At 49.7% G+C, this 58,724-nt stretch overlaps 1 protein-coding gene across 1 annotated transcript; it reads left to right on the forward strand.

Moving 5' to 3' along the window:
• Positions 1 to 53: 53 nt before the first annotated feature.
• Positions 54 to 43,301, forward strand: LOC119779244 (the record flags this gene model as incomplete). The annotated part of the gene is given in 26 exon segments (XM_038278829.1): positions 54 to 157; positions 233 to 394; positions 469 to 746; positions 3,222 to 3,365; positions 9,175 to 9,352; positions 9,454 to 9,599; positions 9,667 to 9,756; positions 9,859 to 10,079; positions 11,624 to 11,863; positions 11,974 to 12,212; positions 12,285 to 12,962; positions 13,202 to 13,596; positions 14,254 to 14,305; positions 14,481 to 14,664; positions 22,698 to 22,946; positions 23,005 to 23,113; positions 23,760 to 23,871; positions 23,977 to 24,144; positions 26,358 to 26,461; positions 26,569 to 26,806; positions 29,726 to 29,875; positions 29,948 to 30,081; positions 30,163 to 30,343; positions 30,345 to 30,386; positions 42,189 to 42,369; positions 42,439 to 43,301. Coding segments are annotated over 26 exon segments (5,177 nt in total), but the record flags the coding sequence as incomplete, so codon positions are not given.
• Positions 43,302 to 58,724: the final 15,423 nt, after the last annotated feature.

Here is a 58,724-nt window from a genome sequence, read left to right on the forward strand (position 1 = left end):
CTTCCATCCAGATCCTTTGTCCCTCTAACCGCCGTAGCTCCGTGTGGCTGAAGCTGTGTCTGTTTGTGACCCTCAGCAGCAGGGACCAGGCAGCGAACTCAAGGCCACAGCTGAACTCCTGCGCCAGAAGGATCATCTCATCGCCGTGGAGAAGAGCGTAAGTAGAACCCTGAGCCTCCCTCCATCAGCCGCTCTGCCTGCTTCGAAGCCTCTAAGCTGCTGTTTGCTGCAGAACGCCTCTCTGCAGACGGAGAGCAGTTTACTGAAGGAGCAGCTCAAACAGATGGAGAACCAGAACTCTTCCCTCAACAGCCAGATGGCGGCGCTGCAACGACACGCCTCCACCCTGCAGGAGCAGAACTCTGCTCTGCACACAGAGACGGCCAAGCTGCAGGTGCTCCTCCGTCTCCTCCTCTCTGAGGGCCTCCTCTTCATCAGAACCATCTGACCTTCCTCTGTCCGCCGCAGGTGGAGAACTCCACCGTCTCCTCGCAGAGCGCCTCCCTCATGGCCCAGAATGCCGTGCTGCAAGGCCAGGTCACTGCCCTAGAGGCAGAGGCGGAGTCCTGGCAGCGGCAGCGTGACGAGGCATGGCGTGCCCGTGAGAGCGTGCTCAGTGACCACGAGCGCCTGCTGAGCGTGCACGAGAGGCAGGCTCAGGAGTACGAGACGCTCATCAGCCAGCACGCCGCGCTGAAAGGCAAGCAGAGGGCGCTAGAGAGCGAGCACCGGACACTGCACGGCAAGTAAGTGGTTCTCCTTCCCTGTCAGGTGGAGGCGCACACAGCTCCAGATGGTGCAGACTACCTTCACTGCAAGGGCGCAACTTTGTGATAAAAGTTTGTGGGGACACTCGGGTGGGCCGTACAGTTACACTTTCATTAGGCTAGTTTTCCTAAAATCAGCTCCAACATTTATTTATTGATTGTTTCCTGTTGTTGAGAAAACAGCAGAAACACTGATTTAACGTTACATTTATATTTAACGTTAGAGAGATGCCTTTTAGTGCCTTACATATATAGGGCCCAAAAACATCAGTGCATGAAATAAATAATTAACAACAGCCGATTCCGATGCCAAAATCGATAAATCATGCATCCCTAGAAGAACAATTTCAATTCCATCCAGAAAAATCTGGATATGCTGCATTTTAAATATTGCATTTTTTTTTCTTTTAAACTTTCTGCTAAACTTGGACGTGTTGCATATCCCAGTAAATCTGTTTCACCTTTAAATCTGCAGCTCTCCCTACTTCTCTCTGTTTAAAAAGATTTATGAACCTCTTTACTAATATAATGATGCTAGAAACAACATTTCTAGATGTGTAGAAGCTCTGCAGTCTGATTCTGTCTGTTCAATAAGAAACATTTTAACCTTTACTGGGAGTCCTGGCCCTCTGACAAGCCAAGATTTTTTTAACTAATAAAGAACAAACTATATTTTCTCAAGTTTCTTGCATTATAATACTAACTTGTATAAACTTTAATCTGTTGCCGTTTTTAGTTGAAAAATCTCCGTATGTCTGATTAGCAGATTTTTTGGTGGCATCTTTAATTATTTTAACCAAACCGTCTCCTAACTTTTATATAAGCAGGAAGTAGCTGCTGGTTAATATTCACCGAGTGCTGCTGTAAAATGCGACCGCCAATCAGATGTCTCAAAGCAACAGATCTGATGATGTCACACCGAGAGGCGGGACATGGGAGCAGCGGGAGAGAGAAAAAAACAGGGACTCAAAACGCTCTGAGCACAGATAGCTGCAGCCAACCTCTGTTACCTCCACCGGGGTTCCTGCCCCCCCTCCGCCAGGGTTCCTGCCCCCCCTCTGCCGAGGTTCCTGCCCCCCCTCCGCCGGGGTTCCTGCCCCCCCTCTGCCGAGGTTCCTGCCCCCCCTCTGCCGAGGTTCCTGCCCCCCCTCCACCGGGGTCCCTGCCCCCCCTCCGCTGGCTCCCTGCCCCCCCTCCGCCGGGGTTCCTGCCCCCCTCCGCCGGGGTTCCTGCCCCCCTCCGCCGGGGTTCCTGCCCCGGAGCTGACGGTCGGTTCCAGGACCCGCTGTGTTTCCACTACGTGCTGCACTGTAGTCGACTAAAATCCAGGACCATTTTGAAATTCCCCCCCGGACATTTTTTCAGGTATGAAAAGTAGGACATGTGAGGGAAAAAGAGGCCGTCTGGTCACCCTACTCTACGTTCTTCAGCAGACAGACAGACAAACTGCTGAAGGTTCTCAGTCATTCAGGTCAGAGTCATTCAAAAAAAGTTAAAATCAATCCACTGGACTTTCTCTTCCATCCAGGAAGCTTTTTCAAATTAAAAATGGCAGAAATAGCGTTAAGTTCCAGGTTTTATACAGCAGCCCAACAAAGCCTTGATTTTGTTCCAGCGGGTCCCCCCCTTTGGAATGGGGGTCGTTTGGCTTCTTTGTTAGCCTGCAATGCCCCATACCTGTCTATGTCTCTGGAAGGGGGGTCGTTAGAGGGAATAGTTGGCCTGGCTGAACAGGTGAGGTCTTCTGTTCTCCTGTAAAGGGGTTGGAGCTGCGATGATAGCGGGAAGGATCAACTCTATTAAACACAAAAACAAAGACCGAACCTGCAGACCTAATCTGAGCAGAGTGTCTGCAGTTCAGTGCAGGGAGGAATGCTTTGATCTTATTGGAGAAACCAAACAACCTCTCCACAGACGCACGGCCCAACACAGAAGAGCGCCCTCCTCTGGACAAGACTCTGCGCTACATCTACAGCTGATGGACAAAGGACATTCTTTGGAGGACCAGAATGTTCGCATTTTGGACAAAGAAGACAGGTGGTGTGAGAGGAAGGAAGCCATCTATGTTGAGAAAGAAAAAACAACCTTAAACAGTGGGGGGTGGGGGGGGAACTCATATTTCATCTTCCATAATCCTTCAATGCGGCGATAGAGTTGATTCCTTCCCGCTATCACAAAAACGTCTCGCCTGGTCAGCCAGGCCTAAAGTCCAGTGGATTATTTTTTTACTTGATTGGAATCAGCAGACAGACGGACAAAGAAGGTTCCTCTCTGGCGCCTGAGGAGCAGAACCCAGAACTGCTGGTGTTTAAGTGAACTGGGAATGTGGACCCCAGCATCGTATCGGTCATTTTACTGTCAGGTTCTGCATCAACCCGTCAGAATTTCAGAATTCCAGAGCAGGTCCAGAAGGGCACCAGCTGCCTGTGGTTAACGGTTGTGGTGTCGCTGCAGGTACTGCGCTCTGCTGCAGCTGAAGGAGAAGTGGGAAGAGCAGCAGAAGGAAGGTCAGGAGGAGCAGGAGGAGCTGCAGCAGGAGGTCCAGAAGAACCGGCTTCTACAGCAGGAGAACCTGCAGCTGAAGTCCGAAGTGGATCGGTAAGAACATCTAGCCTCTGTTGCTGTCAGACTCCAGTCCTGGACGTCCGTGTCCAACACACCCGAGACGCTCCTGGTTCCTGTTCAGGACACTGGACCTCCAGAACCATCTGGACTCTAAATGTGTCCAATGAGGCAGTTCATGGACATCTTCACTGGGCAGAATCAGAACCAAGGAGAAGCTACCGGGCCTCACTGTCTGGTCCACTAGGGGGCGCTTCTATGTTTTAGCAGGAGTAAAATGCCCTGATTCTGCTTACAGTAGAATTGGACCAGAACCAGAACTTTTTCCTTATCTTGGTCAGAACTCAGTAGAACTGCAGGTGAAAATCTGAGAACCTCAGTCTGACTGTGGTAGGCCGTCCTAACCATTAGAACCTCAGTCTGACTTTGGTAGGCCGTCCTAACCATTAGAACCTCAGTCTGACTTTGGTAGGCCGTCCTAACCATTAGAACCTCAGTCTGACTTTGGTAGGCCGTCCTAACCATTAGAACCTCAGTCTGACTTTGGTAGGCCGTCCTAACCATTAGAACCTCAGTCTGACTTTGGTAGGCCGTCCTAACCATTAGAACCTCAGTCTGACTTTGGTAGGCCGTCCTAACCATTAGAACCTCAGTCTGACTTTGGTAGGCCGTCCTAACCAGTAGAACCTCAGTCTGACTTTGGTAGGCCGTCCTAACCATTAGAACCTCAGTCTGACTTTGGTAGGCCGTCCTAACCAGTAGAACCTCAGTCTGACTTTGGTAGGCCGTCCTAACCAGTAGAACCTCAGTCTGACTTTGGTAGGCCGTCCTAACCAGTAGAACCTCAGTCTGACTTTGGTACGCCATCCTAACCATTAGAACCTCAGTCTGACTTTGTAGGCCGTCCTAACCAGTAGAACCTCAGTCTGACTTTGGTAGGCCGTCCTAACCATTAGAACCTCAGTCTGACCTTGGTAGGCCGTCCTAACCATTAGAACCTCAGTCTGACTTTGGTAGACCGTCCTAACCATTAGAACCTCAGTCTGACTTTGGTAGGCCGTCCTAACCATTAGAACCTCAGTCTGACTTTGGTACGCCGTCCTAACCAGTAGAACCTCAGTCTGACTTTATTAGGCCGTCCTAACCATTAGAACCTCAGTCTGACTTTGGTACGCCGTCCTAACCAGTAGAACCTCAGTCTGACTTTGGTACGCCGTCCTAACCATTAGAACCTCAGTCTGACTTTATTAGGCCGTCCTAACCATTAGAACCTCAGTCTGACTTTGGTACGCCGTCCTTACCATTAGAACCTCAGTCTGACTTTATTAGGCCGTCCTAACCAGTAGAACCTCAGTCTGACTTTGGTAGGCCGTCCTAACCAGTAGAACCTCAGTCTGACTGTGGTAGGCCGTCCTAACCAGTAGAACCTCAGTCTGACTTTATAAGGCCGTCCTAAACAGTAGAACCTCAGTCTGACTTTATAAGGCCGTCCTAAACAGAAGAACCTCAGTCTGACTGTGGTTGGCCGTCCTAACCAGAAGAACCTCAGTCTGACTTTATTAGGCCGTCCTAACCAGTAGAAACTCAGTCTGACTTTATAAGGCCGTCCTAACCAGTAGAACCTCAGTCTGACTGTGGTTGGCCGTCCTAACCATTAGAACCTCAGTCTGACTTTATAAGGCCTTCCTAACCAGTAGAACCTCAGTCTGACTTTGGTAGGCCGTCCTAACCATTAGAACCTCAGTCTGACTTTGGTAGGCCGTCCTAACCATTAGAACCTCAGTCTGACTTTGGTAGGCCGTCCTAACCATTAGAACCTCAGTCTGACTTTGGTAGGCCGTCCTAACCATTAGAACCTCAGTCTGACTGTGGTAGGCCGTCCTAACCATTAGAACCTCAGTCTGACTGTGGTAGGCCGTCCTAACCATTAGAACCTCAGTCTGACTTTGGTAGGCCGTCCTAACCATTAGAACCTCAGTCTGACTTTGGTAGGCCGTCCTAACCAGTAGAACCTCAGTCTGACTTTGGTAGGCCGTCCTAACCATTAGAACCTCAGTCTGACTTTGGTAGGCCGTCCTAACCAGTAGAACCTCAGTCTGACTTTGGTAGGCTGTCCTAACCATTAGAACCTCCGTCTGACTTTGGTACGCCGTCCTAACCAGTAGAACCTCAGTCTGACTTTGGTAGGCCGTCCTAACCATCAGAACCTCAGTCTGACTTTGGTACGCCGTCCTAACCAGTAGAACCTCAGTCTGATTTTGGTACGCCGTCCTAACCAGTAGAACCTCAGTCTGACTTTGGTAGGCCGTCCTAACCAGTAGAACCTCAGTCTGACTTTATAAGGCCGTCCTAACCATTAGAACCTCAGTCTGACTGTGATAGGCCGTCCTTACCATTAGAACCTCAGTCTGACTTTATTAGGCCGTCCTAACCAGTAGAACCTCAGTCTGACTTTGGTAGGCCGTCCTAACCAGTAGAACCTCAGTCTGACTGTGGTTGGCCGTCCTTACCATTAGAACCTCAGTCTGACTTTATTAGGCCGTCCTAACCAGTAGAAACTCAGTCTGACTTTATAAGGCCGTCCTAACCAGTAGAACCTCAGTCTGACTTTATAAGGCCGTCCTAAACAGAAGAACCTCAGTCTGACTTTGGTACGCCGTTCTAACCAGTAGAACCTCAGTCTGACTTTATTAGGCCTTCCTAACCAGTAGAACCTCAGTCTGACTTTGGAAAACCGTCCTAACAAGTAGAACCTCAGTCTGACTTTGGTACGCCGTTCTAACCAGTAGAACGTCAGTCTGACTTTATAAGGCCGTCCTAACCAGTAAAACCTCAGTCTGACTTTGGTACGCCGTTCTAACCAGTAGAACCTCAGTCTGACTTTGGTAGGCCGTCCTAACCATTAGAACCTCAGTCTGACTTTGGTAGGCCGTCCTAACCAGTAGAACCTCAGTCTGACTTTGGTAGGCTGTCCTAACCATTAGAACCTCCGTCTGACTTTGGTACGCCGTCCTAACCAGTAGAACCTCAGTCTGACTTTGGTAGGCCGTCCTAACCATCAGAACCTCAGTCTGACTTTGGTACGCCGTCCTAACCAGTAGAACCTCAGTCTGATTTTGGTACGCCGTCCTAACCAGTAGAACCTCAGTCTGACTTTGGTAGGCCGTCCTAACCAGTAGAACCTCAGTCTGACTTTATAAGGCCGTCCTAACCATTAGAACCTCAGTCTGACTGTGATAGGCCGTCCTTACCATTAGAACCTCAGTCTGACTTTATTAGGCCGTCCTAACCAGTAGAACCTCAGTCTGACTTTGGTAGGCCGTCCTAACCAGTAGAACCTCAGTCTGACTGTGGTTGGCCGTCCTTACCATTAGAACCTCAGTCTGACTTTATTAGGCCGTCCTAACCAGTAGAAACTCAGTCTGACTTTATAAGGCCGTCCTAACCAGTAGAACCTCAGTCTGACTTTATAAGGCCGTCCTAAACAGAAGAACCTCAGTCTGACTTTGGTACGCCGTTCTAACCAGTAGAACCTCAGTCTGACTTTATTAGGCCTTCCTAACCAGTAGAACCTCAGTCTGACTTTGGAAAACCGTCCTAACAAGTAGAACCTCAGTCTGACTTTGGTACGCCGTTCTAACCAGTAGAACGTCAGTCTGACTTTATAAGGCCGTCCTAACCAGTAAAACCTCAGTCTGACTTTGGTACGCCGTTCTAACCAGTAGAACCTCAGTCTGACTTTATAAGGCCGTTCTAACCAGTAGAACCTCAGTCTGACTTTATAAGGCCGTTCTAACCAGTAGAACCTCAGTCTGACTTTGGTACGCCGTTCTAACCAGTAGAACCTCAGTCTGACTTTATAAGGCCATCCTAAGCATTAGAACCTCAGTCTGACTTTGGTAGGCCGTCCTAACCAGTAGAACCTCAGTCTGACTTTATAAGGCCGTCCTAACCAGTAAAACCTCAGTCTGACTTTGGTACGCCGTTCTAACCAGTAGAACCTCAGTCTGACTTTATAAGGCCGTTCTAACCAGTAGAACCTCAGTCTGACTTTATAAGGCCGTCCTAACCAGTAGAACCTCAGTCTGACTTTATAAGGCCGTCCTAACCAGTAGAACCTCAGTCTGACTTTGGTACGCCGTCCTAACCAGTAGAACCTCAGTCTGACTTTATAAGGCCGTCCTAACCAGTAGAACCTCAGTCTGACTTTGGTACGCCGTCCTAACCAGTAGAACCTCAGTCTGACTTTATAAGGCCATCCTAACCAGTAGAACCTCAGTCTGACTTTATAAGGCCGTCCTAACCAGTAGAACCTCAGTCTGACTTTGGTACGCCGTCCTAACCAGTAGAACCTCAGTCTGACTTTATAAGGCCATCCTAACCAGTAGAACCTCAGTCTGACTTTGGTACGCCGTTCTAACCAGTAGAACCTCAGTCTGACTTTGGAAAACCGTCCTAACAAGTAGAACCTCAGTCTGACTTTGGTACGCCGTTCTAACCAGTAGAACGTCAGTCTGACTTTATAAGGCCGTCCTAACCAGTAGAACCTCAGTCTGACTTTATAAGGCCGTCCTAACCAGTAAAACCTCAGTCTGACTTTGGTACGCCGTTCTAACCAGTAGAACCTCAGTCTGACTTTATAAGGCCGTTCTAACCAGTAGAACCTCAGTCTGACTTTATAAGGCCGTTCTAACCAGTAGAACCTCAGTCTGACTTTGGTACGCCGTTCTAACCAGTAGAACCTCAGTCTGACTTTATAAGGCCATCCTAAGCATTAGAACCTCAGTCTGACTTTGGTAGGCCGTCCTAACCAGTAGAACCTCAGTCTGACTTTATAAGGCCGTCCTAACCAGTAAAACCTCAGTCTGACTTTGGTACGCCGTTCTAACCAGTAGAACCTCAGTCTGACTTTATAAGGCCGTTCTAACCAGTAGAACCTCAGTCTGACTTTATAAGGCCGTCCTAACCAGTAGAACCTCAGTCTGACTTTATAAGGCCGTCCTAACCAGTAGAACCTCAGTCTGACTTTGGTACGCCGTCCTAACCAGTAGAACCTCAGTCTGACTTTATAAGGCCATCCTAACCAGTAGAACCTCAGTCTGGCTTTATAAGGCCATCCTAACCAGTAGAACCTCAGTCTGACTTTATAAGGCCATCCTAACCAGTAGAACCTCAGTCTGACTTTATAAGGCCGTCCTAACCAGTAGAACCTCAGTCTGGCTTTATAAGGCCGTCCTAACCAGTAGAACCTCAGTCTGACTTTGGTACGCCGTCCTAACCAGTAGAACCTCAGTCTGACTTTATAAGGCCATCCTAACCATTAGAACCTCAGTCTGACTTTATAAGGCCATCCTAACCAGTAGAACCTCAGTCTGACTTTATAAGGCCGTCCTAACCAGTAGAACCTCAGTCTGACTTTGGTACGCCGTCCTAACCAGTAGAACCTCAGTCTGACTTTATAAGGCCATCCTAACCAGTAGAACCTCAGTCTGGCTTTATAAGGCCATCCTAACCAGTAGAACCTCAGTCTGACTTTATAAGGCCATCCTAACCAGTAGAACCTCAGTCTGACTTTATAAGGCCGTCCTAACCAGTAGAACCTCAGTCTGACTTTGGTACGCCGTTCTAACCAGTAGAACCTCAGTCTGACTTTATAAGGCCATCCTAACCAGTAGAACCTCAGTCTGGCTTTGGTAGGCCGTCCTCATAAATCTCTGACCGTAAGGTGCTGTGAGGTAGAGGAAGTCCATCAGGGACTGAACAGGAACCAGCTTTCTAGATCAGAACCAACCTGGGCTCCATCCGGGTCGGTTCTCCGTCTAACTTCCTGACCTTATCTGCTTAGACTGACCCAGAACCAGGCGCAGCAGAACCAGGGGCTCCAGCAGCGCCTTAACGAGCTGAAGAGTTCGTTAAGCTCCGCCCAGCAGGAAGCGGGTCAATGGATGGCCAGGTACGACTCGCTGATGGAGCAGCACCAGAACCTGGACATCACCATGACCAAACTGGACAACCACTGCGAGGTAAACTGGGAGCGGTGGGAGAAGGGAGGGGGTGAACTGGGAGCGGTGGGAGGAGAGGGGGGGTGAACTGGGAGCGGTCTGAACCGGTTGTGTTTGAGCAGCTGCTGAGTCGCCTGAAGGGGAACCTGGAGGAGGAGAACCACCACCTGCTGAGCCAGATCAACCTGCTGAGTCAGCAGAACCAGACGCTGCTGGAGCGCAGCATGGAGAGCAAGGAGCTGTTCCACCAGGAGCAGAAGACCTACATGTAAGGCCCTGCAACTCATCTGACCCCTGACCTCTGACCTCTGACCCCTGCTTCTGTTCCTCCTCAGAGACAAGCTGAACGTCCTCCGCCGGCAGAAGGAGAAGCTGGAGGAGAAGATCATGGACCAATACAAGTTCTACGACCCCACACCCAAAAAGTAACCCCCCCTCCTCCTTCTCCCCCCCCCGCCCCCCCCCCCCCCACCCACCCACCCCCCACCCCCCATCGTTCCATCCTCATCCTGGTCTCCATCTTCCAGGAGGAGCCAGTGGTCCGGAGCCAAAGCTCTGGTCAAACTCATCAGACCCAGGAAGGAGCAACCGGACCGGGACCGGGCCAGGAGCGCTCCAGACATCCCCCTGCCCGCCACGCCCCCCCTGCTGCCCCCAGAGACCCCGCCCCCTGCTCCTCTTCGCACAGGAAGCAATACGCACAGTAACCATGGCAACCAGAGTCCAGTCCTGACCCCTGTCAGCCGAGGTAAGCTCAACGTTCAGCTGGTCTGATCAAAGCCAGTCACCTGTGGGAGGGGGCGGAGCTTAGATTAGACAGCAGAAGCACCCTGAGCCATATCGTCCATCCGGGTCTCAGCAGGTTCTGGACCTGTTGGTTCTACAGTTCCTCATGAAAAGGTTCTGAGTTCTTCACCTCCTAAAGATGCACTTCAGGGTAGATCCTCAGGAGGGCACCGTGGTTCTGATGCGTGATCTGGTCCAAACCAGTGAGGCGGCGAAGGTCCTGGACTGATGATCAGCAGGTTCTACAGGGTGGACCAGAACCAGGATCAGGTCTTACAGGTTCTGCTGATGTCTGGACCATACCGATGTTTCCTAGAGAGAACCGGACCCAAATGTCCTGGTCTCCAGAATCAACAGAATCTCAGCCAGGATTCTGTAGAACCCGATCCAAGATGGATGGAGAAGGTTCTGACCGGTGGTTAAACCAGGTTCTGTTGGGAACTTTCTGATCATCAGTCCTGGCTGGGCTCTGGGTTCTGTTGGGTTCTGTCGGGCTCTGGTGGGTTCTGTTGGGTTCTGTCCGGTTCTGTCGGGTCTAACCTCTCATGTTCTTCCTCTCAGCTCCTCCCAAACGTTCCCGTTTCCTCCGCAGTAAAAGTCAGGACAGGCTCCTCCCCCCCTCCCCCTCCTCCTCTTCATCGTCCCGCCCCTCCCTCTCCCTCACTAGAAGACTGCGGTTCTGGTCGTCCTCTGACATCACACCTGATGTCATCAATAGTCGTCAAGTTTACTAATCATTGCTTCATCATCATCATCACCCCCCCCCCCCATTGTTACCTCCATCAAACCCCCCCCCCCCCCCCCCCCTCCTCCAGGACACGGCTCACAGTAAGTACGCCTGCCTACGCTCCGCCTCTCAGCGACATGGCTCCGCCCACTTCTTGCATAAGCCCCGCCTCTTCCTGCAGCCGTCAGTCAATAGTTTGCCTCACTGAGCTTCTGCTGCTGCAGCTTCCTGCTAAAACCTGTATCTGGTTCTGGTTCTGGAGGACCCGGCCCAGTATCTGGTTCTGGTTCTGGAGGACCCGGCCCAGTATCTGGTTCTGGAGGACCCGGCCCAGTATCTGGTTCTGGTTCTGGAGGACCCGGCCCAGTATCTGGTTCTGGAGGACCCGGCCCAGTATCTGGTTCTGGTTCTGGAGCGTTTTCTCTCTTCCAGCTGGGATGAGCTTCCAGAACATAGATCCATGCAGGCAGAAGCTGCAGAGACCAGAACCATTCCAGTGTTTGGACCGGAACCAGTGAAACCGGACCTGATCAGAACCGGGTGTAATGTGGAGTCGGGTTTGGACAGTGTAGGTAGAACTGTCCGTCAGAACCAGAACCAGCTGGTCCACATCCAGCCTATCTAGTCGGGTTCAGAACCAGGATCAGAACCAGGCTGAACCTGCTGGTTCTGAACGGGTCCAGATTTACAGGCTGTGTTCAGATCAGAACCTTCTGGCTGCAGCTGTTGGACCTGAAGTCATGAAGGTTCTAAATGACTCCTGTTGGTTCTGCTTCCAGGTCCAAACCTCCGGAACCGCCTGACCTCCACTCCAAACCTTCAGTCCTCCTCTGCGAGCCCGACCCGCAGCTCCAGAACCGGTCCGGCTGGGAGCCAGAGACCCAGAGGTGGGTCAGCGGGCCGCTTAGATCCAGAACCTGCGCTTCTGTTGGATGACGACCCGGTTTTTGGAGGACGACCCGGTTCTGGGGACTTCAGCCACAATACTTCCAGCTCCAGCTCCCCTGTTGGATGTAGAGGTGAGACCAGAACCAGAACCAGACTCAGCAGAACTAGAACCACCAGAACCACCAGAACCTGTGACCCAAACAGAACTAGAATCAGAACCGACTGTTTTTGCTCCTTCCAGATTCATCAGACCTGCAGCTGCGCTCGGCCAGCCTCTCCAGCGATGACGTCATGGTGATCGGCCAATCAAAGCAGAGCCTGTCCCGTAGCTCCACCCTCCCGTATGACCACACCCCTCACAGGGCCCAACCGCAACGAGGCGGCGGAGCCAGGGTTAAGCCACGCCCAGGTTCCCCAGGAAGTGAGATGGTGACGCTGGAGGAGTTCCTTCAGGAGAGCAACCTGCTGTCCCCCCCGCTGGTGAGACCCCCCCCAGTTTAATATTAATGTTATTAAGGAGCTAATTAACCAATGAATGCGCCTCTTCATCAGCTGTCAGCAGGAAGCACAGATGACCTCATCACAGATTACTTCACCAGAAGCCCCGCCCCCTCATCCAGGGACCATGGGACTCCCACCAGCTACGTCCCCCCTACCATCCACTCATCCAATCAGAGGCCCGGTCAGAGCGTGAAGCCGTCCCCTCGACAGCCGGTCGGCCAATCGCCGGCCTCGAACCAAACTCTCCCCCAGCGAAGCGGCCAATCGCTGAGCAGAGCCTTCAGCCTGGCCTCCGCTGACCTGCTGTGCTCCCAGGGACCCGACAGCTACGACGCAGACGGAGTGGTCCGTCGCCAAGGAGGCGGCGGCGGCGCCCAGCGACAGCGGCCCCTCTCTGCCCGCTTTGGACCTCCGGACTTCCTGAGTCCCACTGTCCAGCATTCGGCGTCCCTGAACCTGCAGACGGAGAGGTGGGCGGAGCGTGAGCGGGACAGGGGGCGTGCGGCCGTCTGCAGGAATGGCCACCGTGGAGAGGTCGCCATGGTGACGCCGGTCAGGGCCACGCAGCCCCATGAAGCGTCACAGGAAGTGGAGGTCCAGGGGGGCGAGCGGCCTGGAGAACCAGACTCCAGCAAAGATGGCGACCGAGTCCAGAGCGGGTCCAAGAGCACGCCGTCCTCTCCGGACCCCAACAGCGACCCGCAGACCGTGTGGTACGAGTACGGCTGCGTCTAAACGCAGGGCGGGCCGGTCTAAGCGCTGGAACAGGAACACGGTCTGATCGGACCGGCGCCGGTCGGCTCGGTTCTACAGAAACCTTCACTGTCAGGCTTTGGTTCTGATCCGCCACTGAGAGGGTTCTCCAGAACCCGGCCTGAACACGTCTCCATGGGAACAAACACTGGAAGAATAAATAGCTGGACGGACGGCGCCCAGCCCAAATTACAGGCTTCCTCCTCCATCTTTAGCTCCTACCCAGCATGCATCACTTTACGGGAAGCCCGGCCAGCGCCGCTCGCTCCAACCCAAAACCACTGAGGAAACCACGGTGTTTGGGCCCGGCGCCGGAGGAGGTCCAGCTCAACAGAACCCGGCTGTGGTTCTGGAAGGAGGAAACGATGCGTTTCTATTTTCATCACGGCAGGAAGCGGGTCGGCCTCCGCAGAACCTGCAGTCTGACCCAGAACCACGGTCCTGTTCTGAGGGTCCATCAGAACCGGCCAACGGACCACCCCCCCATGCATTATGGCCCGTTTCCTGGTTCTGTTTCTGAAAGCTGGAAAACCTGGAAGGTTCTGATCGAAGACCGGAACCAGAGGAACTCAGATGATGATGATGATGATGAAGAACAGCCTGCAAACCTGTAAATTATTTCCTGTAACTTTTGTACATTTTCAGTAAATATTGGACCCGGCGCCGGTCCGGTCCGGACGGGACCCGGCGCCGGTCCGGTCCGATGCCTTTAGAGAACCTGGTAGCTGAGGTGGCGTTGGTGTCGGTTCTGCTGCTGCTGTGATGTCACTACTGCTGAATCGGACCTGCGGTTCTGTTCAAACTTGGTAGAAATAAAGATCTATGAATTTAAACTGTTTCTGCTCCTGATTTGGACCGAGTCTCAGTGGTACCGTCTAGGTGGAACATTCCTGCCTGGCTCCGGGTCCAGTGGACCGGACCAGAACCTCTCTAGGAACCAGATGGCAGCAGAACTTGGCGAAGCGGAATGAGGTTCTGGAACCGACTAGATGTTGGACCAGAACCGCATCTAGACAGACCCAAACAGCTGCTCCCTGCACGGTGGAGGAGGTGTTATGAATTGGGTCGGTGGTTCTGGAGCCAAACTGTTGTAGATTCTCTGACTTCCAGAACCATCGTTAGACGATTATTGGACCTCAGTTCTGTTCCGGTTCTGCTCATCAGAAGTTCTGCTTTCATGAACCTGAACAGATTTTAGCCTGGTTCCGGTTCTGGAAGTCATCTGGGTTTGCCAGGTAGTCTGGTTGGAGCTCCTGGTTCTGTTCAGGTTCGGCAGAGAGGACCGTTTGAGGACAGAACCGGAAACAGCTGCCGCGCGGGTTGGAGCCGCTGCTGCTCGGTTCTATCCCGGGAATCCATAGCTGTGGTTCCGGACGCTCCGAACCGGTCCAATCTGCAGACATCTTCCTCCCAGCCGGACTCGGGCTGCGCGCGCGCGCCCCCTGCGGCAGAGTTCCGTGTGTTTGAAGCGTGCGCGCGCTCTGCGGTCGGCAGGCGCTCAGCGCGCGCTGTCAGTCTGAGGACCGCCGGAGCGGAACCACGCGGGAGAAACTCCTCTCTGCTCAGAGCAAGTTTGAGAAGAAGTTCGGAACCAGTTCGGGTTTCTGGATCAGTTTCGGATTGAAGCTGCAGTTCGGAACCAGGAAGGTCTGCGCGGCAGGTGGACCTCCAGCTCCAGGTAGGAGTAGCTGAGGGCTGTTGTCATGGTGATGTGGAGGTTCGAGGCTGACTCCAGAACCGTTAGCTTGGTGTAAAAATGGATCGGAACCGGGACTTTATGACTCGGTTCTGGAGAATCCAGATGGGTTCTGATGAGCTGCAGAACCTTTCAGAACTTGTTCACTGAGCGAGGTTTGCACTGCTGCCAAACCTGCTGCCAAACGTGAGCAAGCTCTGCCCTGGTGGCGGTTAGGGGCTTCCTGTGGTTCAGCTTCACCAGAACCAGAGAACAGAGGAAGTTAGAGACCCAGCAAACCGGGACCCTAAGGAGGCTAAAAGCTTCCTGGGGAGGAGGATGTGAAGACGTGTCCCTGGGGACATGTCCCTCATGCAGCTCCATCTAGTTTTGGACCCAAACCGTGTCTCCCGGTTCTCCTGTCCTCCTTTCAGTCGTTCTGTCCTGGGATCCTGGTTTGAACCGGTTTAATGATCCTGGATCAGAAGCGTTTCCAAAATTGGACGAGCAGAATCTGCAGAAAGGTTCTGGAGTCTGCTGCCTCCGTTCACCTCTAGGGCAGACCTGGTTCTGCTTTAAATCCAGCTGGATTCTCCTGGGCTCAGTCTTCATCTCAGGGTTAACTGGTCTGACCTCAGAACCCATTTGGATTCAGAGCGCAGGCTGCTGTTGGGTCCAGGCCCAGATTCTGGGTTAGGGTTGGATGCAGAGCAGAAGCTCTTTGTGCTGCAGGACACAGAAGCCAAAGCCAGATCCGCTCGGCGTCCGAGGAGTCCAGGAAGTGAAACTGGAATTCTAAGTGGGGGTGGGATTGATGTCCGGCTGGTTTTCCTCAGATAGAAAATGACCGGATGATCTGAGTGATCTGGATCTATGAAGTGACCTGAGTTGACGCGTGTTGGTAGTGATGTTAAAATATGAGTGCATTGATAGAACGGAATGTCCAGTCTGCAGTGGGCTGCTTTCTGGAGCCAGGTCTCAGTGAACCAGATCATTTCATTTCAGACCATGAGCTCGATCGCTGATTCATGATTAAACGATTACAGATCGACTAAAATACACATTTCTGAACTGAGAATGACATCATTGAATGAGTGACGGGTCATTTTCCTCAGCTTTTAACTTGCTGGAATCCGTCTAGGCAGATCTGTTGACATGCAGATCTGAGTCTATAGCTCTAGATCACATTCAGTCTCTGTGGTTAAAGTCTTTGCTTTCATAGATTCATTAAAGTCATTTAGAGACCTGATGGGATTTATTTACGGCTGACACTCAGGATCACTCAGTTTTGGAAGCAGAAGGTTCTGTTCAGATTCACATCAGAACCAGAACTAGAGAGACCCAGAGGACCGCAATGTCCAAAGCTATGCGCTCCAGAGCAGCAGTACGGACCGGGAGTCCATGATCAATACCTGAAACAGCTTTCCACCTGTCCCACAGCTTTCCACCTGTCCCACAACTTTCCACCTGTCTCACAGCTTTCCACCTGTCCCACAGCTTTCCACCTGTCCCACAGCTTTCCACCTGTCCCACATCTTTCCACCTGTCCCACAGCTTTCCACCTGTCCCACAGCTTTCCACCCGTTCCACCTGTCTCACAGCTTTCCACCTGTCCCACAGCTTTCCACCCGTTCCACCTGTCTCACAGCTTTCCATCTGTTCCACAGCTTTCCACCTGTCCCACAACTTTCCACCCGTTCCACCTGTCTCACAGCTTTCCACCTTTCCCACAGCTTTCCACCTGTCCCACAGCTTTCCACCCGTTCCACCTGTCTCACAGCTTTCCACCTGTCTCACAGCTTTCCACCTTTCCCACAGCTTTCCACCTTTCCCACAGCTTTCCACCTGTCCCACAGCTTTCCACCCGTTCCACCTGTCTCACAGCTTTCCACCTGTCCCACAGCTTTCCACCTTTCCCACAGCTTTCCACCTGTCCCACAGCTTTCCACCCGTTCCACCTGTCTCACAGCTTTCCACCTGTCCCACAGCTTTCCACCCGTTCCACCTGTCTCACAGCTTTCCACCTGTCCCACAGCTTTCCACCTGTCCCACAGCTTTCCACCTGTCCCACAACTTTCCACCCGTTCCACCTGTCTCACAGCTTTCCACCTTTCCCACAGCTTTCCACCTGTCCCACAGCTTTCCACCCGTTCCACCTGTCTCACAGCTTTCCACCTGTCCCACAGCTTTCCACCCGTTCCACCTGTCCCACAGCTTTCCACCTTTCCCACAGCTTTCCACCTGTCCCACAGCTTTCCACCCGTTCCACCTGTCTCACAGCTTTCCACCTGTCCCACAGCTTTCCACCCGTTCCACCTGTCTCACAGCTTTCCACCTGTCCCACAGCTTTCCACCTGTCCCACAGCTTTCCACCTGTCCCACAGCTTTCCACCCGTTCCACCTGTCTCACAGCTTTCCACCTGTCCCACAGCTTTCCACCTGTCCCACAGCTTTCCACCTGTCCCACAACTTTCCACCCGTTCCACCTGTCTCACAGCTTTCCACCTTTCCCACAGCTTTCCACCTGTCCCACAGCTTTCCACCCGTTCCACCTGTCTCACAGCTTTCCACCTGTCCCACAGCTTTCCATCTGTTCCACAGCTTTCCACCCGTTCCACCTGTCTCACAGCTTTCCACCCGTTCCACCTGTCCCACAGCTTTCCACCCGTTCCACCTGTCTCACAGCTTTCCACCTGTCCCACAGCTTTCCACCTGTCCCACAACTTTCCACCCGTTCCACCTGTCTCACAGCTTTCCACCCGTTCCACCTGTCCCACAGCTTTCCACCTTTCCCACAGCTTTCCACCTGTCCCACAGCTTTCCACCCGTTCCACCTGTCTCACAGCTTTCCACCTGTCCCACAGCTTTCCACCCGTTCCACCTGTCTCACAGCTTTCCACCTGTCCCACAGCTTTCCACCTGTCCAACAGCTTTCCACCTGTCCCACAGCTTTCCACCCGTTCCACCTGTCTCACAGCTTTCCACCTGTCCCACAGCTTTCCACCTGTCCCACAGCTTTCCACCTGTCCCACAACTTTCCACCCGTTCCACCTGTCTCACAGCTTTCCACCTTTCCCACAGCTTTCCACCTGTCCCACAGCTTTCCACCCGTTCCACCTGTCTCACAGCTTTCCACCTGTCCCACAGCTTTCCATCTGTTCCACAGCTTTCCACCCGTTCCACCTGTCTCACAGCTTTCCACCCGTTCCACCTGTCCCACAGCTTTCCACCCGTTCCACCTGTCTCACAGCTTTCCACCTGTCCCACAGCTTTCCACCTGTCCCACAACTTTCCACCCGTTCCACCTGTCTCACAGCTTTCCACCCGTTCCACCTGTCCCACAGCTTTCCACCCGTTCCACCTGTCTCACAGCTTTCCACCTGTCCCACAGCTTTCCACCCGTTCCACCTGTCTCACAGCTTTCCACCTGTCCCACAGCTTTCCATCTGTTCCACAGCTTTCCACCTGTCCCACAACTTTCCACCCGTTCCACCTGTCTCACAGCTTTCCACCTTTCCCACAGCTTTCCACCTGTCCCACAGCTTTCCACCTGTCCCACAGCTTTCCACCTGTCCCACAGCTTTCCACCTGTCCCACAACTTTCCACCCGTTCCACCTGTCCCACAGCTTTCCACCTGTCCCACCTGTCTCACAGCTTTCCACCTGTCCCACAGCTTTCCACCTGTCCCACAACTTTCCACCTGTCCCACCTGTCCCACAGCTTTCCACCTGTCCCACAGCTTTCCACCTGTCCCACAGCTTTCCACCTGTCCCACCTGTCTCACAGCTTTCCACCTGTCTCACAGCTTTCCACCTGTCCCACAGCGTTCCACCTGTCCCACCTGTCCCACAACTTTCCACCCGTTCCACCTGTCCCACAGCTTTCCACCTGTCCCACCTGTCTCACAGCTTTCCACCTGTCCCACCTGTCCCACAGCTTTCCACCTGTCCCACAGCTTTCCACCTGTCTCACCTGTCTCACAGCTTTCCACCTGTCCCACAACTTTCCACCCGTCTCACCTGTCTCACAGCTTTCCACCTGTCCCACAGCTTTCCACCTGTCCCACCTGTCCCACAGCTTTCCACCTGTCCCACCTGTCTCACAGCTTTCCACCTGTCCCACCTGTCTCACAGCTTTCCACCTGTCCCACCTGTCTCACAGCTTTCCACCTGTCTCACAGCTTTCCACCTGTCCCACAGCGTTCCACCTGTCCCACCTGTCCCACAACTTTCCACCCGTTCCACCTGTCCCACAGCTTTCCACCTGTCCCACCTGTCTCACAGCTTTCCACCTGTCCCACCTGTCCCACAGCTTTCCACCTGTCCCACAGCTTTCCACCTGTCTCACCTGTCTCACAGCTTTCCACCTGTCCCACAACTTTCCACCCGTCTCACCTGTCTCACAGCTTTCCACCTGTCCCACAGCTTTCCACCTGTCCCACCTGTCCCACAGCTTTCCACCTGTCCCACCTGTCCCACCTGTCCCACAGCTTTCCACCCGTTCCACCTGTCCCACAGCTTTCCACCTGTCCCACAACTTTCCACCCGTTCCACCTGTCTCACAGCTTTCCACCTTTCCCACAGCTTTCCACCTGTCCCACAGCTTTCCACCTGTCCCACAGCTTTCCACCTGTCCCACAGCTTTCCACCTGTCTCACAGCTTTCCACCTGTCCCACAGCTTTCCACCTGTCTCACAGCTTTCCACCTGTCCCACAACTTTCCACCCGTCTCACCTGTCCCACAGCTTTCCACCTGTCCCACAGCTTTCCACCTGTCCCACAACTTTCCACCCGTTCCACCTGTCCCACAGCTTTCCACCTGTCCCACCTGTCCCACAGCTTTCCACCTGTCCCACAGCTTTCCACCTGTCCCACCTGTCCCACAGCTTTCCACCTGTCCCACAGCTTTCCACCTGTCCCACAGCTTTCCACCTGTCCCACCTGTCTCACAGCTTTCCACCTGTCTCACAGCTTTCCACCTGTCCCACAGCGTTCCACCTGTCCCACCTGTCCCACAACTTTCCACCCGTTCCACCTGTCCCACAGCTTTCCACCTGTCCCACCTGTCTCACAGCTTTCCACCTGTCCCACAGCTTTCCACCTGTCCCACCTGTCCCACAGCTTTCCACCTGTCCCACAGCTTTCCACCTGTCCCACCTGTCTCACAGCTTTCCACCTGTCTCACAGCTTTCCACCTGTCCCACAGCGTTCCACCTGTCCCACCTGTCCCACAACTTTCCACCCGTTCCACCTGTCCCACAGCTTTCCACCTGTCCCACCTGTCTCACAGCTTTCCACCTGTCCCACAGCTTTCCACCTGTCCCACCTGTCCCACAGCTTTCCACCTGTCTCACCTGTCTCACAGCTTTCCACCTGTCCCACAACTTTCCACCCGTCTCACCTGTCTCACAGCTTTCCACCTGTCCCACAGCTTTCCACCTGTCCCACAGCTTTCCACCTGTCTCACCTGTCTCACAGCTTTCCACCTGTCCCACAGCTTTCCACCTGTCCCACCTGTCCCACCTGTCCCACAGCTTTCCACCCGTTCCACCTGTCCCACAGCTTTCCACCTGTCCCACAGCTTTCCACCTGTCTCACAGCTTTCCACCTGTCCCACAGCTTTCCACCTGTCTCACCTGTCTCACAGCTTTCCACCTGTCCCACAGCTTTCCACCTGTCCCACCTGTCCCACCTGTCCCACAGCTTTCCACCCGTTCCACCTGTCCCACAGCTTTCCACCTGTCCCACAGCTTTCCACCTGTCCCACAGCTTTCCACCTGTCCCACCTGTCCCACAGCTTTCCACCCGTTCCACCTGTCCCACAGCTTTCCACCTGTCCCACCTGTCCCACAACTTTCCACCCGTTCCACCTGTCCCACCTGTCCCACCTGTCCCACAGCTTTCCACCTGTCCCACAGCTTTCCACCTGTCCCACCTGTCCCACAGCTTTCCACCTGTCCCACAGCTTTCCACCTGTCCCACCTGTCCCACAGCTTTCCACCTGTCCCACAGCTTTCACCTGTCCCACCTGTCCCACAGCTTTCCACCCGTTCCACCTGTCCCACAGCTTTCCACCTGTCCCACCTGTCCCACAGCTTTCCACCCGTTCCACCTGTCCCACAGCTTTCCACCTGTCCCACCTGTCCCACAGCTTTCCACCTGTCCCACAGCTTTCCACCTGTCCCACAGCTTTCCACCTGTCCCACCTGTCCCACAGCTTTCCACCTGTCCCACAGCTTTCCACCTGTCCCACCTGTCCCACAACTTTCCACCCGTTCCACCTGTCCCACAGCTTTCCACCTGTCCCACCTGTCCCACAGCTTTCCACCCGTTCCACCTGTCCCACCTGTCCCACAGCTTTCCACCTGTCCCACAGCTTTCCACCTGTCCCACAGCTTTCCACCTGTCCCACCTGTCCCACAGCTTTCCACCCGTTCCACCTGTCTCACAGCTTTCCACCCGTTCCACCTGTCCCACAGCTTTCCACCTGTCCCACCTGTCCCACAACTTTCCACCCGTTCCACCTGTCCCACAGCTTTCCACCTGTCCCACCTGTCCCACAGCTTTCCACCCGTTCCACCTGTCCCACCTGTCCCACAGCTTTCCACCTGTCCCACAGCTTTCCACCTGTCCCACAGCTTTCCACCTGTCCCACCTGTCCCACAGCTTTCCACCCGTTCCACCTGTCTCACAGCTTTCCACCCGTTCCACCTGTCCCACAGCTTTCCACCTGTCCCACCTGTCCCACAGCTTTCCACCTGTCCCACAGCTTTCCACCTGTTCCACCTGTCCCACAGCTTTCCACCTGTCCCACAGCTTTCCACCCGTTCCACCCGTCCCACAGCTTTCCACCTGTCCCACCTGTCCCACAGCTTTCCACCTGTCCCACAGCTTTCCACCCGTTCCACCTGTCTCACAGCTTTCCACCTGTCCCACCTGTCCCACAGCTTTCCACCCGTTCCACCTGTCCCACAGCTTTCCACCCGTTCCACCTGTCCCACAGCTTTCCACCTGTCCCACCTGTCCCACAGCTTTCCACCCGTTCCACCCGTCCCACAGCTTTCCACCTGTCCCACCTGTCCCACAGCTTTCCACCTGTCCCACAGCTTTCCACCTGTCCCACAGCTTTCCACCCGTTCCACCTGTCCCACAGCTTTCCACCCGTTCCACCCGTCCCACAGCTTTCCACCTGTCCCACCTGTCCCACAGCTTTCCACCTGTCCCACAGCTTTCCACCTGTCCCACCTGTCTCACAGCTTTCCACCTGTCCCACCTGTCCCACAGCTTTCCACCCGTTCCACCTGTCCCACAGCTTTCCACCTGTCCCACCTGTCCCACAGCTTTCCACCCGTTCCACCTGTCCCACAGCTTTCCACATGTCCCACCTGTCTCACAGCTTTCCACCCGTTCCACCTGTCTCACAGCTTTCCACCTGTCCCACCTGTCCCACAGCTTTCCACCCGTTCCACCTGTCCCACAGCTTTCCACCCGTTCCACCTGTCCCACAGCTTTCCACCCGTTCCACCTGTCCCACAGCTTTCCACCCGTTCCACCTGTCCCACAGCTTTCCACCCGTTCCACCTGTCCCACAGCTTTCCACCCGTTCCACCTGTCCCACAGCTTTCCACCTGTCCCACAGCTTTCCACCTGTCCCACAGCTTTCCACCTGTCCCACAGCTTTCCACCTGTCCCACAGCTTTCCACCTGTCCCACAGCTTTCCACCTGTCCCACAGCTTTCCACCCGTCCCACAGCTTTCCACCTGTCCCACAGCTTTCCACCCGTTCCACCTGTCCCACAGCTTTCCACCTGTCCCACAGCTTTCCACCCGTTCCACCTGTCCCACAGCTTTCCACCTGTCCCACAGCTTTCCACCTGTCCCACAGCTTTCCACCTGTCCCACAGCTTTCCACCTGTCCCACAACTTTCCACCCGTTCCACCTGTCCCACAGCTTTCCACCTGTCCCACCTGTCTCACAGCTTTCCACCTGTCCCACAGCTATCCACCTGTCCCACAGCTTTCCACCTGTCCCACAGCTTTCACCTGTCGCACAGCTTTCCACCGTTCCCCCTGTCCCACAGCTTTCCAACCTGTCCCCACAGCTGCCACCTTCCCACAGCTTTCACCTGTTCCCACAGCTTTCCACACCCGTCCCACAGCTTTCCTCCACCTGTCCCACACTTTCCACCCGTTCACCTGCCCACAGCTTTTCCACCTTCCCACAGCTTTCCACCCGTTCCCAAACCTGACCCACAAGCTTTCCACCTGTCCCACAGCTTCCACCTGTCCACACATTCCACCTGTCCCACAGCTTTCCCACCTCGTTTCCACCTGATCCCACAGCTTTCCACCTGTTCGATAGGTCCGCTGTGATCTGGATCCTAATCATAGTGTGTGGAACTGTCCGTGGTTCTGTGAGCATTCTGAAGGCATGGACCCAGCGTTCGCACAGGTAGAGACGAGCAGCGATGATCATGCAGGACTTTCTGTGGAATTATCACAACAAAAACATCAGCGACTCTAATAATGCTATAAGCTAGTCAGAATAATGATTGGTGGATTATTCAATCTGGACTAAATAAAATCTGAGCTGCCCGATCACAGATATTTAATATATTAGAGCTGAATGTTTTCTCTTCTTTCCATTTACCTGATTAAAGAAAAACACCTTGATGTTACCACGGGTCCAAACAAACCTTTATTCAACAAAGCAAAGCAAACATGAACAATAATGGCTGCTTATTGAGCGGTGTAAGGCAAGGATACCGGCAGGTGAAGGTCGGGAACCGGCAGGTGAGGCATATACCCGGCAGGTGAAGGCGGGAACCAGGTGAAGGCGGGAAACCGGCAGGTGAAGGCGGAACCGGCAGTGAAGGCGGGAAACCGCAGGTGAAGCGGTAACCAGGTGAAGGCGGTGGAACCGGCAGGTGAAGTCGGGAACCGGCAGGTGAAGGCGGGAACCGCAGGTGAAGGCGGAACCAGCAGTGAATGCGGGAACCGCCAGGTGATGCGTGAACCGGCAGGTTAAGGCGGTAACCAGTGAAGGCAGGAACCCGGCAGGTGAAGGCCGGGACCCGGCAGGTGAATTGCGGAACCAGGCAGCTGAAGTCGTACCAGGTGAAGGCAGGAACCAGGCAGGTGAAGCGGGCGGGAACCGGCAGTGAAGGCGGAACCGGCAGGTGGAATGGCGGGAACCGGCAGGTGAAGGCGGTAACCAGGTGAAGCAGGAACCGGCAGTTGAAGGCGGTACCCGGTGAAGTGCGGGAACCGGCAGGTTAAGTAGATACCGGATGTTTCCGGGTTGACGCACTGCAGCAGGGCTGGACGTTTGGACCCGGAGCCAGAGAGGACGGTGAACAGCGCCGCTTCTGGTTGGATTGTTCTGGACTGAAGCCGGAGTTCCTGACGCCCAGAAATGTTGGAAAGCTCCAATGTGTCAAAGATTCCTCCAGACAACTATGGCAGAGAACCAAGAAACGTTCTGTAAGGCAATACCGGTCGGGTCGGGTACAGCACCGGTAATCATCCCTGCTGGAGATGGTATGATGGTCCGGTCCATGGTGGAAGATGTTTTCTGAAAAGTCTTTTACCCTGATGGACGGTTCTGGGTACTGGAAGGTTCTAGACCAGGTGAGAAGGGGTAACCTTAACCTGATACGAAGGAAGGTTCATGGTGTGCCATCTCTGACCCAAATTACATCAAACCTGACGACGTGGGGCCTCATCATCGGATCCTAGACCATCAGGGAAAATGTTGGGTTCTACCAGCGTTGACTCAAACATGGGTTACAGTCCTACTGCTGTCTACTATCCAGGTCTGAAGGAACATCGGATCAAGAACCAGTTTAGCTCCTCCTCCTCCAGCAGTCCAAACTGCGGCCTCTCTGCAGCACGCCCAACACGTCACACTGCTGAATCAGGACCCTCTGAATAAGGGAGCAAATGGAAGACACTGACTGGTGAGGTGATGGATCTCACACGGGGGCGACTGATTTACAGCTGGCTCCAGTTGCCATTGGTTACAGCAGCATTTTTCCAGCAGCCCCCCTGGAGCCCGGCATCGATCGGTCGCGTCATTAGTTAACCAGCCGGGCTATTTACCCTGTTCGGCCTAAAACGGCCATTAGTGCCAGACGCTCATCACTGTTATTAACCCTCATTTCTGATAGAGACCCATCCGCTCAACACGGTCACCATCGTCAACCGTCAGTTTATCATTATTACCAATCCACAACCATCATAACCATCACAACCATCATAACCATTACCTCATATTTTATCACCATTATCATCATCATCATCATCACCATCACCACCATTATTACCATTACCAGCATCATTATCACCATTAATCATCAGCAATCAACATCACCATCATTATTACCATTTACTCTCCACCACATCATTACCATTATGATCATTACCATCATCATCATCATCACCATCATCTCCAATATTACAATTACCATCATCATTATCACCCATTATCATCATCATCATCATCACCACCATCACCCATCACAACCATCATAAACCATTACATCATCATTATCACCATTTTAATCATCATCAATCATCATCACATCATCACCATCCACAAACCAACATAACCCATTACATCACATTATCACCATTATCATCATCATCACCATCTACGCTACCATTATGATCATACCATCATCATCATCATCACCATCACCACCATTATAACCATATACCATCCACCATTATCATCAGCATCACCACCACCATCATCCACCTATCACAACCATCATAAACCATTACCATCATCATTATTCACCATTACATCATCCTCATGATCACCATCATTATTACCACTTACTTCCACCACATCATTACCATTATGATCATCATCACCACCATCATCACCAGTCAACTACCATCATCACCATCACAACCATCATAACCATTACCATCCATCATTATCACCATTATCCATCCATCATCATCACCACCATCATCACCATCACAACCATCATAACCATTACCATCATCATTATCACATTATCATCATCATCATCATCACTCATCATTATTACCATTACTTCCACCACAACATTACCATTTATGATCATCACACCACCATCAACACCATCACTACCATCATCAACCTATCTCTACACTCAACACCCAACATAACCTCACACCATCATAACCATTACCACACATTATCACCATATCATCATCATCATCACCATCATTCATTATCACCATTAACTATCATCATCATCATCAACCATCATTATTACCATCACTTTCCACCACATCATTACCATTATGATCATCATCACCACCATCATCAACCATCACACAACCATCATAACCATACCATCATCATTATCACCATTATCATCATCATCATCACTACACCACATCACCATCAACAACCATCATAACCATCTACCATCATCATTATCACCATTATCATCATCATCATCATCATCATCCATCACCACCATTATTACCATTACTTCCACCACATCATTACCATTATGAATCATCATCACCTACCATCATCATCCATCACCATTACCATCATCAACATCATCGTCTATCTCAGATGGTGACGAGTCCGCCTACAGGTGGGGAGGCTGACCAACCTGTGACCTGGTGGCAGGGAGAACAACCTGGAGGCTCAACGCTCTAAAAACAGTGGGAGATGTTGTGGACTTTAGAAAGAGCGCAGCCTCAGCTACCACCCCCATCCCCCTCGTGACTCCACCATTGACAACGTGGAGTCTTTCCGCTTCCTGGGAACTATCATCTCCCAGGACCTAAAGTGGGAGCTGAACATCGACTCCCTCACCAAGAGAAAGCCCAGCAGAGGATGTACATTTCCCTGCGGCAGCTGAAGAAATTCAACCTGCCCAGACAATGATGGTGCAGTTCTACTCCTCCATCCATTGAGTCCTCCTCACACCCTCCTCCATCACCATCTGGTACGTCTGGAGCCACCGCCAAGGACAAGAGCAGACTGCAGCGGTCATCCGTCACAGAGAAGGTGATTGGCTGCAACCTCCCATCTCTCCAGGAGCGCACCGCCTCCAGGACTGAGGCGTGCAGGGAAGATGTGGCTGATCCCCATCGCACCCCGGTCACAGATTATTTCAGCCACTACCCTCTGGCAGGATCTGCTGTCCATCAGGACCAGAACCGTCCGAGAACTCCCGTCACAAAACAGTTTTTTTTTTTTCCCATCTGCTATCGACCTTATCTACAAGGCCAAGAGCCGCCCGTGACACTGACATGTTTTCTTCTCCCCCCATTCAGGATTTCTGTGTTACCATTAACGCACAGTCCTACTGTTCTATATAGCTTCTGTATATATATATATATATATTTATATATATTCCTATCTTTTTGTTATTTTGTTTTGTTTTGTTTTTTTTTTTTGTTGTTGACTGGGGTTACTAAGGTCTACATCACCCTGGAGGGACCAGGCGGAACCAGGGCGGCTTTTTGGATTTGACCTCCTTCCTCGTCCCTCCAGCCAGCGCTCATAGACACCAGCCCAGACCAGTGGTTGCGTAGGAACCTCATAGTAACCTGGTTTGACATGGTGACTAACTAAGTGTGATTCTAGATGGTTCTCTGGCCCATTAATAAAGCTGAGGCTAAAGGTCAGTAAATTCCTGGCTGAAATGTCCTTCTGCTGATTATTATTGATAATCTGATCCAGGCAGTTTGATGCGTCCTGTCCAGGTCAGGTTCTAATTACCCTCTGCTCTTAATCGCGACTTTGGCTCATTAGGCTGATTAGCCTTCACTTCCCCCTCAGGGTTCTGATCTGGATTAAAAGATCATCTGTAGGGTCATCATACCCCTGGGTTTTCACCAGACCACATCACCTGCCGGATCTGAAACCTTCTCACACCTTTAGGAACCAGATTTTCTGAGATCACTGAAATACAAACAAAAACCTGACTCACTCGTTGCATGGTAATTCCCACCACTTCCTGTGCGCAGAAAAGATAAGATTCAGTTCAACCGATAGACCAGACTAGAACTTAGGCTCATCACACTGCTGAGGATTGAGGAAGAAGGTAATATCCAAAGGATTAGAATATTTCAAAAGGTCAGAACCAATCATCACCTCAAAGCTAAAGATAAAAAATAAATCTGTGTTTCTTTGAGCATTCTTTACTAGAACAAATATTCAAGCGTATGAAAACTGGCGGCTTTAGGGGAAATCACCGTTTTCTTACATTGGCCCCTGAGTTTCCGTTATTACATCAAAGTTAACTCCACCCATATTAGTTTTGTGTCATTCGTCATTTTTGTTTTTTTTAGGTCTGATGGGAACGCTCCCATCTCTGTGGACTTCCTACCTTAAAAACCACCCTAATCTGTTCTAATCCAAACCTCCTGTCTTCACAGAACCTATTAAGCTGACTTCTCCATCCTGCATGAGGATCATGGAACTATAGGATGATATGGTGTGAACGTGTGAACATGGTGGCGTCTAAGATGTATGAAGAAGGAGGTGATCAACTGCACATCAGCCATGAAGATTCACCAGTAACGCCTTCTCATGCGTCTACATCCTGTGTTTGGTGGTACGTGGGTTTTTAATATCAGCGGCTAAGAGAGAAACAGACCCCAGTTATTGCAGAAGCCACCAAGCAACAGAGGGCTGCTGCATCACTGGTCACAACTGGTTCACACTGGTTTCAGACTGGTTCACACTGGTTCAGAATACTGGTTAACACTGGTTCATACAGGTTAAGCACTGGTTTTCAGACTGTTAACACTGGTTCAGACTGGTTAACACTGGTTCACACTGGTTCACATGTTTCAGGACAGGTTCACACTGGTTCACACTGGTTCAGACTGGTTAACCACTGGGTTCAGACTGGTTAAAACAAACTGGTCTCACCTGGGTTCACACTGGTTCAGACTGTTTGTCACACTGTTCAGACGGTTTTAACACGGTTCAGACTGTTTAACCACTGGTTCAAGACTGGTTCACACTGTTCAGACTGTTCACACTGGTTCAGACTGGGTTTAACACTGGTTCAGACAGGTTAACAGAACTGGTTCACACTGATTCACACAGGTTCAGACTGGTTTACACACGAGGTTCACTACTGGTTCAGACTGGTTCACACTGGTTCAGACTGGTTAACACTGGTTCAGACTGGTTAACACTGGTTCACACTGGTTCCACTGTTCAGACTGGTTTCATCCACTGTTCACATCTGGTCAACTGTTAACACTTGTTCAGACTGGTTAACCTGGATCACACTGGTTCACTACTGGTTTCACTACTGGTTCACAACTGTTCAGACTGGTTAACACTGGTTCAGTACTGTTTGTTACAACTGGTCAGACTGGTTCCCTGGTTCAGGACAGGTTAACACTGGTTCAGACTGGTTAACACATGGTTCACACTGTTCACACTGGTTCAGACTGGTTCACACCTGGTTTCAGACTGGTTAACACTGTTCAGACTGTTTAACACTGGTTCAGACTGGTTAACACTGCTTAACACTGTTTCCAAGTTTTTTTCTACTGGTTTTCCAGTAAAACCCAGATCACCAAGAATCTCCTGAATTCACGAGTTTCTGATCTAAGATCAGAAAATGATGCAAAGCAAAAACAGTTTCTGTATATTCAGCCATTTAAGTAAGTTCAATATAGATAGGTAGCGTAATCTAACGTTAGCATTTTAGTGCTAATATTGCTAGGTAACCCGCATGTACCCCATGACAATAATGTTAGCATGCTAATGCTAACACTGCATAAGCAGACTTTATATTTACAGCTATGAGTGTCTGAATGTACCAGGCGTGGACTGAGCCTCTTAAAGGAACGCTAACAATAGCATGCTAATATCCACAGCTAATTATTGTAGTAGTCCTGAAGTTGCCCAATCAGTCAGATTAAATCACTCGTTCTCCGTTTTTTGGGGCCAGCCTCTTATTATCTGGAGGCTCTCCCTCTGGGTTAATAGGAAGCGGTTCTTCTCTGTCAAACAGCACTGGAACCACTGGGAGGTCATTACACTCCAAACTGGTAATCTAGATTATTCTGTTGATTTGAGGTTGGCGTTCCCTCCAACCTGTACGCCCTGTACCACGCTGCTCTGCAGCTGAAGCAGAGGAACGAGCTCGGGGTCTACCTGCTGAACCTCACCGTGTCGGACCTGCTCTACCAGGCGTCTCTGCCGCTCTGGCTGCAGTACATCTTTCAGGTAATTGGTTGTAAAGTTCTGATGAACTTTCTCTGATGATCTTTCTTCTTGATAACCGCTTCCTGTTCGCAGGATGACGACTGGCGCCACAGAGAGTGGTTGTGTCAGCTGTGTGGTTTCCTGCTCTATGAAAACATTTACATCAGCATCGGCTTCCTGTGCTGCATCAGCCTGGACCGCTACCTGGCTGTAGTTCATCCGCTCAGGTGGGTTTGGAGGGAGAACCTCAGACTAGAGAAGCTTCCAGTCGTACAGAAGGAACTCTGCTAACCATGACCCCCTCTCAGGTTTACATCCCTTCGCTCCATGAAGGCTGCATGGATGGTCAGCATCATCGTCTGGATAAAAGAGATCGCAGTGGGTGTGGTTTTCTTTCACCATAAGGAGGTGACCAGGGATCGGAGCAACCGGTCCGTGTGCTTCGAGCATTACCCAATGAGATCCTGGGAACATCCGGTCAATTACTACCCGCTTCACCATCGGCTTCCTCCTACCGCTGGCCATCCTCTCGGTAAACAGTCCCCCATGGCTGTCGGACAGAAAACTTTGATTTATCAAATTCATTTAAACTTTTTTAGGAATTAATTCCCTACTTTATAAAACAGTGTCTCACAGAAGCTGTGAAAATAGCAGATCTAGTTGAACACATTCTATTGGTTAATATAGCAGACAGACAAAATGTCCAATGAAGGGATGATTTTAGACATCCAAGGTTTCCATTCCAAAGCAAACACTTCCTGATCTACGATGAATTCTGCATTAAACACAGATCTATTAAATCTGCATTACTGCAAAAAAAGCAAAGAACAAAAACATTCTTTCTACTTTTTCATTTTTACTTTATTTCTGAGAATTTCCCCCTCAGTTCCTGCTGCTCAGGGGTCAAAGTAGATTTAAATTCACAGTTTGATATATATATAAAAAAAAATACAATGAGAGGGAAATATTCATAGATCTATGTACCTTTCCATCTGGATCTTTATCCAAAAATAAACAGAAAGCAATGAAATATTTGATTTGGTAGAAATCAAAGAATGTTTATTATCACCTCTTGTGAACTGGAAGGAATAAACCTTGATAGTTGGACAAAGGGATTTTTTTACGCCTGGCAGAGGATGATCAGCCGCATCTAGTTTATTAAGTAGCGAGAGCAGGAAGAGCCGTACTGCTGAGAGCGAACCATCAGAGTGGAGCGTAAAGCGCAGACTCTGAGCTAAGCTGCGCAAAGACGCATTTCTGCACAGCTGGAAGATCAGAGTTAGTCAGAGTTCAACGCGCAGCAACGGATCATTATGGGTTATTTTCATCCCCGCTGCTGGCTGAGTCTTCTTTGGTCCTGGAACAAGGCAGGAGGTCTATAGTCACTGAGGACTGCTGGCTGAGTCTTCTTTGGTCCTGGAACAAGGCAGGAGGTCTATAGTCACTGAGGACTGCTGGCTGAGTCTTCTTTGGTCCTGGAACAGGGCAGGAGGTCTATAGTCACTGAGGACTGCTGGCTGAGTCTTCTTTGGTCCTGGAACAGGGCAGGAGGTCTATAGTCACTGAGGACTGCTGGCTGAGTCTTCTTTGGTCCTGGATCAAGGCAGGAGGTCTATAGTCACTGAGGACTGCTGGCTGAGTCTTCTTTGGTCCTGGATCAGGGCAGGAGGTCTATAGTCACTGAGGACCACTGGCTGAGTCTTCTTTGGTCCTGGAACAGGGCAGGAGGTCTATAGTCACTGAGGACTGCTGGCTGAGTCTTCTTTGGTCCTGGATCAAGGCAGGAGGTCTATAGTCACTGAGGACTGCTGGCTGAGTCTTCTTTGGTCCTGGATCAAGGCAGGAGGTCTATAGTCACTGAGGACTGCTGGCTGAGTCTTCTTTGGTCATGGAACAACGCAGGAGGTCTATAGTAACTGAGGACTGCTGGCTGAGTCTTCTTTGGTCCTGGAACAAGGCAGGAGGTCTATAGTCACTGAGGACTGCTGGCTGAGTCTTCTTTGGTCATGGAACAGGGCAGGAGGTCTATAGTCACTGAGGACTGCTGGCTGAGTCTTCTTTGGTCCTGGATCAAGGCAGGAGGTCTATAGTCACTGAGGACCACTGGCTGAGTCTTCTTTGGTCCTGGATCAAGGCAGGAGGTCTATAGTCACTGAGGACCACTGGCTGAGTCTTCTTTGGTCCTGGATCAAGGCAGGAGGTCTATAGTCACTGAGGACCACTGGCTGAGTCTTCTTTGGTCCTGGAACAGGGCAGGAGGTCTATAGTCACTGAGGACTGCTGGCTGAGTCTTCTTTGGTCCTGGATCAGGGCAGGAGGTCTATAGTCACTGAGGACTGTTGGGTGAGTCTTCTTTGGTCCTGGATCAAGGCAGGAGGTCTATAGTCACTGAGGACTGCTGGCTGAGTCTTCTTTGGTCATGGAACAGGGCAGGAGGTCTATAGTCACTGAGGACTGCTGGCTGAGTCTTCTTTGGTCCTGGATCAAGGCAGGAGGTCTATAGTCACTGAGGACCACTGGCTGAGTCTTCTTTGGTCCTGAATCAAGGCAGGAGGTCTATAGTCACTGAGGACCACTGGCTGAGTCTTCTTTGGTCCTGGATCAAGGCAGGAGGTCTATAGTCACTGAGGACCACTGGCTGAGTCTTCTTTGGTCATGGAACAAGGCAGGAGGTCTATAGTCACTGAGGACCACTGGCTGAGTCTTCTTTGGTCATGGAACAAGGCAGGAGGTCTATAGTCACTGAGGACCGCTGGCTGAGTCTTCTTTGGTCATGGAACAAGGCAGGAGGTCTATAGTCACTGAGGACCGCTGGCTGAGTCTTCTTTGGTCCTGGATCAAGGCAGGAGGTCTATAGTCACTGAGGACTGCTGGCTGAGTCTTCTTTGGTCCTGGAACAAGGCAGGAGGTCTATAGTCACTGAGGACCACTGGCTGAGTCTTCTTTGGTCCTGGATCAAGGCAGGAGGTCTATAGTCACTGAGGACCACTGGCTGAGTCTTCTTTGGTCATGGAACAAGGCAGGAGGTCTATAGTCACTGAGGACCACTGGCTGAGTCTTCTTTGGTCCTGGATCAAGGCAGGAGGTCTATTGTCACTGAGGACCGCTGGCTGAGTCTTCTTTGGTCCTGGAACAAGGCAGGAGGTCTATAGTCACTGAGGACCACTGGCTGAGTCTTCTTTGGTCCTGGATCAAGGCAGGAGGTCTATAGTCACTGAGGACCGCTGGCTGAGTCTTCTTTGGTCATGGAACAGGGCAGGAGGTCTATAGTCACTGAGGACTGCTGGCTGAGTCTTCTTTGGTCCTGGATCAAGGTAGGAGGTCTATAGTCACTGAGGACTGCTGGCTGAGTCTTCTTTGGTCCTGGATCAAGGCAGGAGGTCTATAGTCACTGAGGACCGCTGGCTGAGTCTTCTTTGGTCCTGGATCAAGGTAGGAGGTCTATAGTCACTGAGGACCGCTGGCTGAGTCTTCTTTGGTCCTGGATCAAGGCAGGAGGTCTATAGTCACTGAGGACCACTGGCTGAGTCTTCTTTGGTCCTGGATCAAGGCAGGAGGTCTATAGTCACTGAGGACCACTGGCTGAGTCTTCTTTGGTCATGGAACAAGGCAGGAGGTCTATAGTCACTGAGGACCACTGGCTGAGTCTTCTTTGGTCCTGGATCAAGGCAGGAGGTCTATAGTCACTGAGGACCGCTGGCTGAGTCTTCTTTGGTCATGGAACAGGGCAGGAGGTCTATAGTCACTGAGGACCGCTGGCTGAGTCTTCTTTGGTCCTGGATCAAGGCAGGAGGTCTATAGTCACTGAGGACTGCTGGCTGAGTCTTCTTTGGTCCTGGAACAAGGCAGGAGGTCTATAGTCACTGAGGACCACTGGCTGAGTCTTCTTTGGTCCTGGATCAAGGCAGGAGGTCTATAGTCACTGAGGACCACTGGCTGAGTCTTCTTTGGTCATGGAACAAGGCAGGAGGTCTATAGTCACTGAGGACCACTGGCTGAGTCTTCTTTGGTCCTGGATCAAGGCAGGAGGTCTATTGTCACTGAGGACCGCTGGCTGAGTCTTCTTTGGTCCTGGAACAAGGCAGGAGGTCTATAGTCACTGAGGACCACTGGCTGAGTCTTCTTTGGTCCTGGATCAAGGCAGGAGGTCTATAGTCACTGAGGACCGCTGGCTGAGTCTTCTTTGGTCATGGAACAGGGCAGGAGGTCTATAGTCACTGAGGACTGCTGGCTGAGTCTTCTTTGGTCCTGGATCAAGGTAGGAGGTCTATAGTCACTGAGGACTGCTGGCTGAGTCTTCTTTGGTCCTGGATCAAGGCAGGAGGTCTATAGTCACTGAGGACCGCTGGCTGAGTCTTCTTTGGTCCTGGAACAAGGCAGGAGGTCTATAGTCACTGAGGACCACTGGCTGAGTCTTCTTTGGTCCTGGATCAAGGCAGGAGGTCTATTGTCACTGAGGACCGCTGGCTGAGTCTTCTTTGGTCCTGGAACAAGGCAGGAGGTCTATAGTCACTGAGGACCACTGGCTGAGTCTTCTTTGGTCCTGGATCAAGGCAGGAGGTCTATTGTCACTGAGGACCGCTGGCTGAGTCTTCTTTGGTCCTGGAACAAGGCAGGAGGTCTATAGTCACTGAGGACCACTGGCTGAGTCTTCTTTGGTCCTGGATCAAGGCAGGAGGTCTATAGTCACTGAAGACCGCTGGCTGAGTCTTCTTTGGTCCTGGAACAAGGCAGGAGGTCTATAGTCACTGAGGACCACTGGCTGAGTCTTCTTTGGTCCTGGATCAAGGCAGGAGGTCTATAGTCACTGAGGACTGCTGGCTGAGTCTTCTTTGGTCCTGGATCAAGGCAGGAGGTCTATAGTCACTGAGGACCGCTGGCTGAGTCTTCTTTGGTCCTGGATCAAGGCAGGAGGTCTATAGTGACTGAGGACTGCTGGCTGAGTCTTCTTTGGTCATGGAACAGGGCAGGAGGTCTATAGTCACTGAGGACTGCTGGCTGAGTCTTCTTTGGTCCTGGAACAAGGCAGGAGGTCTATAGTCACTGAGGACTGCTGGCTGAGTCTTCTTTGGTCCTGGATCAAGGCAGGAGGTCTATAGTCACTGAGGACCGCTGGCTGAGTCTTCTTTGGTCCTGGATCAAGGCAGGAGGTCTATAATCACTGAGGACTGCTGGCTGAGTCTTCTTTGGTCCTGGAACAAGGCAGGAGGTCTATAGTCACTGAGGACTGCTGGCTGAGTCTTCTTTGGTCCTGGAACAAGGCAGGAGGTCTATAGTCACTGAGGACCACTGGCTGAGTCTTCTTTGGTCCTGGATCAATGCAGCAGGTCTATAGTCACCGAGGACCACTGGCTGAGTCTTCTTTGGTCCTGGAACAAGGCAGGAGGTCTATAGTCACTGAGGACCACTGGCTGAGTCTTCTTTGGTCCTGGATCAAGGCAGGAGGTCTATAGTTACTGAGGACCGCTGGCTGAGTCTTCTTTGGTCCTGGATCAAGGCAGGAGGTCTATAGTCACTAAGGACTGCTGGCTGAGTCTTCTTTGGTCCTGGATCAAGGTAGGAGGTCTATAGTCACTGAGGACTGCTGGCTGAGTCTTCTTTGGTCCTGGATCAAGGCAGGAGGTCTATAGTGACTGAGGACTGCTGGCTGAGTCTTCTTTGGTCATGGATCAAGGTAGGAGGTCTATAGTCACTGAGGACCGCTGGCTAAGTCTTCTTTGGTCCTGGATCAAGGCAGGAGGTCTATAATCACTGAGGACCGCTGGCTGAGTCTTCTTTGGTCCTGGAACAAGGCAGGAGGTCTATAGTCACTGAGGACCGCTGGCTGAGTCTTCTTTGGTCCTGGATCAAGGCAGGAGGTCTATAGTCACTGAGGACTGCTGGCTGAGTCTTCTTTGGTCCTGGATCAAGGCAGGAGGTCTATAGTCACTGAGGACTGCTGGCTGAGTCTTCTTTGGTCCTGGAAGAAGGCAGGAGGTCTATAGTCACTGAGGACCGCTGGCTGAGTCTTCTTTGGTCCTGGAACAAGGCAGGAGGTCTATAGTCACTGAGGACTGCTGGCTGAGTCTTCTTTGGTCCTGGAACAAGTCAGGAGGTCTATAGTCACTGAGGACTGCTGGCTGAGTCTTCTTTGGCCCTGGAACAAGGCAGGAGGTCTATAGTCACTGAGGACCGCTGGCTGAGTCTTCTTTGGTCCTGGAACAAGGCAGGAGGTCTATAGTCACTGAGGACTGCTGGCTGAGTCTTCTTTGGTCCTGGATCAAGGCAGGAGGTCTATAGTCACTGAGGACCGCTGGCTGAGTCTTCTTTGGTCCTGGAACAAGGCAGGAGGTCTATAGTCACTGAGGACTGCTGGCTGAGTCTTCTTTGGTCCTGGAACAAGGCAGGAGGTCTATAGTCACTGAGGACTGCTGGCTGAGTCTTCTTTGGTCCTGGATCAAGGCAGGAGGTCTATAGTCACTGAGGACCACTGGCTGAGTCTTCTTTGGTCCTGGAACAAGGCAGGAGGTCTATAGTCACTGAGGACCACTGGCTGAGTCTTCTTTGGTCCTGGATCAAGGCAGGAGGTCTATAGTCACTGAGGACGGCTGGCCTAGTCTTCTTTGGTCCTGGAACAAGGCAGGAGGTCTATAGTCACTGAGGACCACTGGCTGAGTCTTCTTTGGTCCTGGATCAAGGCAGGAGGTCTATAGTCACTGAGGACCACTGGCTGAGTCTTCTTTGGTCCTGGATCAAGGCAGGAGGTCTATAGTCACTGAGGACCACTGGCTGAGTCTTCTTTGGTCCTGGATCAAGGTAGGAGGTCTATAGTCACTGAGGACGGCTGGCCTAGTCTACTTTGGTCCTGGAACAAGGCAGGAGGTCTATAGTCACTGAGGACCACTGGCTGAGTCTTCTTTGGTCCTGGATCAAGGCAGGAGGTCTATAGTCACTGAGGACCACTGGCTGAGTCTTCTTTGGTCCTGGATCAAGGCAGGAGGTCTATAGTCACTGAGGACCACTGGCTGAGTCTTCTTTGGTCCTGGATCAAGGCAGGAGGTCTATAGTCACTGAGGACGGCTGGCCTAGTCTTCTTTGGTCCTGGAACAAGGCAGGAGGTCTATAGTCACTGAGGACCACTGGCTGAGTCTTCTTTGGTCCTGGATCAAGGCAGGAGGTCTATAGTCACTGAGGACCACTGGCTTAGTCTTCTTTGGTCCTGAATCAAGGCAGCAGGTCTATAGTCACTGAGGACCACTGGCTGAGTCTTCTTTGGTCCTGGATCAAGGCAGGAGGTCTATAGTCACTGAGGACCACTGGCTGAGTCTTCTTTGGTCCTGGATCAAGGCAGGAGGTCTATAGTCACTGAGGACCACTGGCTGAGTTTTCTTTGGTCCTGGATCAAGGCAGGAGGTCTATAGTAACTGAGGACGGCTGGCCTAGTCTTCTTTGGTCCTGGATCAAGGCAGGAGGTCTATAGTCACTGAGGACCACTGGCTGAGTCTTCTTTGGTCCTGGATCAAGGCAGGAGGTCTATTGTCACTGAGGACCACTGGCTGAGTCTTCTTTGGTCCTGGATCAAGGCAGCAGGTCTATAGTCACTGAGGACCACTGGCTGAGTCTTCTTTGGTCCTGGATCAAGGCAGGAGGTCTATAGTCACTGAGGACTGCTGACTGAGTCTTCTTTGGTCCTGGATCAAGGCAGCAGGTCTATAGTCACTGAGGACCACTGGCTGAGTCTTCTTTGGTCCTGGATCAAGGCAGGAGGTCTATAGTCACTGAGGACCACTGGCTGAGTCTTCTTTGGTCCTGGATCAAGGCAGGAGGTCTATAGTCACTGAGGACTGCTGGCTGAGTCTTCTTTGGTCCTGGATCAAGGCAGCAGGTCTATAGTCACTGAGGACCACTGGCTGAGTCTTCTTTGGTCCTGGATCAAGGCAGGAGGTCTATAGTCACTGAGGACTGCTGGCTGAGTCTTCTTTGGTCCTGGATCAAGGCAGCAGGTCTATAGTCACTGAGGACCACTGGCTTAGTCTTCTTTGGTCCTGGATCAAGGCAGGAGATCTATAGTCACTGAGGACCACTGGCTGAGTCTTCTTTGGTCCTGGATCAAGGCAGGAGGTCTATAGTCACTGAGGACCACTGGCTGAGTCTTCTTTGGTCCTGGAACAAGGCAGGAGGTCTATAGTCACTGAGGACCGCTGGCTGAGTCTTATTTGGTCCTGGATCAAGGCAGGAGGTCTATAGTCACCGAGGACTGCTGGCTGAGTCTTCTTTGGTCCTGGAACAAGGCAGGAGGTCTATAGTCACTGAGGACTGCTGGCTGAGTCTTCTTTGGTCCTGGATCAAGGCAGGAGGTCTATAGTCACTGAGGACCACTGGCTGAGTCTTCTTTGGTCCTGGAACAAGGCAGGAGGTCTATAGTCACTGAGGACTGCTGGCTGAGTCTTCTTTGGTCCTGGATCAAGGCAGGAGGTCTATAGTCACTGAGGACTGCTGGCTGAGTCTTCTTTGGTCCTGGAACAAGGCAGGAGGTCTATAGTCACTGAGGACTGCTGGCTGAGTCTTCTTTGGTCCTGGATCAAGGCAGGTGGTCTATAGTCACTGAGGACTGCTGGCTGAGTCTTCTTTGGTCCTGGATCAAGGCAGGAGGTCTATAGTCACTGAGGACTGCTGGCTGAGTCTTCTTTGGTCCTGGAACAAGGCAGGAGGTCTATAGTCACTGAGGACTGCTGGCTGAGTCTTCTTTGGTCCTGGATCAAGGCAGGAGGTCTATAGTCACTGAGGACTGCTGGCTGAGTCTTCTTTGGTCCTGGATCAAGGCGGGAGGTCTATAGTCACTGAGGACTGCTGGCTGAGTCTTCTTTGGTCCTGGAACAAGGCAGGAGGTCTATAGTCACTGAGGACTGCTGGCTGAGTCTTCTTTGGTCCTGGATCAGGGCAGGAGGTCTATAGTCACTGAGGACCACTGGCTGAGTCTTCTTTGGTCCTGGAACAAGGCAGGAGGTCTATAGTCACTGAGGACTGCTGGCTGAGTCTTCTTTGGTCCTGGAACAAGGCAGGAGGTCTATAGTCACTGAGGACTGCTGGCTGAGTCTTCTTTGGTCCTGGATCAAGGCAGGTGGTCTATAGTCACTGAGGACTGCTGGCTGAGTCTTCTTTGGTCCTGGATCAAGGCAGGAGGTCTATAGTCACTGAGGACTGCTGGCTGAGTCTTCTTTGGTCCTGGAACAAGGCAGGAGGTCTATAGTCACTGAGGACTGCTGGCTGAGTCTTCTTTGGTCCTGGATCAAGGCAGGAGGTCTATAGTCACTGAGGACTGCTGGCTGAGTCTTCTTTGGTCCTGGATCAAGGCAGGAGGTCTATAGTCACTGAGGACTGCTGGCTGAGTCTTCTTTGGTCCTGGAACAAGGCAGGAGGTCTATAGTCACTGAGGACTGCTGGCTGAGTCTTCTTTGGTCCTGGATCAGGGCAGGAGGTCTATAGTCACTGAGGACCACTGGCTGAGTCTTCTTTGGTCCTGGAACAAGGCAGGAGGTCTATAGTCACTGAGGACTGCTGGCTGAGTCTTCTTTGGTCCTGGAACAAGGCAGGAGGTCTATAGTCACTGAGGACTGCTGGCTGAGTCTTCTTTGGTCCTGGATCAGGGCAGGAGGTCTATAGTCACTGAGGACCACTGGCTGAGTCTTCTTTGGTCCTGGATCAAGGCAGGAGGTCTATAGTCACTGAGGACCGCTGGCTGAGTCTTCTTTGGTCCTGGAACAAGGCAGGAGGTCTATAGTCACTGAGGACTGCTGGCTGAGTCTTCTTTGGTCCTGGATCAAGGCAGGAGGTCTATAGTCACTGAGGACTGCTGGCTGAGTCTTCTTTGGTCCTGGATCAAGGCAGGAGGTCTATAGTCACTGAGGACCACTGGCTGAGTCTTCTTTGGTCCTGGAACAAGGCAGGAGGTCTATAGTCACTGAGGACTGCTGGTTGAGTCTTCTTTGGTCCTGGAACAAGGCAGGAGGTCTATAGTCACTGAGGACCACTGGCTGAGTCTTCTTTGGTCCTGGAACAAGGCAGGAGGTCTATAGTCACTGAGGACCGCTGGCTGAGTCTTCTTTGGTCCTGGAACAAGGCAGGAGGTCTATAGTCACTGAGGACCGCTGGCTGAGTCTTCTTTGGTCCTGGATCAAGGCAGGAGGTCTATAGTCACTGAGGACCACTGGCTGAGTCTTCTTTGGTCCTGGAACAAGGCAGGAGGTCTATAGTCACTGAGGACCACTGGCTGAGTCTTCTTTGGTCCTGGATCAAGGCAGGAGGTCTATAGTCACTGAGGACCGCTGGCTGAGTCTTCTTTGGGCCTGGAACAAGGCAGGAGGTCTATAGTCACTGAGGACCACTGGCTGAGTCTTCTTTGGTCCTGGATCAAGGCAGGAGGTCTATAGTCACTGAGGACTGCTGGCTGAGTCTTCTTTGGTCCTGGATCAAGGCAGGAGGTCTATAGTCACTGAGGACCACTGGCTGAGTCTTCTTTGGTCCTGGAACAAGGCAGGAGGTCTATAGTCACTGAGGACTGCTGGCTGAGTCTTCTTTGGTCCTGGATCGAGGCAGGAGGTCTATAGTCACTGAGGACTGCTGGCTGAGTCTTCTTTGGTCCTGGAACAAGGCAGGAGGTCTATAGTCACTGAGGACTGCTGGCTGAGTCTTCTTTGGTCCTGGATCAAGGCAGGAGGTCTATAGTCACTGAGGACTGCTGGCTGAGTCTTCTTTGGTCCTGGATCGAGGCAGGAGGTCTATAGTCACTGAGGACTGCTGGCTGAGTCTTCTTTGGTCCTGGAACAAGGCAGGAGGTCTATAGTCACTGAGGACTGCTGGCTGAGTCTTCTTTGGTCCTGGATCGAGGCAGGAGGTCTATAGTCACTGAGGACTGCTGGCTGAGTCTTCTTTGGTCCTGGAACAAGGCAGGAGGTCTTCCACATCCCTGGAACTGTCTCCAGGGTCAGACTAAGGGGGAAGAGGTGCTGTAGAATCCCACAGAGCTGCTCTGCTCAGGCCTTCAGGACTCTGACACCATCAGGACCTGCGGACTGATTACCATCCAGTCTCTCCAGTTGAGGGAACAGCTCCACCTGCTGGTCTGGCTGATAATAGAAGCAGGAAGTGATGTCAGAGGAGGGCAGGATGTCCATGTGAGTGAGTGCAGGAGAGAAAGATGCTGAGCTTGTTGAATGGATTCAGTTCTTTGGTTCTGTCCAGACCTCCATCTGTCTGATCATCCTCCTGCTGGAAGTCTGGGATCTTCTTCATCTCTGATATTCTTCTGCTGGAGATCCTTTTCCAGCATCTTCCTCTTTGCCTGCTTGCTTCCTCTGGTCTTTACCTTAAGTTGCTTCTGTGTTATTAAATAATAAAAAGAGTCATTAGGAAATGCATTTCAAGGGAAGGCTAAATCTGCAGCCCAGCACCAGACTGGCAGGGAGAGAAAAAATGCGACTGCAGAACTTCTGGATAAAAGCATGCTTAGTGTGAGGGATTGCTGAAGAGTCAATGAGTCGATGCAATCAGCTGGTTTTCCTTAGATAGAAAACTTTGAATCAATCTGACTGGATGATCTGGTTGATCTGGATCTATAAAGTGACCTGAGATGACATGATGTGAATTGGAGCTATAGAAATTAACTGAATAGAACTGAATGAAATTAGAGGAGAGCAAAGATAGATTAAGGAAATAGATTGCATCTCCAAACTCCACTACTGCTGCTAGTTTGGTTGAAGCATAGAAAACTGTTCATAGATCCAACAGCTAGTGCTCTGATGCAGGGTTGGAAACTTTCTAACATTTCTTCCCGAAATCCTAAAAAAAAAAACAATAAACAAACTGATTTCTTTATTGTGTTTCTATAATTTCATTAATGTAATAAAACCTAATAGATGAATATTATAATGGAATTTAAACTGTAAGCAGAGTCACAGGATGTGATGTTTTTCCCGCGATAAACTTTGAATCATGGATGTTTATTATAGAGTGAAGCTCAGGTAGACCTGATGCACTTAGAGCCGTGTCACCACACCAGGCGGGTATTTTGGTCCAATATGGCGCTTTGAGCAGTTTGGATTCCCGACCTGAGCTGGAGGAAGAGAACACCTATTGGTTTAAAACTCCTCTCCATGTTTTCCTGGTTTAGTGCAGCTTTTACTGCTCCTCCAACCAGAAAGAAGCAGAATCATGGAGGGCAGCTGGAATCAGGAAAAGCTGTCCCTCTGTCCTCTCACTGTGTCCATCTCTACATCCTGGCTGCTGCTCAGCTTTGCTTTGCTACCATTTTGTTCTTCTTTCTGTGATGTCAGCAGAAGTTTTTCTGCCTCTGCAGATTAGCTACCTGTGCGTCCTTCGCGCTGTGGGTCGGAGCGCCGGAACACAGCCGGACCAGAAGACCAGGATCAGGCAGTTGGTCAGCAGCACCATCCTCATCTTCCTGGTGTGCTTCTCACCGTACCACGTCTTCCTGCTGGTGCGGACGCTGTTTGAGCGCGACTGCAGCTTTATAACAGGTGGGTTCTCGGTTCCAGGACCGCATGATGAGTCATGGAAAGTCCTTAACTCCTCTTTGGACTTTCCAGGGATCTTTAACTACTATCACCTGTCCCTTCTGCTGACCACGCTGAACTGTGTGGCCGACCCGGCCCTCTACTGTTTCGTCAGCGAAGGCGCCCGGCGAGGTCTCTACAGGGTCCTCGTCAGACCTCTGAGCAAGATCATCTTCTGCTGCTGTCGCCGAGGCAACGCCAGCCCCATCAACCCGGCCAGCGAATCCCATGAGGTGGCAACGGAGGAGAATAACGGCCATCCCACCGTAACGCTGCTGAACCACACCTCCAGGCAGAACGCAGACGGAGACGTCATCCCCCTGAGCGTCAGGAAGGACTCCTGTCCACAGGGCGGTGATGGGAGGAGCAGCTGTGTGGTTGGCGTGGAGGAGGACACCACCCGAGGCGCCGCTGAAGGTATGGGGCGGTAAGGACCAGGGAGGCTGCAGAGAGACAGCAGAGAGACAGCTGGCCCGCCTGGTCTCTGAATCTACCAGATGTTTACAGCTGGGTGGCGAAGATGTTCTCCTATAGCCCCACAGGAAGCTGCTCTCCACTTCCTTCCTCTGTCGCTGCTAGACGGATCAGAACGGGCCTGGTCCTCATTTCACATCTGCTCTCCGTCACATCTGTTCATCAGTGTGGAGGTTCAGCCATGTGACCAGGTTCTGGTCCTGGAGATGGTTGGTTCTGAAGCAGAGGGTGAATCTGGCACCGCTGTTGGAGACCAGAGCCCAGAAGGTTCCTGTGATGCTCCAGAGCTACTCATCCATTTGCTTTTATCTGAGCTCTGATTCTTCAAGATCTTTGGAAGTTCAGTACCACCTGCGAGGCAGTTAGCTGAAAGAGCTAACCGGGCTCTATATGGGCTCTCTGAGCTCTAACTGGGATCTAACTGGGCTCTAACTGGGCTCTCTCTGAGCTCTAACTGGGCTCTATCTGAGCTTTAACTTGGCTCTCTCTGAGTTCTAACTGGGCTCTCTCTGAGGTCTAACTAGGCTCTAACTGGGCTCTCTCTGAGCTCTAACTGGGATCTAACTGGGCTCTAACTGGGCTCTATCTGAGCTCTAACTGGGCTCTATCTGAGGTCTAACTGGGCTCTATCTGAGGTCTAACTGGGATCTATCTGAGGTCTAACTGGGCTCTATCTGAGGTCTAACTGGGCTCTATCTGAGGTCTAACTGGGCTCTAACTGGGCTCTATCTGAGGTCTAACTGGGCTCTATCTGAGGTCTAACTGGGATCTATCTGAGGTCTAACTGGGCTCTATCTGAGGTCTAACTGGGATCTATCTGAGGTCTAACTGGGCTCTATCTGAGGTCTAACTGGGCTCTATCTGAGGTCTAACTGGGCTCTATCTGAGGTCTAACTGGGCTCTATCTGAGGTCTAACTGGGCTCTATCTGAGGTCTAACTGGGCTCTATCTGAGGTCTAACTGGGATCTAACTGGGCTCTAACTGGGCTCTCTCTGAGGTCTAACTGGGCTCTATCTGAGGTCTAACTGGGCTCTCTCTGAGGTCTAACTGGGATCTAACTGGGCTCTAACTGGGCTCTCTCTGAGCTCTAACTGGGATCTAACTGGGCTCTAACTGGGCTCTCTCTGAGGTCTAACTGGGCTCTCTCTGAGGTCTAACTGGGCTCTATCTGAGGTCTAACTGGGCTCTATCTGAGGTCTAACTGGGCTCTATCTGAGGTCTAACTGGGCTCTATCTGAGGTCTAACTGGGCTCTATCTGAGGTCTAACTGGGCTCTCTCTGAGGTCTAACTGGGATCTAACTGGGCTCTAACTGGGCTCTCTCTGAGCTCTAACTGGGATCTAACTGGGCTCTAACTGGGCTCTCTCTGAGGTCTAACTGGGCTCTCTCTGAGGTCTAACTGGGCTCTCTCTGAGGTCTAACTGGGCTCTATCTGAGCTCTAACTGGGCTCTATCTGAGGTCTAACTGGGCTCTATCTGAGGTCTAACTGGGCTCTATCTGAGGTCTAACTGGGCTCTATCTGAGCTCTAACTGGGCTCTATCTGAGCTCTAACTGGGCTCTATCTGAGGTCTAACTGGGCTCTATCTGAGCTCTAACTGGGCTCTATCTGAGCTCTAACTGGGCTCTATCTGAGGTCTAACTGGGCTCTCTCTGAGCACTAACTGGGCTCTCTCTGAGCTCTAACTGGGCTCTCTCTGAGGTCTAACTGGGCTCTATCTGAGCTTTATTTTGGCTCTCTCTGAGCTCTAACTGGGCTCTATCTGAGCTCTAACTGGGCTCTCTCTGAGTTCTAACTGGGCTCTCTCTGAGCTCTAACTGGGCTCTATCTGAGCTCTAACTGGGCTCTCTCTGAGCTCTAACTGGGCTCTCTCTGAGGTCTAACTGGGCTCTAACTGGGCTCTCTCTGAGCTCTAACTGGGCTCTCTCTGAGCTCTAACTGGGCTCTATCTGAGCTCTAACTGGGCTCTATCTGAGCTCTAACTGGGCTCTATCTGAGGTCTAACTGGGCTCTCTCTGAGCTCTAACTGGGCTCTCTCTGAGCTCTAACTGGGCTCTCTCTGAGCTCTAACTGGGCTCTATCTGAGCTCTAACTGGGCTCTATCTGAGCTCTAACTGGGCTCTCTCTGAGCTCTAACTGGGCTCTCTCTGAGCTCTAACTGGGCTCTCTCTGAGTTCTAACTGGGCTCTATCTGAGCTCTAACTGGGCTCTAACTGGGCTCTCTCTGAGGTCTAACTGGGCTCTATCTGAGCTCTATTTTGGCTCTCTCTGAGCTCTAACTGGGCTCTCTCTGAGCTCTAACTGGGCTCTATCTTAGATCTAACTGGGCTCTAATTATGCTCTAACTTGGCTCTCTCTGAGCGCTAACTAGGCTCTAACTAGGCTCTAACTGGGCTCTCTCTGAGCTCTAACTGGGCTCTATCTGAGCTCTAACTGGGCTCTATCTGAGCTCTAACTGGGCTCTATCTGAGCTTTAACTGGGCTCTATCTTAGATCTAACTGGGCTCTAATTATGCTCTAACTGGGCTCTCTCTGAGCTCTAACTGGGCTCTATCTTAGATCTAACTGGGCTCTAATTATGCTCTAACTTGGCTCTCTCTGAGCGCTAACTAGGCTCTAACTAGGCTCTAACTGGGCTCTATCTTAGATCTAACTGGGCTCTAATTATGCTCTAACTTGGCTCTCTCTGAGCGCTAACTAGGCTCTAACTAGGCTCTAACTGGGCTCTCTCTGAGCTCTAACTGGGCTCTATCTGAGCTCTAACTGGGCTCTATCTGAGCTCTAACTGGGCTCTATCTGAGCTCTAACTGGGCTCTATCTGAGGTCTAACTGGGCTCTCTCTGAGCTCTAACTGGGCTCTCTCTGAGCTCTAACTGGGCTCTCTCTGAGGTCTAACTGGGCTCTCTCTGAGGTCTAACTGGGCTCTCTCTGAGTTCTAACTGGGCTCTATCTGAGCTCTAACTGGGCTCTAACTGGGCTCTCTCTGAGGTCTAACTGGGCTCTATCTGAGCTCTATTTTGGCTCTCTCTGAGCTCTAACTGGGCTCTCTCTGAGCTCTAACTGGGCTCTATCTTAGATCTAACTGGGCTCTAATTATGCTCTAACTGGGCTCTCTCTGAGCTCTAACTGGGCTCTATCTGAGGTCTAACTGGGCTCTATCTGAGCTCTAACTGGGCTCTATCTGAGCTCTAACTGGGCTCTCTCTGAGTTCTAACTGGGCTCTCTCTGAGCTCTAACTGGGCTCTCTCTGAGCTCTAACTGGGCTCTCTCTGAGCTCTAACTGGGCTCTCTCTGAGCTCTAACTGGGCTCTATCTTAGATCTAACTGGGCTCTAATTATGCTCTAACTTGGCTCTCTCTGAGCGCTAACTAGGCTCTAACTAGGCTCTAACTGGGCCCTCTCTGAGCTCTAACTGGGCTCTCTCTGAGCTCTAACTGGGCTCTCTCTGAGCTCTAACTGGGCTCTCTCTGAGCTCTAACTGGGCTCTCTCTGAGCTCTAACTGGGCTCTATCTGAGGTCTAACTGGGCTCTATCTGAGCCCTATCCGGGCTCTCCATGAGCTCTAACCAGGCTCTCTCTTGGCTATCTGGTACTGACTTTGGGTCAAAATGGCTCTGGCTGCAGTCAGCTTAATCTACATTCAAATTCATCAGTGTGAAGATGGATTTCCTGATCAACTTCCTGTTTCTATTTGGTGCTTCCTGTGAGCGCAGAAATAGCTGTGATGTCATCCACATGATGAAGTATGGAGCACATGCAAGATGGCTCTGTTGCATGCTGGGAAAATGTGTTTAATTATCAGCATCCAGAGACTTTTTATAAAGTGTAAACAGCTTGTTGTCTCCATAATGATGTTTGGATGGTTGTGCTCCCAGGACTGAGTCTTTGTTGCTTAGCAACAACAGAAGTTATGTCTCCTTTCAGAGAAACCTTTCCTTAGTGATTGAGCCAAGGTTGGACCTAACTGTGAAATGTATGAAACCAAATGATCTCAAAATAAACTGCTTAGAAAAAAAACCTTGACCTCTCTGGTGTCAGGTGGGAATCTGGTGTCTGTGTGAACGGAACGGTTCTCAGGAGGTTCTCTGCTTCTTCCTGCTGTCAGAAAGATAACGGGTGATGCTAAATTACACACATACATGTGGATGGATTAACATATATATCCATAAATATTTATCAATGTTTCTAGTCTAAAGGTTCACAGTGACATTATTTAGCTCTACAAAAACAACTGACAAACATTTGATCTTGATAAAATAAGATTGTATCTACCATTACTTATAACTAAGCGATACAGGTTTTTAGGGGCTGGTTGGTATACATGCCGGATCCTGGAAACACCCGTCTGCTGTACCACCGGCGGGAATGTGTTCCTCTCTGTGTCACAGACCGGATGGATGGCCATGAGATATTATGCAACCGGATGCTGAGTCTCTTGCCTGAACACATTAAAAGAAAGATTTTATGCCATCACAGGTGAGTCAGTACCTGGACTTCTGTGAAATGTCATCTCTATCACATTTAATGCTTAGGGTTGCCTTTGTAGGATTTTTTTGTATATATTTATAACCTTTATTTAACCAGAAAAAAAAAATCCCATTGAGATTAAAAACCTGGTTTTCAAGGGAGTCGTGGCCAAGAGGCAACAAATTCACATAACAAACAAATACATTAAAATTAAATGACAGGTACATAAAAAACATATCAAGTAAAACAGCAGATCATTGAGGCTGCTTCAAATTCTTTCACTTTCAACTTAGCAGCATTTAAAGATAAAAACTCAGTCAACTTCCAGTTTCTTTGTAAAATATTCCCCCCAGAAGGAGCAGCGTAGCTAAAGGCTTTCTCCTCCAGTTCTGTTCGGGCAAAAGCAGCAGAGAGCAGCAGCTGATGGTGGATCTCAGGGCAGAAGAAGCCGCGCTTTACTGGGGAAGGAAGGTACAAACGTTAGAGGGCAGTAATCCAAGACGGGCCTCGGAAATAAAAGCGCACCAATGACACTGCCTTCTGGTAGAGAGGGAAGGCCGTCCCACCTGAGAGGACAGGTACCAGTGATGTCATGATCTACAGTCTGTGATGAACCTTAATGAAACACGGGAAACAGAGTCCAACACGGGAAGACATGAAGAGGAAGCGTTCTTATAAAAAAGGTCCCCAGAATGTAAGACCGATAAAAAAGTGGCAGAGACAAGGAGCTTTTTATTAAAAAAGAAAAACATGTCTTATTACGAAAGAAGAAGCTCAGTTTAACTTTTAATTTCTTGACAAGTTTATCAATAAAAGGTTTGAAGGTGAGGGAGTCATTGATTCCAATTCCAAGGTATTTATATTCATGTTCCCCTCCAGAGTGGACACTACTGGAAGGGTTTGAGGCACCTTCCTATCATTTGAAAACAACATTTTGTCAGAATGAAGAAATAATTTAAGATTAATAAATGAATACTGTTGTTGTGATTTTATATTCTGTTCGAGGCCAAGTGAGAGTTTATATTCCTGATACTTTAAGATGTTTATTGCCCTCCCCTGTAGGGGGGGGTGAAATATCTTATTTAATCAGATATTATTTCAGCTGTTATATATTGTTTATGAACCCAGTCCTACTAACTGTGTGTTAGAACAATAAATGAAAGAGTGATTGGAGCACTAATCATGGTCAAACTGTTATTTCTGCACATTAATGGAATAAATTCACCACAACTTCTGTTCAAAATATAAGATTTTATTAACAAAAATCATTCAGCTCCAAGTCAAACATATTTCAGTTTAACACTCTCAACTAAGACTAGTAAAACTCAACTAAACTAACTACTATGTACAAAGAGGAAGGGAAAACGGTTGAAAACCATATTACAGTTTAAGATGGATTCTGTGTTTGAAACCAAAGTTTATCTGGAAGAATTTGGGATCTGATCAAATTAGCTTTTCACAAATTTTAGAGAAATTGGAATGTTTTCAGACCAATTCACAATGCAAATCCATGAGGTGAATAAAACATTATTAATGTTTTATTGAATGATTTGCTTAATCAAGAACCAATAACCTTTAGTTAATGATTCTTTACCCTCTTTGAAATAGCTAGCAGCGAATAGACATCAGGATTCCACTAAATGACTCTTGGTCATACTTGCTAATGGAAATGTAATGAGCATCTGAGGAACACATGAACACTAATGTTATATCAGTGTTTAAATCCTTAGTGAATAAAACACAGAGGGGGGCAGGCAAGTCACACCTCCTGTGGAGGTCTTGGCTGAAAAGGGGGTGGATGCAGAGGTTCCCCAGCTTTTATTCACCAAAGCTGCCTGTTCTCCTCTGGTCATCATGTCAAGATGAAATAGGGACACTGGTTCCCAATGTCCAAAAACCATGATCATGGCATATGGCACAACACTGCACAGCAACAAAGGCTTTCTGTATGGAATAAATAGCCTAAAGAGAGGTGATGGCAGAGAGGACAGTCAAAAAGGACAGTGTTGCCCTTTAATAAACAAACTCTTCACCAACCTTACATAGTCAAGTTGAACGGCTGTCAAACATGAAAAATTATCAGAGTCCAAACAACCCGTAACCAGTGTTGTGCCTGAACGCGTTCATTGAACGAAAGTTCATGAACTCGTTCATATTTTGGGCGAACGTGAACTGAACGTACTGCATTACTGCCTGATGAACGTTATTGTGAACTCGTTCATTCTGGTGTCTGTGAACGGCACGCTCTCTCAGTTCAACTCCGTTCAATAGGTTGCCAGATTTCTATAGAGCCCTCCAGGCGAAACCCCGGCTAAATCACACCGTAAACAGGCCTTAATATGTAGCGGGAAAAACACCCAATCTGGCAACACCAGCTACCAGCGTCGTAGCCTACAGCCGTGTGCGTCATCAAAACAAAATGCAGCGTGGAAGCCACAGCAGCATGGAGGCGACAAAGCAGCAGTATGATCACTTAAAACAGGTTTATGACCAGGTGGTCGGTGAGGATGATGGCAACAAGTTTGCCCGCCGGCTTTCAGTAAAAAAATCCGCTCTTCAGTAACCTTAAATTCCTACCTCAGCCTGGTCCCTCAGTTTGTGTTAGTAAAATCTTCTTAAGGGTTTTACTATTCATGTAAACCTGCCTGGAATAATTTTCCAGGATTCCTTTTTAGTATGTTTTGAAATGGAATTTCAAATTGAAAAAAATATTAAAATTAAAAAACATTTGCACCTTAAAGACTACTTTCCTGTTTTTCTTTTAATAATTCCTCATAAAAAAGACCATTCAAGCAGCACATTTTAACTGATGTTTCTGAGAATATACTGTAGGGGTGAAAGCTGCAGCTGCTACTAGTGTGAAGTGAATGGACAGCAACAAAGCGTTAAAGCAACAATGGGGAAATGCTGTCCCCTCAATGCTAATGTAAACCCTGGTTGGATAAGGATTCAAAACTGGATATGAAGATGAAATCTGACGCACAGTTTCAGAGTTACAACTGATAAAATAATTGCTGTCTGTGGTTCTACAGTAGGCTATGGTGTAATTGAGCAATATATGAAAGAAAAAAAAAAAAGAACTATGAACTAGTTCATTTTTTGGAACTGTGAACTTAGTTCAAAATTTGGAATTATGAACTATGAACTGAACTAGTTCATTTTAAAATGTGTGAACTGAACTTTGAACTAGTTCACGTAGAAAGAGAACTTTCCCAACACTGCCCGTAACATTATTAGGGGACTAACGTCCGTCTGAGTATCAGGATCCATCTGCATCCCGTCTCCCAGGCTCTACAGAGAAGCAGTGGCACATAGCAATACCCAAGTATCTTGGCTTTTTACTTTCTGAATTTGGATCAGCTGTCTCTGATTATTTCCACACTATGCAAGGAGATGCTAACTGACTTAGCCTCGTTAGGCTCCTTAGCCGCGGTAGGCTCTGTATACCCCATTTACACTACCCTTGAAAAACCGTGCTGAGACCGGTCCAAGCTCAGGAACTGAGATAACTTATCGTGTTAAATGGAAAACAAACTACAGGTGCTGGTCATAAAATTAGAATATCATGAAAAAGTAGATTGATTTCAGTAATTCCATTTAAAAAGTGAAACTTGTATATTATATTCATACATTACATACAAACTCATATATTTCAGATGTTTATTTTGTTTAATTTTGATGATTACAAATGACAACAAATGAAAATCTCAAATTCATCATATCAGAAAATTAGAATATTACTGAAGACCAATAAAAACAAAGGATTTATAGAAATGTTGGCCAACTGAAAAGTATGAACATGAAAAGTATGAGCATGTACAGCACTCAGTATTTAGTTGGGCCTCCTTTGGCCTGTATTACTGCAGCAATGCGGCGTGGCATGGAGTCGATCAGTCTGTGGCACTGCTCAGGTGTTATGATAGCCCAGGTTGCTCTAATAGTGGCTTTTAGCTCTTCTGAATTGTTGGGTCTGGTGTATTGCATCTTCTTCTTCACAATACCCCATAGATTTTCTATGGGGTTAAGGTCAGGAGAGTTTGCTGGCCAATTAAGAACAGGGATACCATGGTCCTTCAACCAGGTACTGGTAGCTTTGGCACTGTGTGCAGGTGCCAAGTCCTGTTGGAAAATGAAATCTGCATCTCCAAAAAGTTGGTCAGCTGCAGGAAGCATGAAGTGCTCTAAAACTTCCTGGTATGTGGCTGCGTTGACCCTGGACCTCAGAAAACACAATGGACCAACACCAGCAGATGACATGGCACCCCAAACCATCACTGACTGTGGAAACTTTACACTGGACTTCAAGCAACGTGGATGAAGTGCCTCTCTTCTTTTCCTCCAGACTCTGGGACCTTGATTTCCAAAGGAAATGCAAAATTTACTTTCATCAGAGAACATGACTTTGGACCACTCACCAGCAGTCCAGTCCTGTTTCTCTTTAGCCCAGGCAAGACGCTTCTGACGCTGTCTGTGGTTCAAGAGTGGCTTGACACAAGGAATGCGACAGCAGAAACCCATGTCTTTCATACGTCTGTGTGGTGGTTCTTGAAGCACTCACTCCAGCTGCAGTCCACTCTTTGTGAATCTCCCCCACATTTTTGAATGGGTTTTGTTTCACAATCCTCTCCAGGGTGCGGTTATCTCTCTTGCTTGTACACTTTTTTCGACCACATCTTTTCCTTCCCTTCGCCTCTCTATTAATGTGCTTGGACACTGAGCTCTGTGAACAGCCAGCCTCTTTAGCGATGACCTTTTGTGTCTTGCCCTCCTTGTGCAAGGTGTCGATGGTCGTCTTTTGGACAACTGTCAAGTCAGCAGTCTTCCCCATGATTGTGTAGCCTATAGAACTAGACTGAAAGACCATTTAAAGGCTTTTGCAGGTGGTTTGAGTTAATTAGCTGATTAGAGTGTGGCACCAGGGGCCATCAATTTTGAACCTTTTCACAATATTCTAATTTTCTGATATGATGAATTTGAGATTTTCATTTGTTGTCATTTGTAATCATCAAAATTAAACAAAATAAACATCTGAAATATATGAGTTTGTATGTAATGTATGAATATAATATACAAGTTTCACTTTTTAAATGGAATTACTGAAATCAATCTACTTTTTCATGATATTCTAATTTTATGACCAGCACCTGTAGAAAACCGAGCTAGACACAACCGGACCGAGCTAACTGCAGACCAGTTCCAGAGGTGGGCTCGGCTCGGTTTTCCCTGGATTGGTTCTCTGATATCAAGAGCGCATGAGCAGAACACGTCATCTCTGTCTGGATGCACATCCCGATTCACACTCCATTCCAGTAGGTGGCGGTAATGCCCCTCCGGAAGTTGCTTGCCAACCAACACAAAACAGAAGAACAACTATAACTATAAATGTACTTTCTTAAGTAAATCCCTGAAAGGTTGCCGTCTTCGCCTGACCCTCCGCAAACACCGAAGTACAGCAGTAATAATCAAGCATAACTTTCTGAATGTGACGGGCGCCGCCATTTTGATTTGCTTGATTCCCTCCTTCTTCGTCTTCTTCTTCTTGTGTTTTATGGCGGTTGGCAAACAACTTTTGGTGCATTACCGCCACCAACTGCTGGATTTCCTCCTTCAATACTGGCAGTAATACCGCAGATCGTCACTAGGAGGCGAGGAGTCGAGGAATCGAGATAGCGTGATGTGTAAACGGTCATCAGAACCGAGCTGGGCCTGGTTAACTGATCCGAGCTCGGACCGGTCTCGGCATGGATCAGTTTTTCAAGGGTAGTGTAAATCGGGTATTAGCCTACTACTTGGCTGTAGTAGCCTCCTTCCTTGTTTACCACATGTACACATGCTGACTATTGTACCTCTGTTGTAATTCTGCATAAAGGTCCTTGTTTACTAGCAAACTGAGAGCTGGTGAAGAATCTCAGTCATTCAGGTCAATCATTCCAAAAAAGTTAAAAACAATCCACTAGACTTTGCTTCCAAATCTGAAGACGTTTCTCTTCCCATCCAGGAAGCTTTTTCAATTCAAAATGTCCGGCTTAACAGGCGCGATGTATATTGATCACCTGCATGGCAAGATGTGACTCTACGTGAAGGAAGCCATTTACGTTAGGAGAGAAAACCAACCTTAAACAGAGGGGATGGACTCAGATTTCAGCTCTCAAAAACCTACAAGTTTCCACCATCATTTCAATCCTCAAACCAGAGTCTGTGGAAGCTGGAGAACTGGACCCAGATTGACTGAGACCACTGCATCACAGCAGGGTCTTTACTCTGGACATCCTCTGATCCACAGCAGCTCTAAACCAAAACACCTGGACAGATGTTCCATGCTGGTCTCATGGGTGAATCAGATGAACATCTGTCTGGATCTGACAGAACATTGATAGATGCCCCCCCCCATCCTCCCCACCTTCTCCAGAAGCACCATAGAGAGCGTTCTGAGCAGCTGTCTCACTGTGTGGTGTGGAGGCTGCAGCGCCTCAGACTGGAAGAAGGTGAGAACAGCAGAGAGGATCATGGGGGCTCCTCTTCCCTCCATTAAAGACATTTCATCCCAGCGCTGCGTGTCCCGTGACATCATCAATGACCCCTCACCCCCCCACCATGGACTGTTCTCCCTGCTGCCCTCTGGGAAGAGGCTTCACAGCATTCAATGCAGGACCAGCAGGTTCTGCAGCAGCTTCTTCCCCACCGCCATCACACTGCTGACACCAAACCAACACACTGCAGATTTGCTCCATAGATATTAAAGCTCTGAACTTTCAGATTAATGCGTTTTTACACCATTTTTTTCTCTCCCACACTGTTTACATTTGATCCCTGCTGAACTTTATGGATGGAAATGTTTATTTACTGTCTGAAAGCTGTACTAAACGAAGTGTCATTTTGTAACTGCTCTGTGGAAACAAAATGACATAAAAGTTGTCTAAGTCTCAGTCAGTAAAGTGCAATTATTAATGTAAACACCGCGGTCGTTCTTCCAGAAACAACCTAACCACCGATGTTCTTAGGATCATCAGCAGGTTGTGGGCGTGACTGCAGTAACAGTAACTCTGAGGAGTCACAACCAGCCACAGTTCTCACAAACATGTCATTACTTTGACTCATAGAGGGCTGAAGGTTCCAGAACCACAGGCAGCCAGCAGCTGCTTCAACTGCTCCCTGCCCAGAACCATTTGCTTCCCCGAACTCACAGCTGCTTCTGATTTCAGAAGGTCAAAAGGCAGAGAAGGTGAGCGAAGGAGGAGAACTGAGCTACCAGCAGATACCTAGAGGCCCAGATGTGACAACAGAGTCTGTAACTAGAATACCTCCATAGAAGATCCACCTGGTGACGCATCCAGCCTGGAGACACAGCTGAGACCTAACACTGGACCCCACAGAGGCTCTGGAAGCTCAATCAGCCCTTTCAGATGTTTCTGCTCCACTTCCAACCAGCACTATCGCTGTCATGTTCACCAAGGTCAGCATGGTTCCCTGGTTTTCCATCTAATTGTGAAGGACCTGCCTCAGATCCGTCTACCTCTGCCTGGCCGTTATCTGAATCAGTGAGTCTTCAGGTCCAAATGGTTCCTTCAAGGTTCTGCTGCTCATGAAAAATCTGGAGTTCAATATCCAAGCAGATGGCAGCATGTTGTTGTTCAATTAACGAAGGTTCCTGATTATGGCTAATGATGCCGGAGGAACGCTGTCCGTCTGAGAAGCTGTGTCTCACCCTGATAAACAGGGCTGAGGACAAGAGCTGTAGTCTGTCTGTCCATTTTGAAGTGTGTCCTCCGTCTTCAGCTTTGTTATTGTCCCTAATTCCAGTACTTTCATGACCTTCGGACGCATGCAGATGTCCTCAACTTCATATGGTTCATAGTGCTTCCTGGTCCTAGCTCCTTGCTTACTATTCAGATAGCACCAATTATGGCAGCAGCACAGCTGATGTTTCTCTCCAGGATGGAGTCACAGCCAAACAGGAACAGACCAGATGAAGCTACTATGAGAAAAAGCAGAGAGAGCAGAACGTTAGAGATTGAACTAACAGATTCTGCAGAGTGGGAGAATAGAGATAGAATGAAGCAGAATGAGGAAAAAGGGGTCCCTATGTCCTCCAGCAGTCTAAGCCTATAGCAGCAGAACTATAGAGATAGATCAGGATAACCTGAGCCACTCTAACTAGAAGCTTTATCAAAAAGGAAAGTTATATTTAGAAATTGTAGAAACTAATAGTAAACCTGTAGATTGGGAGCAAAGTGAAGGAGCTAGAAACAGGAGCTGCAACTGGATTCAGGAACATAAAGTTAGTGGAACATGTTCAGCTGGACCTCGTTCTTGTCTGAAAAGTCTTATGACTTTCAAACGGTTAAACAGGATGAAGCTTCCAATTTTCTGAGGATCCTTCAGAGCTTCAGCTTCAGAAGGACCAGCAGGTTCTGCAACAGCGTCTTCCCTAACGCCATCAGGCTGCTGAACTGTTGAGAAAATCATGTCACAGACTCTGCATCACACTGATAACAAAACTCTGCATGTCTGCACTGTAGATATTGATGCTTTGAACTTCCATATCAATGCGCATTTTGCGTCATGTTTTTTCTCCCACTGTTTACATTTGATCACTGCTGAACTTTAAGGAATAGAAATGATCATTTGCTGTCTGAAAGCTATGCCATAGGAAATATCATTGCATACAGACACTGTGTATACGAAATGATATTAAAAGTTGTCTAAGTGGCTAAGATACAGAAATATTGTTATTTTTCTTCAATGTCTACCAAGAGGAGGCTGACATGTTTAGCTGCAGAGATGAAAGTTTGAAGACATCCAGCAGAGTCCAGTAAGCTCTCCAGAAGCATGTAGTCGCCTCCGTGTTGGCAGCTGGGGGAGGTTTGTGTATCTGGATCCAACCAGGACATAAATCAAGCGAAGCATCTGAAATGTGTGATCATCTCCAGAGGTTTGTGGGTCTGATGGTCACTGCAGTTTATTTACTGGGTCCATCCAAACACACTGAGACCAGAAGGAAATGCATCACTGTGTTTTCCTGGCTGCAGAAACAAATGATGGCGCTTTCAGCTGTGTTTACTCCCTCCAGCCCAGCTTTCCATCTTCTGCTGGGACTTCTGCACCTTTCATGACCCGAATTTAACGTGACTTCCTGTTAGACGACAGCAGCAGCAGCTGGTTTGGCCAAGAATAATGATCACACTCAGATCTCACAACAGACACTCCTGCAGCGCCGTCCTGCACACCAACACACCGTGATGAAATCCTAACTCCCTCTGGATGAAGCATAACTCGAGGTTTTCTCTGCAGCTCCAGCTTCAAACGTTCATATCTCCAAACCATCAGCCTGAAGCCAGCAGCAACCTTTTGACCTTCTCCATGACTCCAAGCTTTACCTGACCTTGACCTCTACACACATCGCTGAACTCAGGTCCATTTAGGCTGACGGCAGAACATCTTTGAACATCAGAAGTTCTGTTTTCTTAACACAGATTAGGTCTGCAGGTTGACTAGGCTGTTCTAACACCTGCATTCTCTGATCCAGCCCACCAACTGTGTGGATGTTCAGGGTGGCTGTCCTGCTCACATGGGAACCTTCAGTCCAGCCTCAGGTCTTCTGCAACATCTGGCAGGTTTTCACCTGGTGGGAAAGTTCAAGGTTCTCTGACTGCTATGTCAGTCAGTAATGTTTATTTCTATAGACCTCAGCCTCCCAGAGTGGCTATAAGGAAAAAACAAGTCTCTAATGTAGGAGGGAGACTGACCGTGGAACGCCCTGAAGGTCAGCACCAGGATTTAAAGTGGAACCAAAAAGTGTCTGGGAGCCAATGAAGAGCTTTTAGAATCGGCGTAATATGAGCCCTTCTGTTTGTACGAGTCAGTGACCTGAACCTGCTGAAGACGACTCCTTTCTGTTAAGACGTGAGAATAGACTGTTACAGTAGTCTAAACAGGAAGACAAATGCGTAGATAATCATTTCAAGATCATCTCTTGGACAGTTGTTTTAAGTTTAGAGGTTTTCCTCAGTTGATAAAAGTGACCCAGATCCTGGTGGATACCTGGACTAGCATCATCAGGCGCAATCACCAGCACCTCTGGTTTATCTGAGTTTAGTTGCAGGGAATTTTCACCAAGTTGTTTAACGTGCGCAAGACAATTCAGCAGGCGACTTAACTTCTGGATCTCTGAGGACTTAAAAGATCAGTAAAGCTAAATATAATCTGCACACAGATGATAGGAAACATCATTAAATCTCTGAATGATTTTTTTTTAATGGAAGGTCGTTCAGTAAGAACTAAATCGGGTCAAAGACAGAGCCCTGAGGAACTCCGCTCAACAATTCAGCAGAGAGGGACACGATCTAAAACCAAAGCTCGTACCTGATAAGTAAGAGATGAGAAGTAACAAAGTACAAATACTTCGTTACTGTACTCAAGTAGATTTTTCTGATATTTTTACTTTACTTGACTACTTATTTTTATGGCGACTTTTTACTTCTACTCCTTACATTTATACACAAATATCTGTACTTTCTACTCCTTACATTTAAAAAAATTGGCTCGTTACTTTAGTTTTGAATCATTTCAATGGAGTTACCGTTATTATTTTTCCCGTCATCAATACCAAATTCAATCTAATTGGATGGGAATCTACGTTGCATTTGACGCACCACTATAAGATGAATCGACAGATTCGGCGGTATTCATTGGCGGCAAATCCTTGCAGCTTGGTGGCGGTGGCGTTAGCATAGTAGCATGGACGACGAGATGATTGAAAATGAACACAACGGAGATCTAGTCCTATTGGCAGACATCCATTTAAAATGTAGGCAACGGCATGAAAAAAGTGGTTTCTACTTTTACTTTTATACTTTAAGTACATTTACAAGCCTGTACTTTGTTACTTTTACTTGAGTAAAGAAGTTTAATCAGTACTTCCACTTTTACCAGAGTATTTTTTAACACAAGTATCTGTACTTTTACTCAAGTATGGAAAGTGAGTACTTTTGCCATCTCTGCTGATAAGTAAGAGGAGAACCACGCTAAGACCTGTTGTTGGAAAATTCTCTCTCTCTCTTCTATTATATATTAATTTATCCTATTTACTCACTATAAAAGTTTCACTCAGTCTGTTTCTCTCTTAAGGCCACGCATTTCTCTGCAGGATGGTGTTTGTAGACCAGCAGAGCTTCTTCCATAACAAACCAGATTCTGTTTCAAGGTTTATTCATAATATTTTACTGTTTAACCAAAGTGTCTGTAATTAGTTTTGACTCTGACTGCTTTCCATTGTTGGAAGTAAGGAGGAATGAAGGCTGCCCAGATCAGAACAGGGCTGATTACCGAGCAATAAGGGCCGAATGATGAACTGTTCTCTCTTTGCAAAGATATGAAT

Source organism: Cyprinodon tularosa, unplaced genomic scaffold (assembly GCF_016077235.1).
Source record: "Cyprinodon tularosa strain WSP-4 unplaced genomic scaffold, ASM1607723v1 ctg1442, whole genome shotgun sequence".
Taxonomy (NCBI): Eukaryota; Metazoa; Chordata; class Actinopteri; order Cyprinodontiformes; family Cyprinodontidae; genus Cyprinodon; species Cyprinodon tularosa.